Raw genomic sequence first — 58,290 nt, forward strand, 5'->3', positions numbered from 1 at the left:
GGAGGGTGTCTAACAACCTCACCCAATATTTCGATTAACAATCTGTATGGACTAACTCCAATATACTTTCAAGAGAATCAACTAGACATTCAGACTCAATTTTAATAAAAGTATATCAAGGAGTTACTTCTCAAATTTCTCGATTCAATACTTATTCAAGAAAATAGCAATCTGCGAGTTTAATTGAATACAAGATAATAATCTTAATCGACTAGAGAAACAATATATTGTGGAATCACAAACGATGAGACGAAGATGTTTGTGACTACTCTTCTATCTTGCCTATCGGAGAAATTATTCTCAATCCAATCTTACGATTGCACTCAATCACGATAAAAACAACAAGATCAGATCACGCAACTACAGAGAAAATAGTTGGGTTTGGCTTCACAATCCCAATGAAGTCTTCAAGTCGTTAACCTATAGGGTCTCAGTAGAAACCTAAGGTTAAAGGAGAATCAACTCTAACTTATACAACTAGTATCACACAGGAGGTGTGGGGATTAGGTTTCCCAGTTGCAAGAGTTCTGTTTTATATAGTCTTCAAATCAGGGTTTGCAATCAATGCTACCTCGGTAACAAAGCATTCAATATTCACTGTTAGATGAAAACCTGATTAGATTCAAGCTAATATCTTTCAACCGTTAGATCGAACTTAGCTTGTTATACACAAATGAAATGCACGTTCATTTAGGTTTGTGTAACCGTACCTAAACGTGTACACCTAGTTGGTTCAACAGTAGTTAACCAATCATTAGCCATATGGGTACTTTCATATCAACCTTATTCATCTTCACCATAACTAGTTCAAATGACTCAAAAGAACTAGTTAGAGATTTTTTCAATTGCTTAGATCTCATAGAAGTATATAAGACACAATCTAAACAAAAACGATTTTGATTCACTCGAATCGATTCATGAACATTATAGCCACAGTTTGCAAATATGCATTCCTTAGTTTATATATGTCTTAGTTCACGAATAAAACGTTTTTAGAAAATAACCCACTCAAGTATGCATACCGGTACGCATACCTAAGTACCCAGATTGAGTTTGTTTTCAATTCACAAACTCCAGCAGAAATTCACGGGATGTGAACTTCCGACAGTACGCGTACGGGTACGCGGGCTTAGCTTCCGGACATCCTTAACCAGTAAAGTACGCATACTTTAGTTCAAGGATTTTGGACTTACACAAGTTTGAGTTAGCATACAATATTTATATCCATTCAAGGTTATATATTCTAAACTCTCATTTCAATCATTGAAACAATTTTAGAGGATGTTACATAGAGGTTATTCACACACTATTTTTCATCAAAGCGATTTTCAAGATATTGAAATAATCAACATGACTTTAGTCACTTGTAAAGATGAACTTGGCCAAAGTGAAAGCTTACCAACACATATTTCGAGAAATAGATAAGCGAGATAAACTCGTCTCGAAATAGCAAATGTGTATAATCGAAGTCTATATAGCAATACGACTTTTGTTTCAAGATAGGAGATAGAGTAGATAGACTTTTGAGTGATAGATAAGTTCATGTCTCCACATACCTTTTAGTCGATGAAATTCCACCAGTTCCTTGAGTAGTTCTTCATCTTTGCATGATGAACGCCGTGGAGTCTAGAGCTCAACTACACTTTCTATCATAGTCCGAGACTTAGCTAGCTATAAGTAGACTAGAAATCAAGACTTATAGTTTTGGCAACTAAACTTGACAAACAAGCTTGAGATAGCTTGTGAGTTAGACCGAGCAGTGATCTAACAAAAGGAGAGGGCTTTGGTAGTTGTGTCATTTGTTGTGCACCCATTACTTGTATTGTTCCCGCTTCTCTATTTTGGGGTTCATGTGCTATTTGATGTCTGTCCGCGCCTTGGGCCAGTGCTTCCTCTTCGCTGTCTTCATTTTCTTCCTTTATTATTACCTAGTCGAGATCAGTGGGATGAATCGCCGGTAGATTTCTTAGCTTGCCTGTGCTAGTGCTTCCTGGGTGCGTCATGGCGAGCTAGGCACGAGCCTCCGAGTGTGGTCGCCAAATGTTGAGGGGTGAATATGAATTTGGTTCTATCCGTCTTAGCTACACCAAATGACTACACTTTCTAGGAATGGTAAGACAGAGAACTTGTTTTCCATTGTACTATGTACCTCCTTTTATAGACTTTCCCAAAAGCCCTTCTTTTTATGACATCATGCCACATGTCCTAAACTTCCTTAATTACCACTAATGCCACTCATTTTCTAATACAACCTCCTTCTTTTTCCTTAATTCCCTCCTTATCCTTTTCTCCTCATGGATACTTCTTAGTGAACTTAGGCCTTAGTCCCCAAGTCCCCTTTGTTCATATTGGATTTGGCACCCCTTTAAGGAATCCCTAGCCCTATTAAGGGGTAATTATTTTCATGTATCAACAGAGGTGAAAACCAAAATTCACTACCGTGGAAGATGAATGTATTTGCAGGAATTATATTTCTTTCACTGAGACTTTATTTGGAGATGCAGTACATCCCGAAATATTTTGGCAAAGGATTTTTGGGGAAATTTCATGAACAAACAATGACCCTAAACAATCGTGATGTTTCAGAGTTTAGTCAGCGCTTCACTACAATCAATCAGGAAGCTACTAGTTATGTTTCTTTACTTCAACAAGAAGGTCCAAATTTGAGGGATGGTGAAACCATAATGGAATTTCTACAAAGGTGTCGTGTGGAATATCGTCGCATCTACGAAAAAAACTTCCAATTTGGAAGTTGTTTCGAGATTTTAAGATATTTTCCCAAATATTGTCCAATATTTATGTTTTTATTTTTCAATTGTCCACTTAAGTTCTTATGTTTTAATTTCTTAATTGTCTAAGTATTAAGTTTTAATATTTATTTAAACTATTAATTGTATCTCTAATAAAAATGTAAGATTGGATTAAGAATAGAATTAAGATTAATTTTCAACAATACTCGTCAAATTTTCAAATTCATTAAACTTCGATATAATCATTAAATATTCATTTTACAAGACATAAAGCTAGACAGTAATAATTCGAAAGACTTTAAAAATAAAAATTTGGGACAATGTTCTTCATCTTGTTAATCTTCTTTATTTCACAAAATTTCCAATCAATGCGCTCATGAACGGAGTTTTCTTTGTGTATCTTCTTCTTTGACTTCAACTTTGTTTTGCCTTGATTTTCCTTGCCTTGAACTTTTCTTTGCTTTTTTTTAGTTGCGGTGTTGACTTGGTTAATATCCAAAACTTGAAGACTTCTTTATTTCTAACCTATTTCTTTATAACTTTCACATATCTTCTTAACGGCACCTTCAAGCACTACTCCAGAAAAATCAAGTTGTGTTGCCTAATCAAGTTGGGTTTGAAATTGTGCCATTTTGGAGAATTCAAATAAATAAATTAGATTGAGAAAGAGAGAAATAGAGAAATTGAGATTAAAAAAGAGAGAATTAGAGAAATTTTTTGTGTAAAAAGGTTTGGGGTAAGTTCTGAGTTTGAAACTTACCAATTTATAGCGATAAAGAACTAGTTGTTGGCGCTAGAGACAATATCGAGCGATATTCTTGGCAGCGCTGGCGATATAGACTTTATTGTTGGCGTTATTGTCGAGAGCGTTCGCTAGGAACTTTGTGGCTCAGTGGTTTTCCCATAGTGGGGCAACTCGTTTGGCACGCCGCCTGATATGCCAAACAACATTTTTTGGGCATGTGCATATAGGAATAGTCCTTAGGCTTCACTGGCCTAATTTTTTCTAAAAAAAAAGGAGTTGGCAGACAAGTTTGTGTTGACAGACAAAGATACAAACCTTATTAGTTGCAATAGGATGAAGCATGCTCAGGACTTTCTTTTGGCTGTGCCAATCAGTGGTTTGAATCAACAGGTCGGACCTAGAAAGCTCAGCACCGTGTTGTGTTACAGGCTTGACATCCCTTTATTCGATGTCGATAGTCTTTGCCCTAGTTGCAACCGAGCTATGGACATTTATGGGGACCACGCTTTACACTGTGCCAAAGATATTGGGCTTAAGTTTTGTCATGATCTTGTTAGAGATGTTTTGGCAGACATGTGTTATAAGGTTGGTGTTGCTGCAAGAAAAGAAGCACCTTTAGGCTTTTTATCTGACAATGGTGGTGCTCTTCTTCCTGCTGATATTTTGGTCTATAATTGGGAGAATGGACAGAATACTTGTTTTGATGTTATCGGTGTATCTCCATTTACTACAGGTTGCTCCCAAATTATCACTCCAGATCAGGCCATTTCAAATGCTTCTCTTCGGAAACGTAACAAATATCTCGACATTTGCACTTCTCATGGCTATGGTTTGGTGTCTTGGCCATCACTACCCTACGAGAACTTAGTGAAGAATTGGTTACTTTCTTGAAGAGGTTGAAGAACTGTCTTGCTAGTCATGATGTTACTGCTAGGATTAATAATTTTATTTTTCATAGGTTTGGTGTAACGATTCAAAGATGTGTTGGCGCCCAGCTTGTCGCTAGGTTACCAACCATCCTCTTGTGTGACGATCGATTAATTTTCTAATAAAGTTGCCCCTGTAGCGTTTCTTAAAAATAGAAAAAAAAAGGTAAGGTAAGGTAGGCTTTTCACCGTATTTAGGATGGGAATCACCTTTTAACCCACCCAAGCCCAGAAATCTCTCACTCCCTCCCTCGAATCAGTCTCTCTTTTCCCTCAGTCTTCATCACACACACAGAGAGACACCAGACCACCCCCATTCACTAGAATCACTATTCATTACCACCACCAGCTCCACCCGAATCACCAGATCGCAACTTTGGTTATCTTTTATTTGTTAGACTTGTTGATGAAGGCTATTATTGGGGCGTCACACTCCAATAGAGGGGCTTCACTTGGATTCTTAATGTCCAAAAAAGTGGTTATGGGATATCCTAACACATATACAAAATGTCTAGATTACCCTTTAACTAGAAATGATTTTACGTCCAGGTTTGGATTAATTCCAACCGTAGAATTTTATTTGCATGTAATTTTACGCCCAAGTTTGGATTAGTTCCAACCGTAAAAGCTCATTTTACGTCCAAGTTTCTTTTAATTACAACCGTAGAATCCGATTTTACGTCCAGTTTTCTTTTAATTCCAACGGTAGAAGTGATTTTACGTCCAGGTTTGGATTAATTCCAACTGTAGAATCTTATTTGCATTTAGTTTTACGTCCAGGTTTGCATTATTTCCAACCGTAGAAGATCATTTTACGTCCAGGTTCCTTTTAATTCCAATCGTAGAATATAATTTTATGTCCAATTTTCTTTTAATTCCAACCGTAGAAGTGATTTTACGTCCAGGTTTGGATTATTTCCAACCGTAGAAGTGATTTTACGTTCATGATTGGATTATTTCCAACCGTGGAAGTTTATTTTACAACCAGTTTTTCTTCCCACAAAAACTTTGTCCCAGAATTGACCAAGTATACAACAAAATTCATTAATTTAATTTTTATCTGATTAAATTAAATTAAAAATTAACTAAATATGGGTTGTTTAGTCATTAAAAAATTATTTGAGATAAGAGATTTTGATATTACTTATGGGTGATCCGTTTTCGTCCTATTAGGTGACGTCCCTCTAATGGAATGTGACGCCCCAATAATAGCCGTCATTAAAAAAACCCTAGATCGATCAAATAGTCCTTACTAAACTTTGACTGTTAACGGTGGCGAGGTCCGGCATGCAAAGGACCGTAGAAAGCTAGCAACGAGAAGTTTTTGGAGGTAATTGAATTTTTTTCACAGAATTCAAATGTTAATTATGATATGCCAGGAGATTTGAATTTGGATTTTGTAATTAGTTTTGGAGTTTAAGCTAGTAGTTCTTGTTGGATTTTTTGCTGCTGCTGTTTGTGAGGGGGTTGGGGTTGGTTTGATGTTTGAAAACGAAGAACAAGATAGAGAATCTCAGTTTGTTGCGTGATTTAATGGTTTTTGTGTTTATTTTTTAGGGTTTTGGAATACGAATTGAGGAAGTTGGTCTCAACAACAACAACTAACAGGTAATGATTTCTTGTTACTTATGTAATTGTCTTTGTTGGAATCATTACTGCATTATGCCTGGACAACAAATAAAATCAAACACGAAACAATTAACGTTATGGCTGAGTCGCGGACTAGGTCGCTTTCTTTAAGACGTTTCGCGGCTCTGCCCAAAATTGTGCAAGCAGTTCTTCAATGGCGCGTCGTCACCAGGATAAAACAGCCGAGATCAGTATCTCTTTCACAATCACTCTTGCACGATGAGAGGATGTGAAACTTCTACACTTCATTCTTGCTCAGAACTCTTTAGAAAAACTAAGGATGATCACACGCTTGTTTTTCTTTCTCACAAGACATTCATTTTGATTTTAAACTCATGAAACAAATTAGAAAACTCACTCCTTAGAAAAGTCTTCTAAAATTCTCCTAATCCTTTTCATAAAAAAATTCTGATTTTTTTGCTTAAAAGCCAAGGAGATAAATGTGAGTAAATGAAAGACATTATTAGGATGTTAATTAGCTTAATTAACTCACTCAATAAAAAACTGTTTTTGGTATTGAAACAAAATAAATTCACTCTTTAAGGGAAAGAATAATGGTCACATTAAAAGTCATTTAATTGAGAGCATAAAAATTTGGAAATTAATTAATGTTTTTAAAAACATATATCACGACAATCCCCCACTTGTATTTTTTCAAACGGAAAATGGGTCATTTGTCCAAATATTTTTAAATCACGGTTCAAATGGACGAGTAAAAAATAGTTTGGGTGAAATGGCCAAAAAAAAATAGTAAGGATGAAACTGGTTTCATCCTAGCTTAAATTTAAAAAATAGCAAGGATGAAACTGGATACATCCTGTGTAAATTAAAAATAAGAAAAAATACTTGAAAATGGGCACGATGAAACTGATTACATCCTGCCTATTTTTACATTTTTGTCCATTTAAACAATATCAAAATCTAACTGTCCATTTCACCCAGAAATTGTTGATTTTGGTCTTTTTAACCAATTTTGTGTTTTTCAAAACATTGAGCAAGAACATACAGAGTTGTGCATAAGCAAAGGTGTCTCGCAACTTGAACCTTTACGTAGTGTTAATCGGCTTTCTTATAATCCGACCATAGAGTGAACATAAGTCTTGAAATCTAGGAGATAAAAGATTACTTAACACACGACTATACTAGTGTAAAGTCTAAAGCCAGCACATTATGGCCCTGTGCTTGTATCCCAGTTTAATGAATGATCTAGAGAACTTCCCATATTCTCATAGAAAGCGGCCACACTTTCACATTCACATAGGTGAGTTTATCAAGAATACTCCTGAAAGTACTCCACTCTAAATAGAGATATAAACATCGTTAAGAGCTTAAAATTTTAAAATTAAAATTAAATTCAACCTTTTACTCGCTTCAGGATATCATGCTGTGGGATGAATTCTTCAAAAGCATGATTCTCACATATCCATATCATTTATAACTTCGTCTAGTCCATTTGAACCTATTTCTAGGTTGGGTATCCATCATAAATGACTCAATCTCAATGGACATCAACCTCATCCCTAAGATGTATTCACATCTTCTTATCAATCCTTTCGTCAAAGGACTAATGAAAGCTCTTTCCAGACACTATATAATCCATTCTCATAACATCAATTCTTGTAGTTGTCATTACGTTCTCAATTCTTGCAATAGCCGCGGTACTATCACATTAGATTAATATGTCCGTTCCTCTATCTACTATAAAGGATCGAATCACTCCATCCCTTAGAGGATTCAACTAAAAGGATGTTCAATCAGCTTCGCAGTATCCTTAAAGGATTGCGGTAACCATTTAGATAATGTATTTCTAGGCTAAGATGTGTTTGAAACACCTCATAACCTTCTCAATATTTTACCAATTTTCCATACTAGCATTGGTAAATCTGAATATAAAACCCCCACTATGGAAGCAATATATTACACCCCCACTAAAAAATACTTATATATATATAGTCAATCACATAGAAAAGAAGCATACTGAGCTACCATACTCATGTCTAGTGCAATCGCACACAATCTCAAAAGCATTAACACTAAACCAAATGAGTGAAAACTTGTTTACAGTCAAACTATATATATTTCTGTCTCTTTTAAAAAATTTATTTTCATTGAAATGAAAATTGATCCAAAAAAAGAAAAAAAAATCATTTCAAAAATATACACCATCTTCGTTCAGGTCTTTCATGCCAAATAGTAAATTAAGCATGTTCTCAATTTCATTTTCATCTCATAAGTTAGAATAAAAATTCAACAAATCACCTATGCATACAAAACAAAGAGTATTGTGCATTTCACTTTCATTAATTCTGAAATCATTCGAATGAATCAAGAAAATAATTTTTATTTTATAAATTGTTTTAAAGTTGTTTTTTAGAATCTAAATGATAACTTATCTAACTTATATGATTTCTTTTATTGTAGAGACTACACAGTTTTCCATGCTTGGTTTACATAGACTCCCATCCTTAACTTACTCAAAAGTATATATTTCTACTTATGACTATAACAAATCATACATTGTAGAAACAACATCAACAAAACAAGCATGTAAGTTATTTGGTCACATCAATGCAAGAGTCAACAATTTTCTGTTTGCTTGTCTAAAAACAATAGGCTCATAAAAACTTTTTTCCAAAGATTTAATAGTTTGAAGAACAAAGTTACTCTCTATAAGAAGTTATATATCTTTCAAATTATAAGCAACAAAATATTCATGACTAAATTTAGTCTCACTATATATGCTTTTCTAGGTTCATTCTTAGTGAATTACTTGTCACCTTCATTTTTCTAGTTCCTCTAATTTAAATCAAATGTGTTAAAGTATAGGATTTGGAACCCCCACTATTTTTGACTCAAACAAGAATTTCAAAACAATATCCAAAGATCCCAAAAATTGTGAAAAACTAATAAACCAATGGTCTAAACCCAAAACGTTTTGCACAATATAGAGAAAAATTCAAACAGTTTTCTTGAAAGCAACATTGCTTAATATTCACTACTCAAAAATCATATTTGATATCAGGACAAGTTACTCGAAGCATCTTTATAAAATTCTCAAATATTTTATTTCATCCAATAAACATTGCAAGTTGCGTAAGATTTCAAAATGTACATGCTTTTATGAGTTAGGTAAGATTACATACATGTTACTCAAAAATTCACCAAGTTCATAAGAAAATATAACATGCTCATATTGATCACCAACTCATTGATTTCTTAAAAAGCATGACAAAATCTCAGTATTTCAAATATTCAAAATTCAATTTATGTTATGATAAAATTGTAATATTATATTCAAACATTTTATCCATAACTTATCATTTGTAGCAGCGCAATGATCAAATTCAACAAATTTCTTATCTCACTCTTGTTTATAACAAGATATGAACATCTTGGAAACTAGATATATCTTTAACAAGATTGTTCTACCCAAAGTAAACTTTTAGGCTATACCAATACCGAAAGTCCTAGTGATGTGAGTATATCTCAACACCACTTTCTTTCAAAACGATTAAGTTCAACTTTTGAACTATAACCTATCAAAACAAATATGGTGTAAAACACCAATATATATCAACCTCTCACCGTATCCATAGTTCACATTAACTAAGCTTGAAAAGCGTTGTTTATAACATTTGATATCCTTGCAATGCCATGCAAGAATAGCAAATAATCTCATAATCAATATTATCTTCATTTCTTGGTGAGAGTTGATATTCACATTTGTTTTGACTAGGTTTCTAATTATTTCGGTTTTGGGTTCGTATAAAATTCCATCTCATAGTTCAAAACTTATATGAGTCACATGTTTATTGTCATACACAATAATTCTCAATTTTTTGTTTCCCTAAAATTTATTCTAAGATTGAACAATCAACTTATTCAATTTAGAATGTCATTATTTGATCACTGCAATAACTACAAACAGTTCATCAAACATACCTCAATTGTTTTTAAAGCTCAATTGGTTATAAACCATTGTCCATTCCTTGCGCACCAACATAGAAATCAGCAAAAATGTTTCTCCACTCATTGATTAATCTCCCGCAATTTTATTTCATTGGAAAATAAAAAATTTCTCAAGTAAGTGAATTTCCACCTGTCACAATGTAACTGAAAATAAGTAAGGTATGCATTTACATAATAACTTGAAAGTCAAATAAAATATAATACTCCAAGTTTCTCTTGAGTGTCAAATAAAGATTCCAATCTATATAGTTATAACATCATATATTTATAACTCTCTATCAATCATTTTATCAAACATATGTGGTGCACTAGTTTGATTTCTAACAATAATCTTATTTTTCATTACCAAAACAAGAGTATGAAATACTAGATTCAAAACATGATTTGTAATGTAATTTCATACATCTCTAATCTCTAAACTCAAGTATCATATCTGATATTTTAGACATACATATAAAATGATTTTCAAACCACCACATCTCTTAAACCAGAAGTCCAAATGGATAATTTCAAAATGGGTTTTGAATACAAGTTATTCATCTAAAATATTCATGTCACACAAGTCCAAAATGGCTACAAAAACATTGGGACAAACGAATTCAATCAAGACTAAATTTCTGCTCGTCAGAAATTTTCAGCAACGTTATGAAGTTTGTAAAATACCTTAAAAATACTTTTCGGTGTCCAAAGATTATGAAATTAAACATGGACAATCTTCGGTATGTCTAACATCTCTAGTAAAAATTTCTACACCAAATTAAACTCCATGTAGGACATAAAAATAAAACTCTACGGCATGTTAAAAAAAATAATTTGTTTGTTATCAAAAGTATTTTTTCTATGCTAAATATTATAAAGTAAAATATTTAACCATGATATTCCTAGACCATCAAAAATACTTTAGGTACCAAATAACCTAATTCCAAGCATCATGCTAAATCACTAAAGAAAAATTATACCGTTCATATAATTCTATAAAACAAATTAAACAACGAAACTTATCGCGTTTGAGCAATTCTTTTCTTTTGATATCCATGGCAGAATATAACGTCTTAAAATTGTTGGAATCATTATTGAATTATGCCTGCACAACAAATAAAATCAAACACGAAACAATTAACGTTATGGCTGAGTCGCGAACTAGGTCGCTTTTTCGCGGTTCTGCCCAAGATTGTGCAGCAGTTCTTCAATGGCGCGTCCTCCTCAGGATAAAACAGTCGAGATCAGTATCTCTTTCACAATCACTCTTGCACGATTAGAGGATGTGAAACTTCTACACTTCATTCTTGCTCAGAACTCTTTAGAAAAACCAAGGATGATCACACGCTTGTTTTTCTTTCTCACAAGACATTCATTTTGATTTTAAACTCATGAAACAAATTAGAAAACTCACTCATTAGAAAAGTCTTCTAAAATTCTCCTAATCCTTTTCATAAAAAAATTTTGTTTTTTTTTTGCTTAAAAGCCAAGGAGATAAATGTGAGTAAATGAAAGACATTATTAGGATGTTAATTAGCTTAATTAACTCACTCAATAAAAAACTATTTTTGGTATTAAAACAAAATAAATTCACTCTTTAAGTGAAAGAATAATGGTCACATTTAAAGTCATTTAATCGAGAGAATAAAAATTTGGAAATTAATTAATGTTTTTAAAAACATATATCCCAACCGTCTTTGTTTAGAAGAAGTTTGAATCTGTTGATTGTAGTAGAAGAAGTTGAAATTGGAGTCTGAGTTGGCACGCTAATTATGTGGTGAATTGGAGTCTGAGATGGTTATGGAACTCAGTTATGTGGTCGATTTGATTCCGAGTTGGTTATGAAATGAATCAAATGATTGTATGTGCAAATTTCTGTTCTTGAACTCAGTCATGGCTCCTAACTAGTCTTCTTCAATGTTGTATATATCTAGTTTATGTATTCAGATTGGCTGAGATTGATTGTTGCACAAAACTTGTTACGGACAGGAATGATTTTTTTTTATCCTATAAAAGGGATGCTTAGAAGAAAAAAAATTGGCGTGCCGGTGGAGATTTTGTAATTCTGCTACTGTATTTTGAGTTCATGTACTTGTTGGGTGTCTGTTGCTTGTTCTAGAATTTCTGGTGCATTGGTTAGTGAAGTTCACAAAAAAAGAATTTTACTTCAGCTCGATTTCTAGTTGACTGAACCTTCTGTGACCTATTATTTTTTATGAAAACACCAGATCATCCAATGATTTGGTCTATTCATATGCTGCTTGTGTTAATCCTGGTTCTCTCTTACTATATTTCAGTTCCCCTGAAGTGACTACTTATTGTGGCAGACCAAACAAAAAGTAACATATCATGGCAGACTTCGAAAATTTGCTACTGGAGGCTGCAGGAAGAACTGGGTCGTCAGGGAGGAACCGTCACGCTCGTCCTCCATCCAGGAGGAAACGGGAAGGTTCATATTCTGATGATGGAAGGGATTCCAAGGATGATGATTCTGATGATGACAGAGGCTATATAAGCAGAAAGGCATCTGGCTCTCATGTTCCGCTCAAAAAGAGACTGGATGTCTCTGAGAAGGATGATGAGCGGAGAGATGATGATGACTATGAAGATCATCGAGGTGGCAGCAGTGAAGATTCTGATGTCGGGAGCGACCTTTACAAGGACGAAGATGATAGAGAAGAGCTTGCAAAAATGACCGAACTTCAAAGGGAGATGATCCTGTCGGATAGAGCAATAAAAAGAGATGATCAACAGCTTACAGAGAGGGTTAGAGCAAAGCAGAGTAGTGGGAAGAAGATGCGACGTGGAAGAGAGACCCCACAACCGCCATTATACCGTGTATGTTCTTCTGCTAGATCTGCCGAGAAGGGCGCTGCCAAAAATGATGCATTGAACGAGCTGCGGGCAAAGAGGATGAGGCATCAAGACCCGATGTTCTTCGGAAGATGGATGCATCCAGAGGTGGAACGTCTTTCGGCGGGGATGCTTCCCCAAGCAGAAGAATATCCCACATGGAAGCAAGTCCAGGTAGTTCGAGCCAAAGCGAGAGCCATAGTGGCAGCCATTGTAGAGGTGATGGGTCAGGTGGAGATGAGGGCATGGGAGGTAGTGACGAGGACAGACTAGATAAGCTAACCTTCGAAGATATCAAGGAAATTAGAATTGGGAGATCCAAACTATCGAAGTGGTTCATGGAACCCTTCTTTGAAGACCTAATTGTTGGTTGTATGGTTAGGGTCGGGATCGGTAAAAAAAACAACATGCCCATGTACAGGTTATTCATGGTGAAGAATGTGGATGCCTCGGACCCTGATAAACCGTACAAGATGGATAACAAATATACACACAAGTACTTGAACTGTGTCTGGGGCAGTGATAACTCAGCAGCTAGATGTGAGATGATCATGGTATCAGACTCCCCTCCACTTGAGAGTGAGTTTAACGAATGGGTGGAAGCGGTAAAGCATAAGGATGGAAGGATGCCAAGCCGCCACGAAGTGCTAGAAAAACAGGAAGCTATTCAAAAAGCTCTAACTTATGTGTACTCTGCCGCCACTGTGAAACAGATGCTGCAGGAGAAGAAATCAGCATCATCAAGGCCTTTGAACGTCGAAGCAGAGAAGGACCTCCTGAGGAGGGAAATGGATATTGCGGAGAGCCGTCGTGATACTGGGGAAGCTGAGAGGATCAGCGCAAGGTTACTCGAGCTAGAGTCTTCTCGGCAATCAAAGTTAAAAGATACCAAAGCTTTGAGGCTAGCAGAGATGAACAAGAAAAATAGGGATGAAAACTTCAAGAATGCATCAGAATTAAAGCCAGTGAACACAGGTCTTAAAGCTGGAGAGGCTGGATATGACCCATTTTCTAGAAGATGGACTAGGTCGAGAAACTATTACGTACCAAACGCTACGGAAGGAGACGAGACTGCTACATCAGCTGATGGTGATGCTGCTGCTGAGGTAGCAGCATTAACGTTTGGATCAGCCAGCAATGTTATTGGTGGTTTAGCAGCCACTGCTGCAGCTTTGAAAGCGGCAGCGAACGCAGGGAAGCTGGTGAATGCACCTGGGGATCTTGGAACAGAATCAAACTCTCTGCACAATTTTGATCTGCTAATCTCATTAACAGAGCTTCAAAAGTTTGGAGGAGTACAAGGAGCTCAGGCAGGATTCATGGCGAGGAAGCAGAGGATAGAGGCAACAGTTGGAAAATGTGTACCAGAAAATGATGGCTGGAGGCATTCTCTAACACTGACAGTGGGTGATTACAAGCGACGGAGAGGTCTTCTTTGAGACTTGAATGAACCCCTTTGCACAACAGGTATAATATAGTCCCCTTTACTTTTGGAGCTGGAACAAAACAATAGTGAAGTAACTAACTTATGTCAAAACTTGCCATTTAGAATGATCAAGGGGTTACTGTATTGTTTATTTATTTTATTTTATTTTTCGAAGCATGTCTTGTATTGTTACTGTGTTGTAGAACTATCGTGCAATTGTTATACTTGTGTTGCAACAAGGATTAGGGCCTATATTAGAGTATAGGAAAGTCGATCTATGTTGACTTGTTCTGTAGCCTGTTATGTCAGGTGTCTATAAGAAAAACCAACTTATAACCTCTTAATATTATACAACGAAATGAAATGTGAAATTTATTTCAGTGTGATACAAATATGAGAAGAAGAAGAAGGACAGCAAAGAAGAAGAAGAAGAGACGGCAAGAGAGCCACTATTAATCACAGAGGGCACTTTTAATTGCGGTGTTTAACAATTACATGGAAACTGTTGATGGAGGTCTTGCACAATCATTGGCGGAACTCAGGTGCTTGGGCCAAAACTTCGAGTGCGGGGAGCCTTAGCTGCATATAAATAAAAAATGATCGTTATGATAGCATAAAATGTGCGAGTGTGATGGAGGGTCCATTCGGAAATGTGAAAGAACATATGTATATGGGAATTGGAGTAAGTTGTGTATTACCTTCAACAGTGCTGGAAGTAGGATAGCTCCAACCAGAACCGTTTCGACAATCCTCGGCACAATCCGCCAAGTATTTCACCCAAGACCCACCATGTTCTTGTGCATGTTCTTTTGCACAATCGTCGATACAAAAGAGCCCTTCAGCTTTACCGGCATACAAAGCCATCACCACAACCAGCATCATTGCCCAGCCCATCATATTTGCTCTTGCCATCTCTTTCTCTTCTTCTTATGTCCTTCTTCTTCTGCTCTCTCGATCTCTCTGTAATACACAAGAGAAATGAAGAGGTTTATTTGTGTTTGTATGAGTTTGTGTTGGAATTGGGAGTTCTTTATATACGCAGTCAATTTGCCAAAATTCATGAAGAAAAACTAAACTAACTGAATAATTTATATCCATTTATTCAAAACAAAAGCAATCCTTAATTAGGTATATGCCGATCGAGCTAGTTTTTCCAAAATTCTGGAGATTTGCTGGGTTAACCGCAGAAATGTAAAGGGGCTTAATTTGCATGTAACAAACAATGAAGTTATTATTAAGCACAAATGTAAACGGGCTTAATTTAGTCCATTTCGTCCCAAAAATAGAACGATTTTTTAGGAACCATGGTTTTTTTGGGGGACCATGGTCCTATTAGGCCGCCTACCCTATAATTTTAAGGGATGTCCTGAAATTATGGGATTACTAATTTGTCCTTACCCTGATTAAAATTAACCCTAATCTAATAATTATCCCTGATTAAAATTAACCCTAACTTAATGTAAAACAAAAACAAAATACTCTAACCCTAAACCTAGCCGCTCAAAAAGAAAAACAGTTCTCCTCTTCTTCCCCATTTCAACATCATCTTCATCGATTAATCGTCGATTCATAAAATTTTCATCGTCGATTAATCAATCGAATATAAGAATTGTTCTTCGAAAGAAAACCAAAAGACGTGCAGGAACAGGTCCCCCATTAGGATATCTAGCAAATCAGCGAAGTGATTTTGAGATTCATAAAGAAGTGGACACAGCCAAGAGAAATGGAAGAGCCAAGTGAATCCATAATCCAGTATAATAGACGCAGTTCGAAGCCTGATTCTTCCGTGGGACCGATTCGTAGGTATTTCCCGAGAAACCCATTTCTTTAATTTGATTTTCATCGATTCAATTGATTATAATTCATCAAAGTAGGGTTCAAATTGAAGTTACAGTGTTTAGTTCGGTTAGAGCGTCTTTTATTGTTTCCCTAGTTTCTTAACCGAACTCCATGAATCGAAGAACACGAAGAACAGTTCGGTTCTATAGGATTGAAAACTAGGTTACCGAACTCGTGAGTTCGGTTGTTTCGCAAAAAAAATGTTGAACTGCCATGTAACCGAACTATAGCCATATTACCAAAAATAGGAAAAAAATTCCATGTAACCGAACTGTTTGATTTTTCCCAAAATTTCTAGTACCCACACTACCGGACTCTAGCACCTTTGTTCGGTTGTTTCACATAAATGTTTAAAACTGCCATGTAACCGAACTGTACCCTTATTACAAAAAAATAATAATTGGCCATGTAACCGAACTGTTCTTGTTTTCCCTATATGTTTAGTACCCATATAACCGAACTTGTTCCAATATGTTCGGTTTGTTCGCAAAAACCTTTGACAAACCGAACTCTTGGCTATTTACATATATATGTGGAGTTCGGTTTTCTCGAAAAAATAATTGAGTAACTGAACTCTACCCTAGAACACGATTTTTTTTTTCTTGAGTTGGTTTTTTTTCGTGAATTATTCCTTATTTCTTTTGTATTTTTGTTTAGTGGCAAAGGTAAGAAATCCAACCAACCATTACTGGAAGATTTGAGAACTCCCACGCCTAGAGGCCCAAAACACTTAGGTGCCGATAAGCATGGAACCAAAAATGCTTAGTATGGAGGTGTGTCATTACCGGGTGTTGTCATCCAAGATGGTGTCAATAGAGATAATGTTGACAATGTAATCCAACAAGTTAATGAAGAGATCGTGGAAGAGATGAGCAGTCAAGAACATAATCAAGATGGAGAAGATGAACTAGCTCAAGGAGGAGGAAATGAGGGTGGCGATGATGAGGGTGAAAAAGATGAGGAAGACGGAGACAAGGATGGAGATAAGGATGATGATGAATCATAGGAGGACTCGGATGAAGAGGAAGAAGAAGAGGAACAAGCAGACATAGTGGTAAAGAGACCTAGAAAGACGCCTAAAAAGCCTTGTGCTAGATATTCATACATTCCTCATAAGGATTTGTGTTTGCCGCCAAAGAATCCAACATATGGTACTCCAAGAGATGGCGGGGAGGTATTGATGGGCTACAAAAACTCATGGGCTTCCAAGATCTTTGCGACAAAGGTATGGTTCAATCTTAACCATCAAGATTTAGATTTCTCAGTCATTTTATTATATTTTGACATATATTGTTCTTTTCTATATATATTAGTATATAAGATATGATGTTGTTTTTTTAGGATCATAAAAATGTTGTTCGTGTTTTGAAATGTCAAAAGAACAAGGTATGGAATATATAAATGAGTGTGATGAGGTCCTCTTGGCGGTATTTGATTGTGTACTATGGAACAAGATACAACATGCGCACCAAAAATTTGATGTTGTCACTGTTACTGCATTTACCGAGAGGGCTTATCCAGAGACGGATACCTTTCATCTACCTTTTGGTGAGATGGCAATAACTCCGGATGATTGTTTTAGAATCGCAGCCCTACCAATTACAGGAACAAGTGTTCGAGATGGCTACGATCCCTCGATGAGTTATGAAGTTCTTGAAAAACTATTCGAAAGGTGTCTAGGATGGAGCGATAAAAAGGCACAATGTGAGTTTAGGCGAGCTAACAAAGAGCCTAAGGAAGGTGATGAGTATAATGAGTTTGAGGAAGACCGCACGTATAAGAAGAAGTTGAAAAAGATCAAGCTCAAAACCTTGTTTGATGAGTATTCAGGGACGAAAGATTTGGTTGCTCAAGGAAAGTTGGTGATAACAGAGGAGAAGACTAAGCACCATGTGACTGCTTATTTGTTATATCAACTTGGAACCATCTTCTTCCCTGACACTGCAGGCCACGTGGTAAATGCTCATTACCTCCAGCTATTGGACCCCTTGGATGAGGTGAACAACTACTCTTGGGGCATTGCGGTTCTTTCATTCGTTCAAGCGGAACTCAGAAAAGCTTCGGAGTATATATTTTGGAGGCTTATACACCCTTGTTCAGGTACCCCGTTAAATTATCGTTTATGTTTTTGAATATATAAGTGAATGAATGTGTATTGTTACTAATCATATTGCGAATGTATTTTTTTCCTCTTCTCATAGGTTTGGGTGTACGACCACTTCCCTAAACTGCAATCGTCTCATGCTCACACTCCTTGGCCTTATGGGAAGCCTACAACTGGTAAATATGAATTTTTGAACTCACAGGAAAAGAATAAGTAAAAAAAGGTGTTGGAGTTGAGGGAGACATTGGATAAGTTAACAGTGGAAGATGTGGTTTTCCATCCTTACAGCATTGGATCAGATGAAGACGAGGAGGATGTTGATGTTATTAATTTCTCACCTGTTACGGGTTATAATGGACCGTTGTTTCATCCTGAAGGTTGTACAATGTATAATCCTCGAAGAGTACTTAGACAACTTTCCTGTGTCCAAAGTGTCCCACAAGTGGAAAACTTCAACTTCAAGGTAAAGAAGGTCGGAACTAAGAACAGCGAGAAGAATTTCATCCCCAAATACGATCCTGCTCCATCAGTGGACCACTGGAAGAACTTTGGGAATTATCTTGTTCCATTCGAAGAGTTACAAGATTCGTTTGATGAGCCAAATGTCGCTGACGATGGATACACGGAATGGTATGAACATTTTTCTCATCCTCGTGTAATAAAAAGTGTCCAACAAGCCCGTGCTGATAAAGCAAAAGCGAGGCAATGAAGAAAGAGGCTCAGAAGATTATGAAGCCTACCCCTATGTGTGGTGATGAGGCCTTGATCTTGTGGAATTCGGCGGTAAGATATTTACTCTTATTTTTGTTTTTCAAAATGTTATAAAGTATTGAAAAATAATAGTGACTTATGTTTTTGATGAGAACAGGTGAAGGCAAGTGCTAAATTGTTGAAGAAATTGATGGCAAAAATCCGGAGTGGAGAGCCGATGGACACTCGAGAACAAACAGATCTCTACAACCAAATAACTAATGTTTTTAATCCCGACCTTGTCGATACAAGCCAGGTTGATCCAAGCCAGACCACGCCGTTGAAAAGGAGTCGCCAACAAGGGGAAGGTTCAACAACAAAGCAGTGGAGATGACACTCCTAGTGACGAAGGATGACCTAAAACTCCTAAACACAAGAATAAAAAAGTTTCTCGTAGTGGTCGTGGTAAATGAATTTCATAATTATCGACACATCCAAAGAGATTTTTCTTCAATCGGTGGTGATCCGATTCTACCAAACTTGTCGCTTGATTCCCAAAGTGTTTATAGTTGTTGGTAAAAGCATAAACGAAGCGCTCTTTGTGCGGTTCCAACCATTGCTCCACCACATACGTTATTATATCCTCCGGATATTCGGGGCTAGACCAATGTTCTCTAAATTAAGCAAGATTTAGATAATACTCTTCTTCGGTGAGACACCAAGTCAATGCCTCCCATTCCCCGGAGAAGGCAACCCATTTAGCGTGATTTATGGCGTATTATTTATCGAATTCCTCTTTTGCTTCCGCTTGTTCATCTTCTGGTAGCTTACTAATTTCTTCCAATCCTTTCCTCTTAGGTGGACAAGTTGAGGCTTGCACCTATTCATCACATTTCACCATATATGAAATGTACAAAGCATATTATGTGCTAATGGGAAGACTTTCTCTATTACGTTCATCAATGCTACGTCATTGTCCGTCACGATAACCCCGGGAATCTCATCATCTGGGTAGATCGCCTTCACTTGTTGTAACACCCAAGTGTAACTTGGTTCTTGCTCGTCCTTTAGATAACAAAAAACAATTAAACGGTGACTTCGTCGACGTACGACCAACAATGTTCAACAATGACATCTCATATTTGTTTGTCTTGTAAGTGCAATCCATTATAAGAACTTCATGGAAGGATTGAGCCAATTGAACACTCTTCGGATGGGCAATGAAGAGATGAGTTATTTCTTCTTCCGGACCTACCTTCTTTTGAACCGCGTAGCCTTTCTCGTGAGCCAAAAAAAATTAATTGTTGCATTACTTTTCTATCCTTCCATTCATTCCTTTTAATCGTCTCAATTGCATTGTAAATGGTGTACAAAGATGATACGTTACCCGGGTTATCTTGCTTTAATAAGCGAAGCATTGTGGAAGGTGGAATACACAATTTCCTATACTCGACTATTTTTTCCATTTCTCGAGGAGTGAGCCTTGCGGCCATTGCATGCCCTTCAAGATCATCCGGATGAGGGTGGTTATGACGACCTACCACCTTATCCATAGCTAGAAACCATTTCTTCGTTAATTTGCTCTTGCTAAATACTAGCTTGAACGGACATTTGATTTTCTTTGAGCACGTTGTGTTCTTCCTCGTCGTATTTCCTTTATACTCATAACCCTTCCTCTTGTGACTAACATCGAGATCTCCACTTCTCTCACAAACCATTTCAAAACGAGTGTTTCTTTCTTTTCCATTCAAAACCAAGACGCAATTGACTCTCTTGGCATGTTCTCTAGCCTAATTCTTCGCATCAATAGGTAAGTCAAATACCAACTCACTAGCATAGTGATGTGATGTATCTTCGAACAACATACCAATCGGAGAAGGTTGATCATGCATTGGTATAGGTTGGGATTCCATCTACAAGAAATGTAACAACATCAATGCAATCACAAATAAGTTCGGTCACATAATAATTTTATCGGGAAAACCGAACTCATTGTTCGGTTGGTTAAGCAAGTTGCAAAACAACCGAACAAATAAAAGGAACAGAGTTCGGTAACATGTGAATTTTATCGCAACAATCGAACTAATAAAAGGAACAGAGTTCGGTTACTTTGTATTTTATGTAGATAACCGAACTAGACACTGGAACTTCAGATTTTTTTTGTTTGTTAAGTTCGATTGGTTATGCTGTTAGGTTCAAGCTTGCGAAACAACCGAAATTATTAAACATAGTTCGGTTAGATAGTTGGTACATGCAGTTTGCGAACCAACCGAACTGTATACACTTAGTTAAACTTTATTTTTACGTAAAGTTCGGTTAGTTGCGAACCAACCGAAGATAACACTGCATCTCAGAAATTCCATTAATATGGAGTTCGGTAACCTGCGTGTTTGGATAAAGTAACCGAACTACATCTTCAAATGAGTTCGGTTACTTATTCATCTCACAAGGCAACCGAACTACACCTTCAGAACAGTTCGGTTACATGTTCTTCATATAATGTAACCGAACTGTGCAAAATCCAGTTCAAAAATTTACATTTTTGGGGAAGTTTTTACCAATTCAACATACATTATCTAAGTTTGGAGCATACCTGTTCACCCAAATACTCTTCCTCCGGTTGTGGTTGATAAAATCCATCATTTTCATCTTGAGTTTCATTTTGGGGAAGAATACAATCACCATCTAAGAAATAAGCCAAATCCGGATCATTTTGAAGATTAACAAATATTCTAGGAGAGGATAGAGATGAAGAATCAGATGAATTTTCATCACTTGCATACTCAAAGGGGGTGAATTGGATTTTTTTTTTTTTATTTTCCATGTTTTTCTCCTTCATCATCTTCTAACTCTACTCTCACAATAATTCTACTCAATTAATAATAAACACATCTTTTAATTTAATCTCACTAATTGTTTTTAATTAAATCATTTCACTAATCATAACCTAAAATTAATTAAGAGGGTAGATTAGGTATTAAAAAAATAACTAGATATGGGGTGACCTAGAATTACTTCTAATGTCTTTAACCAAAATAAAACCATGGTCAAAAAAAAAAACATGGTCCTAAAAAATCGTTCCAAATATACCCCTCTCATCATAACTTCCGGATAGGAATTACCAATAGGTACCATTATAGTGTTCTTAGTTAGTGGCAGGTCCACCCATTAAAGCCCACTAATCAGAGGTCCATAATTAAGAGAAAACATGAAAATGGACCAAATTTTTTAAGCCCAGGTCCTGTACACGTGCGGGAAAAATTGTACGAAATTTCTAAATACCTAAACTACCCTTCCAATCCTACATATATTAAAGCAGTCTATTTCAAAGTTTCTAAAAAAAATTTCAGCCGATTATTCTTGGGAAAATTCTGCTCTCTTTCTTCTTCTGGATTTGGGACTAGGGTTTCTGAAGATTTCTTCTGCGATTTTTAACAGGTATGTTGCTTAATCTTTTCGTTTTCTTCTTTCTGCTACAGTTTAATGGAGATAGGTTGTGTTCTGTTTTTTTTTATGATTCTTGTTCGTTTTTATTCAGTTATTTGGTTAGATTGTTAAGTTTTTAGTTTATTTTAGCTTTCGATTTGATTATCTTTCTGTTTTCTTTTCAAAATCAGTTTTGTTTTCACTTTCAGATCGTATTATCCAGCAGTACATATATGACATACTCATTGTTTCTGCTACAGTTTTTGAATCATTATAAGATTTGAATTTTGGATCATGGAGATCGGTTGTGTTCTGTTTGTTTTTTATGAATCTTGTTCGTATTTATTCAGTTATTTGGTTAGATTGTTAAGTTTTTAGCTTATTTTAGTTCGATTTGATTATATTTCTGTTTTCTTTTCAAAATCAGGTTTGTTTTCACTTTCAGATCGTATTATCCAGCAGTACATATATGACATACTCATTTTTTATGCTCTTGGATTCTGTTTCTTGCATAGATCTTTCACTTTTTTTAGTTTGACCCATCAGTACGTATGTGAAATACCGTATTACGTGCTTCGATTCTGCTGTTTCTCCTAGATTCTTAATTATTTTTTGCCATGCAGTTGATTTTGTATTTCATGAATCTGCAGTACATATATGGCATACTCATAGAAACTGCTCTTAGAATCTGTTTCTTGCATAGATCATGGAGATCGGTTGTGTTCTGTTTGTTTTTTATGAATCTTGTTCGTATTTATTCAGTTATTTGGTTAGACTGTTAAGTTTTTAGCTTATTTTAGTTCGATTTGATTATATTTCTGTTTTCTTTTCAAAATCAGGTTTGTTTTCACTTTCAGATCGTATTATCCAGCAGTACATATATGACATACTCATTGTTTATGCTCTTGGATTCTGTTTCTTGCATAGATCTTTCACTTTTTTTAGTTTGACCCATCAGTACGTATGTGAAATACCGTATTACGTGCTTCGATTCTGTTGTTTCTCCTAGATTCTTAATTATTCTTTGTCATGCAGTTGATTTTGTAGTTCATGAATCTGCAGTACATATATGGCATACTCATAGAAACTGCTCTTAGAATCTGTTTCTTGCATAGATCATGGAGATCGGTTGTGTTCTGTCTGTTTTTTATGAATCTTGTTCGTATTTATTCAGTTATTTGGTTAGACTGTTAAGTTTTTAGCTTATTTTAGTTCGATTTGATTATATTTCTGTTTTCTTTTCAAAATCAGGTTTGTTTTCACTTTCAGATCGTATTATCCAGCAGTACATATATGACATACTCATTGTTTATGCTCTTGGATTCTGTTTCTTGCATAGATCTTTCACTTTTTTTAGTTTGACCCATCAGTACGTATGTGAAATACCGTATTACGTGCTTCGATTCTGCTGTTTCTCCTACATTCTTAATTATTCTTTGTCATGCAGTTGATTTTGTAGTTCATGAATCTGCAGTACATATATGGCATACTCATAGAAACTTCTCTTAGAATCTGTTTCTTGCATAGATCATGAAGATCGGTTGTGTTCTGTTTGTTTTTTATGAATCTTGTTCGTATTTATTCAGTTATTTGGTTAGATTGTTAAGTTTTTAGCTTATTTTAGTTCGATTTGATTATATTTCTATTTTCTTTTCAAAATCAGGTTTGTTTTCACTTTCAGATCGTATTATCCAGCAGTACATATATGACATACTCATTGTTTATGCTCTTGGATTCTGTTTCTTGCATAGATCTTTCACTTTTTTTAGTTTGACCCATCAGTACGTATGTGAAATACCGTATTACGTGCTTCGATTCTGCTGTTTCTCCTAGATTCTTAATTATTTTTTGTCATGCAGTTGATTTTGTAGTTCATGAATCTGCAGTACATATATGGCATACTCATAGAAACTGCTCTTAGAATCTGTTTCTTGCATAGATCATGGAGATCGGTTGTGTTCTGTTTGTTTTTTATGAATCTTGTTCGTATTTATTCAGTTATTTGGTTAGATTGTTAAGTTTTTAGCTTATTTTAGTTCGATTTGATTATATTTCTGTTTTCTTTTCAAAATCAGGTTTGTTTTCACTTTCAGATCGTATTGTCCAGCAGTACATATATGACATACTCATTGTTTATGCTCTTGGATTCTGTTTCTTGCATAGATCTTTCACTTTTTTTAGTTTGACCCATCAGTACGTATGTGAAATACCGTATTACGTGCTTCGATTCTGCTGTTTCTCCTAGATTCTTAATTATTTTTTGTCATGCAGTTGATTTTGTAGTTCATGAATCTGCAGTACATATATGGCATACTCATAGAAACTGCTCTTAGAATCTGTTTCTTGCATAGATCATGGAGATCGGTTGTGTTCTGTTTGTTTTTTATGAATCTTGTTCGTATTTATTCAGTTATTTGGTTAGATTGTTAAGTTTTTAGCTTATTTTAGTTCGATTTGATTATATTTCTGTTTTCTTTTCAAAATCAGGTTTGTTTTCACTTTCAGATCGTATTATCCAGCAGTACATATATGACATACTCATTGCTTATGCTCTTGGATTCTGTTTCTTGCATAGATCTTTCATTTTTTTAGTTTGACCCATCAGTACGTATGTGAAATACCGTATTACGTGCTTCGATTCTGCTGTTTCTCCTAGATTCTTAATTATTCTTTGTCATGCAGTTGATTTTGTAGTTCATGAATCTGCAGTACATATATGGCATACTCATAGAAACTGCTCTTAGAATCTGTTTCTTGCATAGATCATGAAGATCGGTTGTGTTCTGTTTGTTTTTTATGAATCTTGTTCGTATTTATTCAGTTATTTGGTTAGATTGTTAAGTTTTTAGCTTATTTTAGTTCGATTTGATTCTATTTCTGTTTTCTTTTCAAAATCAGGTTTGTTTTCACTTTCAGATCGTATTATCCAGCAGTACATATATGACATACTCATTGTTTATGCTCTTGGATTCTGTTTCTTGCATAGATCTTTCACTTTTTTTAGTTTGACCCATCAGTACGTATGTGAAATACCTTATTACGTGCTTCGATTCTGCTGTTTCTCCTAGATTCTTAATTATTCTTTGTCATGCAGTTGATTTTGTAGTTCATGAATCTGCAGTACATATATGGCATACTCATAGAAACTGCTCTTAGAATCTGTTTCTTGCATAGATCTCTCACTTTTTTTAGTTTGACCCATCAGTACGTATGTGAAATACTGTATTTTAATACTGTTACATCTTTGTGACATTTGTAGGTTCAAAACATGTCTGATGCAGAGTGTTCCAATCCAAATACCTACTGCTATGCATACATTTATTATAATCATCATCATTTTTCTGTCAAAGTGCCTGTGATTGCTGAATTTGCTGTGTTTTTGCTCCTTTTTTAGTCTTACCCTTCAGTACTTTATGTGAAATACTGTAATATGTCTTTCGATTCTCTTATTTTTCATAGATCTGTCACCTGTTGTTGTCATACTGTTGATTTGTAGTTCATGAATCTTCAGTACATATATCGCATACTGATAGGAAGTGCTCCTTGTTATTTTTAAGGAGAAGTGAAGTAGATGCAGGCATACAGTGGAGCTGCAATAATGGGTGCTGCTGTACAACAACCCAATCTTTTTACTAAAGGTTCTTCAACTTTTTTTCCCAAGTTGGGTACTACTACTGCGGATAGATTACCTTCTCAAGTTAGGCAGACCCTGAAGTACGTTCAATAATTGATAGTGAGAAGAATCGTCAGTTTAACAGCTTGGAGCTCATTGCTTCAGAGAATTTTACATCTCGCGCAGTGATGGAAGCTGTGGGTTCTTGTCTCACAAACAAGTATTCAGAAGGGATTTCTGGTAAAAGGTAAAGATGGTGCTTAATGTTGTATTTTTTCCCTGTATTTGTATTGAAATGCATTTGATCATTTCATTCTTCAATGTAGGTATTATGGTGGCAATGAGTACATTGATGAGCTAGAGTCACTTTGTCAACAAAGGGCTTTGTTCATGTAACTGGCACAGGGTCTGGATCTTCCTCATGGAGGTCACTTGTCACATGGATTTATGACTCCTAAAAGACGGGTATCTGGGACTTCGATTTATTTTGAATCGATGCCCTACCGTCTTGATGAATCAACAGGTGCTGCTCTGCATTCTTATATTGTGTAATGACTATGTGGTCTATTGTTGTTCATTTATAATTCGTTGATAATTTGCATTCGTTACCAAATTCACTTGCAGGCCTTATTGATTATGATATGCTTGAGAAAACTGCCACCCTCTTTCGACCAAAACTCATCATTGTTGGTGCTAGTGCTTATCCTCGTGATTTCGATTATCCTCGAATGAGAAAGGTATACACATATATTTTGATTGTCAACAGTTGTTATTCTTAGTGATCAAAGAATCAGACTAGTCAACCCATTACGCACACCTAATTCCCTTTCCCGCTATGTTTCTTGAATATTGCAGATTCTGTTGGGGCTTTTCTCATGATGGATATGGCTCACATAAGTGGTCTCGTTACTGCATCTGTACCTGGAAGCAGTGCATCAAATATGTACTCGAATTTGTAAGCATTCAGATATATAATCGGATTTGTAAGCAGTACGACAGATATGTACTCAGACAGATATGTACTCAAATTTGTAAGCAGTGTAGCAAATATGTACTCGAATTTTTAAGCAGTGTACCAGATATGTACTCAAATTTGTAAGCACTGTAGACACACACGTTTGGTAGTAATGGGCATTATGCACATTTCCATGTTTTAATTAATTTTGGACCTCCGGATAAAAAAAATTCCGGTTGGACCCTACTATAAATAACTATATGGGCCTAGGACCAAACAAGAAATTTTCCTTTCATAAACCCTGAGAATTCAATTTCAAATTTCTTAGAATGGTTCACCTCCAAATTTCAAATTTCAATCCACTGGCTTTCTTTGTTTGTGAGAAAGAAGAATAACTCCCTTTCGTCTGTTCAAACTCTCCTGGAGAAGAAATCCAGGAGAGTTTCTGCAAGGGAATGGCTAGCTGATTTTGTCAAGGTAATAAAAACTCTACTAATTCTTATTATCGGAATGGTTTTTATGAGTTGATTAATTTCACCCTAATTTTGTCAAGGTAATAAAAACTCTACTAATTCTTATTAATTTCACCCTAATTAGTATTTTACAAGTAAATTAACAGATTCACTTAATGAAATCATTCCAATTTTTTTTTTTTTTTTTTTAAATTTAATCGTGCAATCTAAAATTTCTATCTAACAATTGGTTGTGGCTACTAGCTCAGATTCAGGAGCTTTTGCAGATTCGGTGAATTCTTCTTCTTCAGTTGCTCTTGGTGATGGCGGATCTTCTGGAGAGCTGGTGGCAATCATCAATCTACACCATCAACGGCTGTGACAGGAGGAGGAGGACACAACAGTGGTGGTGATAATAGTGGAAATGGGTGGAGGCCTATTAATTACAGTCTACTAGCAGTTCAAAATGAAATGGGTATGGTAGGTTTAAGGAGTTGTGATGTTTCTTTTGTTGCTCCTGCATCATTGTTTTTTCAAACAACATCAAAACCCATCAACAACTCAGAAAACAACACAATTGTGTTACACCCCTTCTTACTACAACGGGTCTACTCAAAATCAACAAACCCATCATAATGTGATTTACCCTGTTAATACAATGCCTGATCAATTAATATAAACTCTCTAAATCAATCCAATATTATGTATTTAACAATAATAGCCATGGAGCTGGAAATGTTACGATTGCTGGTTTTGCTGGTGGTGGTTATGGTGGAACAGTGCTAATTTATAAATTTCATCAATACAAACTTGTCATGATTGTGGAAATCAAGCCAAGAAAGATTGTAGTTGTAGAGCTTCTTGCGAGGGCCTTGGGTATAATTGTTCTACTCATATCAAGAGTATTTGGGTCTCAGCGTCGTGATCCTCAGTTGATTTCTCTGTTAGGAAATGATGATCAAGAACAAGGTGATGTTGGTGGTGGACTGCATCTCATACTTCTATTTATAATACTACTCCACCTAGAAGTTTTGGTACCAGCTCTAGTCACCGTCACCAAGGTCTGTAACTCATTCTTCTTCTTCTTCTTATGTGAGTTTGCCTACTTTTTATTAACATTGTTGTATGTTATGTCCTTTTGTTCGAGTAGAAAAGTCATTCATATGAATTTGGAGTTGTTGGATATTGCTTGCACAAATGAATTTTCTACTGAATCATGATTGTATGTTAATAAAATCTGAATGAGTAGGGTCATTGATTGTATACGTAGATGCAAGTTTTCGAGAAGCATAACCTAAGCAAGTCCGAGCACCAGCAGCATTTAAGTGTGTACGTGTGACACCAACTGGGGTGGGATGGGGAAAACGAATAGGACACTATTGTAAAGATTGGTGGGCATGTCAGAAGGATTTCTGTACAATAGATGAGTAGTGGTAGTGAAGGACTCCCAAACATATCCGGGTAGTGGAAGAAACCCACCTTCTTCATCACCAATTATCGATCATTCTGATGTACACGGTGGAGGTGTGAGCAGATTGCTTGGATCTGGAGGTATGAGTTTCCAAATACCTGCCATAAATTATTAAATTTTCTATTTGAGTCTGTATTCAAGGTTTTTAATATTTAGATTATGTTGTCTGAAATTGATAATGCGTAGAATTCGAGTTGTAACTGAATTGTTCTTGTACAACATGCATCTCTTTGATTTGGAAAGCGCTCTTGTTCTCATCCTTGTGAAGCTTCATTTCCCAGTACATACTCCATATTGTTGTTTCACACCAGCAATCCATGTATTATACTATAAGCAAGATGTTATAGTTGTAAGGTTAACAGTAACACAGGTTGTTCTATTTTTTTAGTGTAGTCGCATTTATGTGAATCTGTCTCCATGCTAGGAAACGTCACTTTACTGTCTATGTTAATTTTGATACAGATAAATTGTAATTTTTTTCTTAATAACTATGTTCTCATACAAATTATCCTAGTTTGATCCTAAGTCCGTCTTGGTTCCCCAAAAATTAGTTGTAATAATAATGCTAGAAATAAGAGAATAACCCTTCTTAAGGAAAATCTTAGAAATCCAACATGTAGTGTAACATTTCATTAATAGCAGATGGTAGTTGGTATAAGGTGAGAAATGAAAGAAAAGTATCATATGGATGCATTTTTTCCTGCCTACCTTTCCTCTTTACACTTTTTTTCCCCAATATAGAGGTGGTTCCATTTAAAAGTTATCAGTATTCAAATTATTGACTTTTTTTTATATTTGATTAATTCCTCAGCAGCAAAATCCAGCTTTAATCTTTATCTTAATCGATTTTGGTTGTCGTAAAAGCTCATACCGAATTATATTCCCGCATTATTCCGAATGGTGTATGATGACATTGATTTGCGCCCATTTGCCCTGATTTAGAATGATATCCGTTGTGCTAAACCATGTTTCACCTGATTGTTTTTAGCACCTGTTTGTGATTGGGGCATACCTGGGGTACAACCAGCTTAAAACCCTAATGAGTACCCCTTCTTTTCTTTTTATATTGCCAGTTTGACTTATGCTGTTTATCATATATTTGTGCTGTTTGGTGTAGTTAACCTTCCGAAGGACTCCAAGGAGGCACTGAACCTCCAGCATGCTGAACATGAGATAAGGGCAGAAGCTACTACAGAGGGCAATGCTTTGGTTAGTACAACTTTTCTCTTGTCCACATATCGGAATCGTCTAAGTTTCCATATTTTTATCTTTATTTTGAGTATTATACTTTGCTAGTAGAAGAAATGCTCAGAGCATTCCTTTAAAGAGAACCAATGTAGCATTGAAAGAGGGAAACGGGTCCTCCACCCATCACAACATATTGGTTAGTTGCCCCACTTAGAATGCTGGAGTAAATATTTACAGTAGTCATAGTACTAAATTTCAACCAAGAGGACTCGTTAATTTTGAAAAGTTGTCACAATTTAAATTAAAGATAAGATTTTTCATAAGAATATTCAATATTGTTAACTTGAGAAAATCCTCATGATCGTAATTCAGTACCTTGACTGACTTTTCACTAAATTTGGGGAAAGTAAAAAATTAAAGAAACATTTAAAAAATATATGGATAAGGGGTTTTGAAATTTACTTTAAAATGACCCTGTTTTTTATTCACAAGTCTCCTTTTAATAAACCCACATTTGGGAACACGGAAAATTAAGTGGGGATATTGAGTAAAACAAAATAGAGACATTTTGACGTAGTTTTCATCACCCCTTACCCCATATATTTTTTAATGGCTAAACTACCCTTATACTTTTAAATTATTACTTTAATTTTTTAATCTAAAAAGGAAAAACTTCTTTAATTTCATGGAAGCAGATTAAGTCCATGTCGAATGTTGTAAAAAAGAACTAAGAAAAATCACGGTTGACTATACCCGACCATGTCCAAAATTTTTACATTGCAGTGACTATGGTCATATTTTTTTTCAATGCCGATCTTCTCCTTCAATCTATTTCTGTTCCAAAATTGACAAGAGTCGTCATGCTTGAAATTTAAGATCATGATGACACATGAATAACCCCCAAATTTTCAAGTAGAGTTCGTCATGGTTAACAAATTTATACAATGACGACTTAAAAGAGTTGTTATTGTCTATAAATTTAAACCATGACAACTTTTCATGATCAATATCTATTTTAAAATTTAAAAGTCAATATGCTTAAAATTTGGATCTACGGAGACTGTAATGGAATTTGTGGAAGTCTATTTCTGTTTTAAAATAGACAATAGTCGTCATGGATTCTATTTTTTAAATCCAGAATTTGTGGAAGTCTATTTCTGTTTCAAAATAGACAATAGTCGTCATGGATTCTATTTTTTAAATCCAGAATTTGAAGGAGGCGTCATGATTTATCGATTTTAATGACTGTAATTTAACTTTTTTGTGAAGATATATATGAAAAATAAAAAAATAATGGAAAAAATTAACAATTATTAGAAAAAGTAAAAATAGAAATAGTAATGAAATGACACACCTCATAATCCTAGAGGTTAGGGTAATCTAGTCTTTTCATTGTATCTAGACACCTCTTATCCATTTCCCATTGATGGGAATTGAAATTCACAGCCATCTTTTAATCCACCCAGCCCCAATTTAATCAGGCAAAAATTCTCTAACTCCCTCCCTCACTCTCTCTTTTCCCTCCTCCTCCTTCAGTCCTCATCTCACACACACAGAGACCACCTACATTCACTAGAATCACTACCGCCACAATCACCAGATATACAACTTTGGTTATCTGATTTCGTTTATGTGATCTATTTTTTAGACATGTGTGGTTTGAGTTGTAATTAGGTCTTTATCTTTGAAGTGGATATTTTCTTATCATTTGTATTGTCTACGATTGTACAGTTTCTGATTTTGTGGGTAGTCTTTTTTGATATTGAAATTTGTTGCTAGAATTTGGTTCCAGAAAATGTGTCAAATCTGTGAGCAAACAAATTGGCAATGAGTAGAGTAGGCCATGGTCATGAGAGATTCTTGTAGTTTGATTCTTATTGCCTTTTGAAATTGGTAGTCGTAAATCATGAATCGCATTCAGTGGGTTTTGAGAAGAATTCTAAATTTTTTTAGTGAAAGACTTCGGCTTTTGAAATCTGGTTTTCTGAATGTTCTTATGTACGCTGCATACTTAAGCTGACTTTCATTTGCTCCTTGTGTAGTTTTCCATTTCAAAATGGAGTACGGCGATGGTTACCAACAATCTCAGAGTACTAAAGATGAGACTGCCTTCTCTTTGGTGAGATTTTTAACTTATAAGCTCTTGTAGGTTTAAAGGATGGATTATCTATGATGAGGTAATAATGGTCAATGTTCTTTAACTTTTCAGATGTAGATGATACTCTTTATCTTTTTAGTTCTGGTTTGTCAGCCAGTTGCACCAAAAAATAAATAAATAGGAGGTATGGATTCGTTATAATTGTTGATCCAGGTTGTTTTTTGTTTTGGTTATGATGAATTTCTAATGGTTCCCATCCTTGGATACTTTGGTTGATTTTAGATTATATGCATGAAAAGCTTGGCATAGAGAGAAAAATCCCTGAAATGTGCAATTTTCTCTACCAGACATGGTACAAAAATGGCCGGGCTTAGAGTATGATTTCAATTCGTATGTTTGTCGTAATTGTAAATGTTTAGCAGCAATGCGAGCGTGGTTATCTGTCTTGTTTTTAATATGGTTTCCAAATTGTTCTCAGGCTATTTGTTATTATTTCGACTGTGATGAATACCACATCTTTGTTTACCCTAGATTAACATACGGGGATCTCAATTCAGACCCAGTTCTAAGAAGCCTTCTATTAAGCTTACCTTATCGTAAAGTTGTAAGTTTCCTGAAACTGAATAGGTAAACTAGTAATTGTGTATTCTTCCGGCCCTATAGCTGTCTTTCTTATCAATTTTTCATCTTTGTCAATAGATTTTCACAAACACAGATAAGATCCATGCAGCTAAGTGTCTGAACAGACTTGGTTTCGAAGGTTGTTTTGAAGGGATCCTATGTTTTGAGACACTGAATTCTACTCACAGCAGCACTAATTCCGACAGCGAAGATGAACAAAACAAGTTTTTGATATAGTTGAACTTGCTTCTCGACTTGGGTAGCACTCAATCATAACTTCGTCAATTGTCTGCAAACCCTCTGAAGCTTCTATGAACATGTCAGTATAGCTGGCATTAACCCAGAGAAAACAGTAAGATACTCCGAACACTTTTACCTTTATAATTCTGTTGGACTAGCAAGAGTATAAGACATTGAATTTCGATATACTGAGCTGCCAAACGTTTCCGTCACCTTTTAGGTGCAAGGTGTAGTGATCTAATTTAGGTGCAAAGTGTAGTGAACTAATCCTAGTAGAAATAATCTTAACCAATAATTACACATATGCAAAGAATAAGATTTATAATTTATGGGTTGGAGATGTTCATTTTTTACTCCTTGTATTTAGGAAATTATAGCCCTATATGTAAATTTTACTTCAAGAGGATGTCTTAGCTATGGTGTCACGTATGAAGCACACACATTTACCATTGGACAAGCTCTTGGCACATCATATCTTCTAGTGAATTTGGATCTTCAGACAAGCAAACGTATGAAATAATCAATAAACAGACCTGGTTTTGGGTGCTTTCTGCTAGCCGATGCATAATATATGAATTCTCAAATTTGTTAGTTTAGGACGAGATTTTGTTATTGTTTGCATCGGAACTTTGTAGTATTTAGTTACGCATAATTGAACTTTAGAATACAGAAATAGTTTTGGGAATGCTATGCTATGTTAGGGTAGTCAAATGTAAGTTTTTACTGCTTGCTCATGTGTATCTAGGAATGCAATTTGTAGTTTGTTATTTTTTTCTACTTAGAAATTCAAGGAGGAGGCTGTAAACTACTTTGTTCGTGTTTAGTTCTATTTTATTCAGAACTCCTTTTGTTTTCCATTTTCAAATAGCAGTCTCGCTGTTAATTAAAGGTTTCGGTGATCAGGTCCAAGAAGACGACGATTCTGAAGAGGAGAATGATGGACCTGAAACCAAAATTGCTGGGACAATGCAGATGTTTGCGGAATCAGTTAGGTAATCTGTGATGTAGTCACCTTTTAAGGGCAATATATCACGAAGATATGATGAAACTCCAGGAAGAAATCATGGGATTGGGTCCTGACTTGGCTTCCATTCTTGAGCAGTTGTATGTGCAAGAGCAACTGCTAAAGAAAGGCAGCAGAACAAGGATAAAAGTAATAGAGAAGAAGCTAGGGGCTGAAAGAAGAGAGTACCAGTAGATTCAAGGATAGAGACAGGTTGAGGAGAGGTCCAGTGATTGATTGCGATTCGGTGAGTGCATGGTTGGTTGGAAGAGCAACATCAATTCCTAGACCTTGAAACCATATCTTTCCATCAAGTGGGGTTTACCGATGAAGTGTCAGCTTGTTGCCAGGCCCTTCTAGAATCGCTGCAAAGGATCCAGGAAGTTCATGTGCCTGTGCCTAAGCCTACAACACTGGCCCAAAATTAAGATTTCAGTCATGCCCCAGCTGGGCACAGCCAGCCTTTGATAGGATGATTTAGCTGAATAGGGTACAGATTGAAGTATACGAGAACAGAACGTTATCTTGTCGAGGAACTTATTGAGGAAGGTACGTACCAGTGTTGGTTTCTACTGCAACCCTTGCGAAGGGGTGTTAGTTTACCAGCTCATGCTGTGATCATCAAGGGTACTCAGATTTACAATCCCGAGGAAGGGACATGGACTGAATTAAGTCCTTTGGATGTAACTCGGATGCTTGGTCTTGCAGGAAGGCCTCAGTATGACACCTGATAACAGGACATAATGAACTGCAGTATGCCGAGATAACTTTGGAAAAAAGAGGGCTGATTTGGTAAGAATTGAACTTTTATTTACTACTACAGTTGTTTTATTTTCTTGGTGATCTAAATTGCATATATTGGTCTTTGCCTTTGGTTACTCTGGTGTTTTTGTGTTAAATTATCTCTCATGATGAACGATTCCTGTCACTGTCCATTTATTTATGTCATCTATCACCACAAAGGTAAATCCATAAGAACACCTGTAGCCTGTAGGTTTCCTCTAGATCTTTGTTCAATTGGCGTGTCTAAATTGACCCTGGATACCATTTGTCGTCCACAGTTATATCACCTACTGCCCAAATTATAATGAATCAGCACTGACAAGATAAACTGGGTAGGCACCAATACACCCAATCCTGACCCCGAACTGCAATTGCATCTTTCTTTTTTAACCATATAGCTGGATGAGTATCCCCCCTGAAATGGCTCAAGTGAGTTAGATGTAGCAACTGGATATCTGTCCCTTGCAATGTTCCTCTATCAGAATATCACTTGTCTTGGATTAACATCTGATGCAGTGAAATAACTACTAGATAGGTTCATGGCTAAATTTCCATCACACCCTACATTATCTAGCGTTGCTATTTTCAGAATGAGGATATACTGCTTGGCATTAAAGTCTTGAAAGGTCTGCCAAGGAGGATAGAAGAGTAGCTACAAAAATAAGTCGCAAAACCTGTAGCACAAATTCTCCTTGGTCCAAATCACGAGCAACAAGAACCCCTATTGCTTCTTGTGTTTGAAAACTTCCCACGCAATATTTTGTGTTGCTGCTTGAAATCAGGTTAGAAAAATAATAAAAAACAAAAAAAAAGGTTGCAAAACAGGAATATCCTTGGAATTTCCATTAAAAAAATGTACTTGGTGTGTCATCATCTTTCCTGTGCGGGTGTTTTGCCTTGTAAGACAATGACTGGATTCCCAATATATTCACAAATTCAAATTGAGATTAGTTAAGTCCAGGTTCTTGTCTTATGTAGGAAGTCCTTAGTCTTCTTAATTTATATATATTAACTGAAAGCCAACAACTTTTTGATCAAAACTAAATCACTGCTACTCCGTATCCAGAAAGGCGCAGACAGAGGAACATCTCTAATTGATTCTCTCCGGTAATTACTGTTGAAATTAATGTTTAGTATCGCAATTTCTGTTATGTATTTCATACAAATTTGCTATGAGCTTTTAGAGATTTCTTAGTTTTTCTGTGCTATTTATTTGTCTTTGTTGCATCTCTAGTAAAAGTTGTTAGTTTGTTGATGTTGGCAATAAATATGTAGATAAATTCCGTTAATTCAATCAAAGCTATGTTGATCAGCATGAAAATAAAATTACAAGTCATTCAATCCAAAAAATAAATCATTTTTCAATTTTTGAAATTCCATCAAAAATGGTGAATGGAAGCAATTTAAATTTCAATTTTGTTCAAAAGAGTCTTGATCTTAGATTGGAAAGTTTGACAATACATAATGTATTCGCGATAAATATGTGTTTGTCAAGCATGTTAATTGACTGTGACTTTCTATTTTATATAGCGACGAAGTGTTCATGGATAGACTTGATGGTCCTGCCAATCTTATGGTAGTGTCAGATCTTGACATGACAATGGTACGAGGCTCTTACTTGATGGTTTTCATGAGTTTTCATTTATTTCCTTCTAATTCATGGCATTGTGTTCTTTTACTGGCCAGGTTGACCATCATGTTCATGATGATCACACTTCACAGCTAAGGTTCAATGCTTTGTGGGAATCCAGTTACCGTCACGATTCTTTGTTAGTTTTCTCGACGGGGCGTACAGTTGAAACTTACAAGTGGTTGAAGAAACGCGCACCAATGTTGACTCCAGATATAATTATAACATCTGTAGGAACTGAGATAGCATATGGTGAATCAATGGTACCTGACAGTGGCTTTGAGCAATTTATTAATCAAAACTGGGACCGAGACATTGTCATGGAGGAAACAGATAAATTTCCTCAACTGAAATATCAGGTATTGCCGGTTGAAACTTGAATGAAACTAACATGATAGCAGCTTTAAAATTGTGGTCTCGCATAGTTGTGTTTGGATTCTGAATAGTTGTGAGCTTGTATTGTGCAGTCAGAGACACAGCAAAGACAATATAAGGTTAGTTTTGACGTAGAGAAGGAGAAAGCCGAGGGGGTGATGAAGGCTCTCTCAGAGTGTCTTGAAAAATGTGGGGTAAGATTCTTGGGATGACTTGTTACAAAATTCTATTTTTTGATTGATGTATGTCTTAACTTGTTGTCTCTATTCATCTTTTCAGTTCTTGTGTAGCTTCTTATTTGCCTTTTTTAATGAGCAGTTAGACGTAAAGATAATTTTTAGTGGAGGCCATGCTTTAGATGTTGTACCAAAACGTGGAGGTAAAGGGCAGGCTCTTGTCTATTTACTGAACAAATTTGGTGATGGTAAACAACCCCGTAATACTCTTGTTTGTGGTGACTCTGGAAATGATGCCGAGCTCTTCACCGTACCAGATGTGTATGGTGTCATGGTTTGTATCCTAAACATAGTTCCTTTGTTAATGCAATCATTGCGTCAAAACAGTTTAAACCTGCAGGTTCTCTCAATCTTGTATCACTTGACTCTGCTATGCAGGTAAGCAATGCAATGGATGAGCTTCTGCAGTGGCACACAGAAAATGTGAAAAACAGCCCTAAGATAATTCATGCAACTGAGAGGTGTGCATCTGGAATCATACAGGCCATTGGTCATTTCAAGTTAGGACCAAACCTTTCACCGAGAGATGTTATGGACTTCCCAGAAGGCAGCCTATCTAACACAAATCCTGGTCATGAAATAGTAAAGTTCTACTTGTTCTATGAGCGATGGCGACGTGCAGACATCGCCAACTCCGGACAACATATTCCAAACTTGAAAGCAATCTGTGTAAGTCCAGTATAAGTTCCATAGCTAACTTATTTTTCTTTTTGTACGGTTTTCATTTTTTGACTGATGGCATTTGATAAAAGTCTGAAACATATTCGTTGTTTGGTCCCTTTGGGTTAACAATCCTAGTCTAATTGGGGGCTGTCAGTTTTAGTCCCGTCCATGGAAGATGGATAGGGGATGTCTAAACACATTAAAAAGACTAAATTACCCAAACTCCTAAGGTTGTGACACGTGTCATCCTATTACTTTTTCAGAAAAAGTAATGATACTATTTTTTATTTTGGATAAATTTCTTTTTTTTATATTTTTTTTTTTCATAATCTTTTTCCTAGTCGTCATGGTCAATCCATCACGATGACCTTGACAATCCGTTTAAACTTTTGCTTTTAAGAAATAGAGTTGTCATGATACTCGTGTCAATTTTACAACAGAAATGGGATTACAATATCCATTACGGTCGTCATTATTCTCCAAATTTTAACCACGACGTTATGAGATTATTTTAAATTTTAAGACTGAAATTAACCATGAAAAATCGTCACTGTTTAAATTTATAGACGCTAACAATTTTTGCTTAGTCGTTCTGGTATAAATTTATCGATCATGATGATTTTACTTGAGAATTTGGGAGGTTAATTTCAATCATAACGATTCTTCCCAATTTTTCTTCCCAATTTTTAAACAAACATGAATTTTTACAATTTCTCATTATAGGTATCAACACTCTAAATTTTAACCATGACAACTCTTTTGAATTTTATATTAAAAATTACTTGTAAAAAGTCGTTATTAAATAAGAGTTGTCATGGTCTATAAACATGTAATTTGGAGATTTAAAAGAGTCATCACGATCTATAAACATGACGACCTTTCGTACAAATTTGGGCAAACAAATTTTCAAAAAATAAACTAAAAAACCATAATAGAAAAAGGAATCCAACATTTCAAAAACAAAAAGAAATCAAAAAATAAACTAAAAAACCATAATAGAAAAAAGAATCCAACATTTCAAAAACAAAAAGAAAAGGAAAGAAGACTTAAATAGATTAGTCTAACCTTGATTAAATAGGAGCAAAATAATCATTATTAAAAATATATGGATAAGAGGTTCTTAAAATTAAAATGACTTTATTTTGTCTCATTAAACTGCTCCATTTTAAACATCCTTAATCTCTCATTTTATTCCCATGAGAGCAGTGTATATGAATGTATGGCTTAGTGATTTTCGTTTTGAGTTCTACCCATTTAACTATCAATTTCTCTATGTACATGGACAGTACCCATCTGGAGTTTCTATCAATCCGTCTGGACAAGAGCAGCTGCTTCGTGACTGTATAGATGAACTACCAAAGTTTTATGGAGACAAAAAAGGAAAAAAGTTCCGAATATGGGTGGATCGAGTCACCTGTGCACAAATTGAATTAGGCTCATGGTTGGTTAAGTTCGACAAGTGGGAGTTATCTGGTAAAATTTATAGCCCTTTTCTGCTTTTCACAGTAGCAATTTTGTTCTTATGACTATGTTAATGACATTGTAAGACTCTCACCACATTTTATTTCTCCATGTCTTCATAGATGAAGGGCCAAAAGGTTGTACTGTTACTGTTGTATTATGCACCACGGTAAGACATTTTCTTTTCTTTCTATTGCTATACTACGTCGTTGGAAGTCTACTAGTTGGGGTTGATTGTGATCTTCTTTCTTAGGAATCTGCACCAGATAGGTTTGTTTGGATGCATATGCACCAGACATGGCTGACTGGATTTGGAGCTACCGATCAAACTTACAGCTGGTTGTTCTAAATAAAGGCCTAGATTGATTTTCTTCCATTTTAAGATTCATCTTTAAAGTGATCTAGCTCTGCACAACTCTGTTGTCCTTGTGGCACCGTGATTTGTTCTTAACTTTTATAAATAACTTTATATACGCAGAACAATATATGGTTCCCGCTTTTTATTCGCTTTAATATACCAAGCCTCGACGACCCAAGTGGGTAGTTTTCGTTCAAGAGCGGTTCTGTTTTCCATTAAGCTTCTTATAAGAACGAGAAGGTCTATAAATAAGCAAATCATACAGAAACCTCCCTTGAGGTGTAAGCATTGCTGCACAAATTGGTGTTTCTGATACCGTTGATACATTTGGTGTAGTTAAAGTTGATGTTTTCTCTTGCTTCACCAAACTTTCTTACATCATTTGTTACTAAACTTTGAAGAAATTTAATTGTATCAGGACCTCTAAAACGAAATATAGATCGTGTTTTTAGATGTGATGTCATAGAAGAACCTACATCTCCAAAATGAGATTTTTGTTGTTGATTATTACTGAAGAATCTTGAGTGGAAGCTTCTGTTTCTGCAGATTTTGTAAATTCGGGATGCTGAATTCTTGAAAATATGCAAAATTAGGGTTTCTGAGTGTAGTTGCTGATAATCCCACAACTACACCCATACTTCCAATTCCTAAATCTAACATATTTCATCTTCAAATCTCAAATAAAGAGCTAAAATAAAGTGCAAGAAATGTAAATAGATGCATGGTTTTTTACGTGGTTCGATCTATGAAATGATTTACATCCACGGGTGTTTACTATGAATATGAAATTACATTGATGTTACATGAGAATCCATTAAAAGGTTTTGTTGAGCTCTAGATTTAAGTGGTGGTGGAGGATGAAAGAGAGGAAATAGAAGATAGTGTCCAGACAACCAAGACTCACATGCTGGACCACTATCGACTGTCTCTATCTGTCGTGCTGTCATTTGGCTCTTCGCGTTTCGCCTCCTTGGTTGAGTTTCGTATTATATTCGTCGCATAACTGACATTTGCATCCTTTTTTATCATCGCATGACTGCTCTTTGTCTTCTTTTTTAATGATTATTGTATCTTCGTGCTTGAGATTGTTTTGTCTAGGGCGATGTTGTATGTTTTTCCTTGTGCAATATTTTGCCCCTACGCTGAGAGATTCTCTATAGCTGTGATTTTTGATTGAAGCAATCAGAAAGAAAGAGCAAGTAATTTATGGCATCTGTCTGAAATTTTGAAGAGAACCGTGATGTATAATTGAATTCCAAGAGTTTCTGGGTTTTTGACACGTACAATATGAAAAAGCGGGGGTCTACCAACCACACCCAATATTTCGCTTAACAAAAAGTATATCAAGGAGTTATATCTCAATTTCTCGATTCAATACTTCCTCAAGCAAATAGAAATCTGCGAGTCTAATTGAATACAAGAGAAATTAACTTGAACGGTACCAAAGACCAATGTTCAAGTATCAATCAACTTCAATCAACAACCAAAGGTTGGATTTACCAATTGATCAACTCAACGCACAACCTGTGATATTTCAATTATATAACAAAATATAATGCGGAAAAGAAATAACACAGACACCAGAAGTTTTGTTAATGTTAGAGCATAGCTCGGTCGACTTCGCATGCGTTGCTATATCAAGCATGTTTTTCAATGTTAGTGATCAAAACTATGAGTCTTGATTTCTAGCCTACATAGCTAAGTTTCGGACTAGGATAGAAAAGTGTAGTTGAGCTCAAGGACTTCATGGATATTCATCATACAACGACGAAGATCTATACAAGGAACCGTGGAACTTCATCAACAAAAAGGTATGTGGAGACTTGAACTTATCTATCACTCAAAAATCTATCTATTCTATCTCCTACCTCTTATGAGACAAAAGTCGTATGCTATATAGACAAGATCATACACATTTGACATTTCGAGCTGAGAATTCATTGCTTATCTTTTATCTCGAAATCGTGTGTTGGTAAAGTGTTTCGCTTTGATCAAGTTTATCTTCACCTAGTGACGAAAGTCATGAAAAGTTTCAATCATTTTGAGAATTGCTCTGACGTGAATCGGTCTGTGATAACGGCTACATAGCGTCCTCTGAGAATGTCTCAATGATTGAAATGAGAGTTTAGATTACATAACTATGTATTCCTTGAACCGAAGTTTTCGAACTTTGTTGATCAAGAAAAATCGGGAGGATTGTGGAATTGGCTTGCCAAGTCCGCGAACTGTCAGAAGTTCTCGACCGCGAACTCAGTCCGCGAACCTAGTCCGCGAACTGGCGGAAGTTCTCTTTCCGAGAATTTCTGTTGAGTTTGGAAAACTCAACCGATTAACTTAAGTCCGCGAACTTGTTTGTGAACTTAAGAGGTTATGATCTAAAGATGTGCTCTGAACATGAAATAATAAATTACTAAGGAATGCTTTATGCAAACCATGGCTATAATGTTCATGAGTCGATTCAATCGAATCGAATCATCTTTGTTTCAATTGTGTCTTGTGTAGTTACATAAAATCTCATAGAAATTGAACAACTCGTTAACTAGTTCATTTGAGTCAATTGAACTAGTTATGGTGAAGAAGAACAAGGCTAATATGAAATGCTCATATGGTTAACCTTTTGGGTTACTATGTTGAACCAACATACACGTACACGTTTTGGCATGGTTTTCACAAACCCAGTAAACGTTACCCAAGTGTGCACGATAAGATAAGTTTTCGATCTAACGGTTGAGAAGTATTAGCTTGAATCTAAATCAGGTTTTCATCTAACGGTGAATAAGGATTGCCTTGTCACTAAGGCAAAACCTTGATTTGAAGGATATATAAAGGAGACATCTAGCTTTGAGAAAAACTAATCCCCACACGTCTGTGTGATACTAGTGCGCTCGCTAGAGTCGATTCTCCTTTAACCTTTGGTTTTCTTCTCTAAAACCAGGTTAACGACTTAAAGACTTCATTGGGATTGTGAAGCCAGACCGATACTACTTTTATCGTAGTTGTGTGATCTGATCTTGCATCTTCTATCGTACGAGTACAATCGATTGATTGGCTTGAGATCGTGAGAGTTCTCCGATAGGAAAGATAAAGAAGTCACAAACATCTTCGTCTCACTATTTGTGATTCCTCGAAAAACCGCCCGTGTAGTCAGGAAGGATTGTAGAGAGGTGATTGATTAATCTAGGCAGTTCTTAAGGAATATAAGACCGAATTATCAATTTGTTCATGTTCACCTTGATTTTATATCTTAAGACGGAACAAAACCAAGGGTTTATCTTTGGGAGACAGATTTATCCTTTGATAGACTTTTCTGTGTGAGACAGATCTGTTTATTATCAATTATGTGATTTTGGATTGCAACAACTCTTGGTTGTGGGCGAGATCAGCTAAGGGAATCAAGTGTGTAGTATCCTGCTAGGATCAGAGGCGTAGGAGTACAACTGTACCTTGGATCAGTGGGAGACTGATTGGGGTTCAACTATAGTCCAGTCCGAAGTTAGCTTGGAGTAGGTTAGTGTCTGTAGCGGCTTAATACATTGTGTATTAAATCTGGACTAGGTGCCGGGGTTTTTCTGCATTTGCGGTTTCCTCGTTAACAAAATTTCTGGTGTCTGTGTTATTTCTTTTCCACATTATATTTTATATAATTGAAATAATACAGGTTGTGCGTTCGTGATCATCAATTGGAATCCAACCTTTGGTTGTTGATTGATATTGATTGATCATTGGACATTGGTCTTTGGTACCGTCAAAGTATTCCTTGTGTTTTGATTAGGACTCACTGATTTCTATTAGCTTGAGTAATATCAAAAACAAGAGTGAGATATTAACTCCTTGAGATACTTTTATCTAGAATGAATCTGATTGTCTAGTTGATTCTCTAGCAAAGTATTTCGGAGTTAGTCCATACAGATTTCTAAGAGAAATATTGGGTGGTGTTGTTAGACCCCCGCTTTTTCAATTGGTATCAGAGCAGGAAAACACGTTAAAGACCTCAAAAGTCTGTGTTTGTGACGATATGACTATATGGATAGTAAAGTCTCAATTGACGCTTCACCAGGTGTAAAAAACAACCGCAAGAAAAGGTCTGACAAACTGATGTCTCTTCAAAAAGGGTTGGATGAAAAAATCCGGATCACCCATGGTCTTGTTGCAGTTCTTAAGGATTTGATATCTAGAAATACTCCCTTTGAGAATTTGAAAAAACTCAGTTGTTCCTCTCTCAAGAAATGTCACAAGTCAGATAGTAATCAACGACAGGATGTTGAGAAAACTGATATAACAAGTAACCAGTCAGAGTATCTTTAAAGCATAGGCTCATGTTGTGATCCATCCAATCATATACAGCAAGCGTGTATGTCTTTTCAAAAGAGTCTTAACGTTGCAAGTAATCTTTGTAAGAAAGCTAAACAACTGTATGATTCTCTAAAAGCTCATACAACACTACCAGGAAACTCTAAATCGAGAAGTACTAGTAGTATGGGTGCCTTTGCTTTAAGATCTACATATCCTTTTTAATGGTTTCTTGATAGTGGATGCAGTCGACACATGACAGGAGACCTTACATGTAGGCCTGTCAATGGAAATCCGTTAACCGTTAGCCGAATCCGATTACCCGGTTGCCGTTACGTTTAGTTCCATTATATCCGTTATCCGTTACCGATAATGTAGCGGTTAATTTTATCCGACGGTGACGGCAACGAAAGACCTATTTCCGTTAGCCTTAGTTCCGTTAACCGCTAACGTGTGCCTAGCACGTGTAACATTCATCTATACCTATGTTACTATACTCGAATGAACATCATTTTCATCTTCTTCTGTTCTTCAACTCACAAACGAGAGAAGAAAAACTCACCCCTCAGTCGATTAGAAAACTAGGGTCATCTCCTTCCTTTCAATTCGAGCAAAATCATCATCTCCATTCGATTAGAAAACTAGGGTTATGTTGTACTTTTTATTTCGAGTTTAATTTCAATCCTAAAAACTAAATTTTCAATTTAGGGTTTCTGAAAATTGAAATTAGGGTTTTCAATTCGTGAAATTAATCGTGACCCAAAGCGAAAGAGGAGCATCCAATTGCGTTGGTTCATCAAAAAGAAGTCATCCCTCTTAATCACTTTCAGTTGCATCTGAATTACCTTCTGCATCACAAGTTCAAAAATCAGGAATTCAATCAACACCTGCTGCTGTTGCAACAAAAGAAGCAGTAGAAGAAATAGAAGTAGATGAAGATCCAATTATAGATGAAGCAAAGAAGAAACTGCGTGCAGTAAGGTCTGATGTATGGGATGATTTTGAAAGGTTAACTGAAAAGAAGATGGTAAAAGGTAAGGAGATTGGGATACTTGTAGCTAAATGCAAACATTGTAATAAGAGAATGACTTCACCCAGTAGCCAAGGAACCAGCAAATTGCATTACCATGCCAAAACTTGCCAAAAAAAGCCTGCAAACAAGAAAGGACAAACAAAGATTACTACAGTCAGAACAGGTAATGCACAAACTAAGCTTTCTAATTGGAAGTATGATGCTGATGCTACTAGGATACTAGTTGCCAAAATTATTGCTAAACATGGTTATCCAATCACTATAGTTGAGCATCTATATTTTGTTGAGTTTGTGAAGTCTTTAAATCCTGCTGCTAAACTTTACACTAGGAATACAGTTAGGGAAGATATCATGAAACTAAGAACTGAGTTAAAAAAAGAATTACAAGACCAATTTGAGACAATTACATCTAAGTGTAGTTTAACAACAGATATGTGGTCATGTAAGCATACAAAGGATGATTATTGCTGTGTGACAATGCATTACATAGATGATGATTGGAAACTGATTAAGAAAACACTTGCATATACTTTAGTGCCATCACCACATTCTGGAGAAGTTCTAGCATCTGTAGTGAAATCAGTATGTCTAGATTGGAACATAGATACTAAGCTTTTTGCTGTTGCTGCTGACAATGCTAGCTCCAACAATGTTATGATGGACTATCTGAAGAAATGGCTTGATAGCAAAGACTGTTTAGTTCTTAATGGGGATATGTTCCAAATGAGGTGTAGTAATCATGTATTACACTTGATTGTAGGGTGTGGAATGAGAGTGGCTGCTCCATTTATAGATGCAGTTAGAGAGTGTGTAAAATATGTCAAAGCAAGTCAGGCTATAAAAGAGAGATTTGAATTTTCTATTGCTCAATTTAAGCTTCCTTCTTCAAGGTCTGTGGGTTTAGATGTGGATACCAGGTGGAACTCCACCTATAAGATGCTAAAGAATGCAATCTTTCTGAGACAAGCTTTTGTTAGGCTAGCTGATTTAGATAATGACTTCAAGATACTACCAACCTCTAAGGAGTGGGAACAAGGAGTACACATATGTGAATGTTTGGAATTGTTTGATGTCATTTCAACCAAATTTGTTGGGATTAAGTATCCCACAGCAAATTTATATTAGAATGGGGTGCAAGAAGTTAATAGATGCATTAAGATATGGGAATCAAGTCAGCATGAGTACATCAGAGACATTGCCAATAATATGAGGATGAAATTTGATAGCTACTGGAAAGAAAGTAACACTTTGATGGGCATTGGGGTTGTTTTAGATCCTAGGTACAAAGCTAAATGGGTGGAGTTTGTTATGAAGAGAGTATATGGTGTGGATCACTATAAAAGTCACTATAACAAATTTGATCTTGCACTCAATGCTCTTTTCTGTGCTTATGAAACAAACACTACAGCTCCAGATTATTTTGATACTGCAATGCATTCAACTGCATTTGAGAGCTGTGCAGGTACAAGTACAACAACATCATATGGATTTGGTTATGATGATTTCATTATGGAAAACAATATGTTTGAGGTTGAGAAGTCAGAATTGGAGACATACTTAGCAGAACCAGTTCTTCCTAAAGGCACAGCTGCTGAAAAAATGAGGTTTGATATCTTAAGTTGGTGGAAGAATCATTCTTCTAAGTACCCAATTCTCTCAAGGATTGCAAGAGATGTATTGGCTGTTCCAGTGACAAGTGTAGCATCAGAATCCATGTTTAGTATTGGTGGCAGAGTTCTCACATCTCACGGGAGTTCATTAGCTCCAGATCTTGTTGAAGCTTTGCTTTGTTTGGGTGATTGGATGCCAGATCTCACTCTCAGTGAGAGCAATAGTTGTGTTACTGGTAAGTTTCCTTATATCTTAATATTTTACTAGCTTTTACTGATAGTTGTGACTGCACTGACATTGCCACTTTTATTGGCTTATTGCACTGACATTGCCACTTTTATTGGCTTATTGCACTGACATTGCCACTTTGCCAACTTAAGTTGCTTCACTGAAATCACTGTCTAACACTTTTCATTTTCCTTTCAAAATGCAGAAGTTGAGGACTAAGGAGGAATGCAGTTGGCATTGGCAGTGTAGAATTTGGAGATGGAGGAATGCATTTGCAGTTGCAGATGCAGTTGGCATCCCTTTGTCTTTTCTTTTGCAAAAAATTGGTTTTTTTCTTTTGATAGAACATGTGATGATCTGAACATGTAATTTGGTTTAGAACATGAACATCTGTATGTTTTCTTTTCTGTGTGTCATGGATTTAGAACTTGTTTGCTTGGATTTAGAACTATTCTATATAATTGGTTTGTGTTTTAAACCTGCTTTTGTGTTGTCCTGTGACATACCGGTTAATACCGGAAAATTAACCGTTAGCCGATAAGTCCGACGTAACGGCAATGGTTTTGGATTTTACAATTCCGTCGGCATTTAACGGATAACGGTTAACCTCTAATTTAAACGGAAAAGGTAGCGGCAGAGCCATTATTTGTTACGTTAAGTGCCGTTGACAGGCCTACTTACATGGTTTATTTCATCTGTTGACTATGAAGGAGGACCTATAACGTTCGGAGATGGAAGTTGTTGCTACATCAGAAAAAAGGGAAAGATCAAGCTACCCGGTGTTTTAGAAATCCATGATGTGGTATACGTTAAAGGTATGACTGTTAATCTTCTTTCTATTAGTCAAATTTGCGGCAAGGGCCATCGATTTATCTTCAATGCGAATGGATGTGACATTGTTGAAAAATCTGGGAAAGTGATTTTCCAAGGAACTCGTGATAAAAACAACTGTTATCTTCTTGATACTCAGTTTAGCAACCGCTGCAATTTGACTATGGTGGAACCTACACATCTTTGGCATGAGCGTTTTGGTCACATCAATTATCGCCTTCTAACTAAGATCGTTAACAAAGAACTTGTTAGAGGCATTCCCAAAATCAATGCAAATATTGAAGGTGTATGTGGTGCCTGTCAAAAGGGTAAGCAAGCAAAAGTTCACCACAAATCATCTCGAGATGTTCTCACTAAATCTCCACTTAATTTAATTCATATGGATCGCTTCGGACCAATTCAACAACCCACGGTTGCCGGTAAGAAGTATGCTTTAGTTATGGTAGATGATTACACCAGATTTACTTGGTTTGCATTCCTATCCCATAAGAATGAAACCCTTGGTGAATTCAAGATTATTGTTAAAAGATTCCAAAACGAACAAGGTCGCAAACTAAAGAAAATTATAAGCGGTCGTGGCACAGAATTCAAAGACACCAAGGTATTTGAGTTCTGTGACGAACTGGGGATCATTCAACAATACTCACTACCAATTACTCCTCAGGCTAATGGAGTTGTTGAAAGAAAGATAGGAATATCCAGGAAATGGCCAAAGTAATGCTCCACAACAAAAACTTACCTTTAAGATTTTGGGGAGAAGCTGTCTTTACAGCATGCTACTTGATCAACCGTGTGTATTTGCGGTCTAAAACACTTAACACTCCTTATGAGCTATGGTATGGAAGGAAACCGAACCTACACTATCTCAGGGTGTTTGGAAGTAAGTGTTATATTCTTAAAGATCGAGAACAGAGAGGGAAATTCGACACCAAAAGTGACGAAGGTATCTTTCTTGGCTATGCGTCTGATAGTCGTGGTTTTCGAGTTTTTAATCTCAGAACGCAAGTCATGATGGTATCTGCTAATGTTGTCATCGACGACATTAGTAATTTTCGTCAAGATAGTTCTCCTGCTGAGTTTCCTCCAATAGAGACAATTGAGAAAATCAAATAAATTCCAGAATCAGCTGAAGTTATCCCAACTGTTACTGATCCTGACATCTCTAGTGATGAGGAGAAGAGCACTGATCAAGCCATTCCTGATGAACAAGAACGTGTCCCTCCACGAAATTTATGGGTTCAAAGGAATCATGACCCCAACAGTATTATTGGGGGAAGGGATTCTACATCCAAAACAAGGGGTCAACTTCAAAATATATGCAATTATGGTTGTTATCTTTCGCAGGTGGAACCAAGGAATATTGATAAAGCTCTGAAAGATCCTTTTTGGGTCAATGCGATACATGATGAGTTAAATCAATTTGAAAGACAATATGTATGGGAACGTGTACCTTATCCTCCAAATGTCAATATTTTCGGTACCAAATGGATATTTAATAACAAGTCTGATGAATTTGGCACAATTGTCAGAAATAAAGCTAGACTTGTCGCTCAAGGATATTCACAGATTGAAGGAATCGATTTTGACAAAACCTTTGCTCCTGTGGCACGTATTGAGTCCATTCGACTTTTATGGGCTCATGCCTGCTTTATCAAGGTTACATTATTTCAGATGGACATAAAATCAGCATTCCTGAATGGAGTTCTAAAAGAGGAAGTCTTTGTCGCTCAACCTAAGGGATTCGAAAATCCTGACTTCCCAGATCACGTACTGAAGCTCAAGAAGGCATTATATGGATTGAAACAAGAACCAAGAGCCTGGTTTGAGAAACTTACTACCTCTCTTATTAGAAAAGGATTTTCAAGAGGAGGAGCTGATAAAACATTGTTTACCAAATGGAGTGGGAAAGATGTTGTAATTGCTCAAATCTATGTAGATGATATCATCTATGGATCAACTTCTGAGAAATTCGCAAAAGACTTTCAAGTCTCTCTTTGTAAAGAATTTGAAATGAGCAATGTTGGTGAATTAAGATACTTCTTAGGATTACAGATTCAACAACATAAGGAGGGGATTTACTTGTCCCAGGAGAAGTACACACGTAATCTTGTGTCAAGATTTGGTCTGGATAAGTCGTCTCCTTAGCTGACTCCCATGCCTACTACTGGTAAATTACACAGGGATGAGAAAGGATCAAAAGTGGATCAAAAACTTTATCGATCCATTATAGGTAGCCTTTTGTATCTTATAACTACTATACCTGATATTTCTTTCAGTGTTGGTTGTTGTGCCAGGTTTCAGGCGGATCCAAGAGAATCTCATCGTGCAACTGCAAAAAGAATCATACGATACATAAATCACACTGTTGGGTATGGTCTCTCATATACTTTTGATACTAATAATGATCTTTCTGCTTATTCTGATGTTGATTGGGCAGGATGTATAAAAGACAGAAAAAGTACATCAGAGGGATTTACTATGTGGGTCTCAATCATGTAGCATGGCATAACAAGAAGCAAAACTCTCAATCCATGTCTACATGTGAAGCAGAGTACATTGCTGCCGGATCATGTTGTACTCAACTCTTATGGATGAAACAAATGCTTGCTGATTACGGAATTGATACTGGAATAATGAAGATCTTTTGTGATAACTCCAGTGCGATTCGAATTACTGAGAATCTTGTTGAGCACTCAAGGACAAAGCACATTGACATAAGATACCATTTTATTCGAGATCTTTATGAAAACGATATCATTGGTATGGAATTTGTGCTTTCCGAACAACAATTGGATGATATTCTCACCAAACCCCTAGACACTGCAACTTTCCAACACTTGCGGCAGTCTATTGGTGTTGTTTTGGTTCATTAAATCGTTTCGATGACTCTTTCCCCTATGCTTATTCTTATCTTTTGGGCGATTGAGTCTGAAACTCCAGTAGGTACGTTCCAAGTTCAGTTTCTGTAGGATTGTTGTTATCTTTTTAGTACCTCTTTTGTGTTTCAAAAGCCTTCTTTTCTTTCGAAATTAAGGTCGCTCTTGTTGTTCTTTCGGGATGATATCAAATGGGGGAGAGTTCTTTTGAACTTGTGCTTAATGGTAATATCTTGCGGGGTGTGCGGCTGTGGAATTTTATATGGGTTATCTTGCATCTTAAAACTCCTTGATGAATGCATTTAGCTTCGGCTTTATGATTGCATCTAAATTAAGTTGGTATGTATTTTTCTTTTAGTGTATGAAATGTCTCTTGTGGAAATTTTATTATGATCCCGTTCTTGTACCTTTGCCAATTTTATTGACAAAAAGGGGGAGAAATAATGTAGTTCACACTACAAATACATATGGTTATAGGATCATTGTGTAAGGGGGAGTGGTTTCCATGATCGATATGGAGTATTGACTAAGGGGGAGTGATACATATCACCGTAGTATTATTGTTAAAGTCGTGATACAACTGGATTTTGATATTACATAATAATACTATGACACTGTATAATAATGATCGAGAATCTCGATTTCTCTCATTGTTATAGCTACGGATCTTCAACAACGGTGATGCTAAACTTACAACCTTTAGGATCATTGGAGTACTTGGAAGGACGAAGATTTCATGGAACGTTGAAGATTAGACTATGGAATAGGAGCCACTAAAGTTTATCTTTTTTGTATTCCATATGTATTAATAGTTTTGTCACTAAAATTGACAAAGGGGGAGATTGTTAGAGCATAGATCGGCCGACCTCGCATGCGTTGCTATCTCAAGCATGTTTGTCAATGTTAGTGATCAAAACTATGAGTCTTAATTTCTAGCCTACATAGCTAAGTCTCAGATTAGGATAAAAAAGTGTAGTTGAGATCAAGGACTTCATGAAGATTCATCATACAACGACGAAGATCTATACAAGGAACCGTGGAACTTTATCAACAAAAAGGTATGTGGAGACTTGAACTTATCTATCACTCAAAAGTCTATCTATTCTATCTCCTACTTCTTATGAGACAAAAGTCGTATGCTACATAGACTAGATCATACGCATTTGACATTTCGAGCCGAGCATTCATTGCTTATCTTTTATCTCGAAATCGTGTGTTGGTAAAGCGTTTCGCTTTGATCAAGTTTATCTTCACCTAGTGACGAAAGTCATGAAAAGTTTCAATCACTTTGAGAATTGCTCTGACGTGAATCGATCTGTGAATAACGGCTAGATAGCATCCTCTGAAAATGTCTATGATTGTGGAATTGGCTTTCCAAGTCCGCGAACCCAGTCCGCGAACTGTCAGAAGTTCTCGACCGAGAATTTCTGCTGGATTTTCCAGAACTTGTTTGTGTGCTAAGTTTGCGAACTGGCGGAAGTTCTCTTTCCGAGAATTTCTGCTGAGTTTGGAAAACTCAACCGATTAACTTAAGTCCGCGAACTTGTTTGTGAACTTAAGAGGTTATGATCTAAAGATGTGCTATGAACATGAAATATTAAATTACTAAGGAATGATTTATGCAAACCGTGGCTATAATGTTCATGAGTCGATTCAACCGAATCGAATCATCTTTGTTTCAATTGTGTCTTGTGTAGTTACATAAGATCTCATAGGAATTGAACAACTTGTTAACTAGTTCATTTGAGTCAATTGAACTAGTTATTGTGAAGAAGAACAAGGTTAATATGAAATGATCATATGGTTAACCTTTTGGGTTACTATGTTGAACCAACATACACGTACACGTTTAGGCATGGTTTTCACAAACACAGTAAACTTTTACCCAAGTGTATGTGACAAGCTAAGTTTTCGGTCTAACGGTTGAGAAATATTAGCTTGAATCTAAATCAGGTTTTCATCTAACGGTGAATAAGAATTGCTTTGTAACTAAGGAAAAACCCTGATTTGAAGGCTATATAAAGGAGACATATAGCTTTGAGAAAAACTAATTCCCACACGCCTGTGTGATACTAGTGCGCTCGCTAGAGTCGATTCTCCTTTAACCTTTGGTTTTCTTCTCTAAAACCAGGTTAACGACTTAAAGACTTCATTGGGATTGTGAAGCCAGACCGATACTACTTTTATCGTAGTTGTGTGATCTGATCTTGCATCTTCTATCGTACGAGTACAATCGATTGATTGGCTTGAGATCGTGAGAGTTCTTCGATAGGTGGTGGGCCCGGAGATGTGTATAAAATTGAGCGTAATGAAACGCGGGCCTACAGTAATACCGCAAGTGCACGGTCGTCAGTTGTAGCTCGTGCAAGTACGGGTCGATCCACAGAGATTGGGTGTGTTTCGGAAGTGTTTTAGCTAATTGGGTTCCTAGATTTGCTTTGGGTTTAGAAGCCTTTTGGCTTAAATGGGGTTTTGAGTGCTAATGGGTTTGAATGCCCTTTGAATGAATTGGGCTTAGTGGGTTTGTTAAAGATAAAATGAACTGAGCTTGGGCTCAGTTATCTTTAAAGTGCAAATGGGCTTTGGTTCTAGAAACTGGTCTGAGCTTTGGGCTCAACAGTTCAACTATGACTTGGGCTTAACAGTTCACTAGGCTCTGGCCTTACAGTGAACTGAGTCTTGTGCTCAGTTGTTCACTTATGAATTGGGCTGGGCCTTAACAATGAATTTGACTTGGGCCTTAATGAACTGGGCTTTGGTTTTGGTCTTACAGTTGGGCTCAAATTGTGCTCTGGGCTTTTGGAAGTGAGCTTTGGGCTTGAGTGCACAGCAGAGCAGATGCAAGCAGTAGCAGCTGGGCTAACAACAGTGCTGCAACAAGGGAAAACAACAGCTGCAACAAAGAATGGCAGCAGGAGAGGAAGCAGCAGTGCACAGGGCCAAGAAAAGAAGGCAGTACTGCAACAGCAGCACAAGGCAAGGAGTGGCAGCAGCAGTGCAAGAAAGGCAGCAGCAGCAGAGGAAGCTACAGCAGCAACAGAAGAAGTGGCAGCAGCAAGGGAAAGCACAGCAGCACAAGTGCTGCAGCAGCAATTGCAACAGTAGAAGAAATGCAACAGAAGTGGCAGGAGGGGAAGCAAGTAGTAAAGAAAATGCAAAACAGAAAATGCAGATGAAACAAACAAGTGAAAGAAAACAAGACTAACAGTTGAAGATGGATTTATGGATGACAGGGAAGGTTGATTATGGATGGGAACTAGGGGTTGAATTCACTCTAACTTTTACTATGTATTCTCCTATAGAAAGTTAAACACAACTATGGTATTATTTCCAAAGCACTAATTGTCTTTCTACAGCACAACTAGTCAAGGGATTATGAATTTAGCTTGAGTTGCAGCTTATCAGCAGCTCATGAACCTAACTACAAAGTATACTTGGCATACATTGTGAAAGTGAGGTGATGATGAGCTAAGTTCAAGTTTTTCCTAAACCTGCTTAGCCTTCTAAAGCAATGTGATCAATGTACTATACAATAAGACATTAGAGATTCATCAAGTCCCTAGCATGATAGTTTAGAACATGACAAACAGCATAACAGTGAGTAACAGTGAGTAACTAGGCAAACTAACATTGAGCATAACAGTGATTAACAGTGAGTAAACTAACATAACATTGCAAACTAACATAACAACAAATGCAATTAAGAGTGAAAATGCAACTAACAGGGGCAATGAAAGTTAACAGGAGCATCAAAAACTAACAGTGCAATTTAACATTGGAATTAACCTAACCCAAATTGGGTGGAAACTTGGCTAGTCCAAGAACAAGTTTTAACATCCTACATCACTTCCCTTTTATACCCAAATTATCAAATTAGGGTTTACACCCATTTTCCCCAAAAATCTTCACTCAACAGTACAATTAGGGTTTCGAGAAATAATGAAATTAACTCACCCTCTGATGCAATTAGACTCGACCCATGCTTTGGGTATGTCCCCTCTGCTCTTCTGAAGCTTTTCCAGCCCTCAATTGTGTCTTCTCCTCGCTGTTGGTGAAACCCTAGCTTCTCACTGTTCTAGCTTGTAGCACCTAGTTAGATGCTAGAAACGAGACAAGGGAGAGACTTGGGATGGAGTGGTGATGTACGGTGTGGTGTGGTGGTGGTGTAAGCGACAGCGGCAGAGAGGGGAGGGGGTGGAGTTGCAGGCTCTGCAACTGTCGGGTGTTTGTGGTGAACTGGTTTTGGGAAGATGAGAAGGAAGAGCTCGATGGGATTAGGATTAGGGGTTGTTTGGTTGGGAATAGGGTATGTGTTGCTATGGTGTGAGGCGGAGACCTCAAGTTCGATATTTGCGAAGCTTAGATGTTGGATCATTGGATCTGAGTGGAATCGAACGGATAGATGGAAGGATGTGTGAAGCGACCGTCGGATTCTGAGGTGCAACGAAGTTAACGGCACCAGATGGAGTTAGGTGCTGTAGTGTAAGGCGGAGATATCAAACTTTGATGAACAGCAAGGGAGCGACCGTTGGATTCAACTACCATCTAATCTGAAGGCTTGGAATTTCAGCGCTGTGGTGCTTGGCAGAGACTTCCGATTTTGATGCTCTATGAAGAAGCGACCGTCGGATGCTCCCGAGAACTGATCTGATGGCTGAGAACGGAGGCGCTTTTGTGTGTAGAAAATGAGGTTGTGCGCACCATTCTTCGCGGCTTCCTTGCGTAATTTCTCCCGGCTTTTCACTACTTTTCTGCTCTTTTCGCTCCGCGACTCATCCGAACTTTATTTATTACCTAAAAATGCAAAATTAATTAAGAAAAATATTTATTCTTGAAAACAATGAAAATACAGAATATGGGATAAAATGTAGAATTAATGCACAAAAGATGAGTTAAATGCCAAGAAAAATATATAGAAATATGCACTTTTTAGCACTCATCAAATACCCCCAAACCTGAATTTTACTTGTCCTCAAGTAAAACAAAACTAAGGAAATCCTACCTATACCACTGTCGCTGGTTTCTCGAATGCATTTAGCATATGCACTAAGCCTTTTAAACCACTAAGTGTCCCTAGTGGACGAGTGAAGTCTCGTGAAGGTTTGCTTAGAACGTACCTACAAAGTTCTAGGTCAAAATATAAGCTCAGATTCCATCAAATGTGACATGTGCAAGACAGTTTAAGCTCACAGCAAAATGGAGATGTCAATCTAGCTATCAAAGGCACAATCCTAGCACTGATAACAAAAAAAGACATGTGATAAGAGTGTAAAGTGTATCTACACATGTTTCTAGAATGACCTGAAGTTATGACTACTAATCACCAAGAGATAGTTTCTCAGGCTAAGAACCAAGGTCGAAATCTAGCTAGCTGTCCGGACTTTACGAGAATTGTGAATGAGTTGGAGGTATTTCACAATTACTCGCGTTGTACATCAATGGCATACACCCTTCCTTGCTTATTACAATGAAACAACAAATTGACTATTTACATGACTCTTATTTACATTGACTACTCTCTTTTATTTTTGGAACAAGAGAGAATGGAAATGATAAATACTTGATTTTTTTTTTTTTTTTTTTTTTATTTTTTTGAAAAGGAAACACTTTTGATACATATACAAAAGGAAACAAAAGATTACATGACACTTTGCAAGAGGTAGCCCTTTTTGATGCACCCAGTTAAATTCGATGGTTGTCTTTCTTAATGTAACCTCCACCTTCTATCCCAACCAACCAAAGAACAAGCTAGTCAAGTTTCGTTCAGTATTCTAAAGTGATTGGCAATCGTGACTTCCTATCAAACACCTTGAAGATCGAGGCTATACATGTATTGGTAGATCGTGCGCGTGCAAAGTTCTTATCACTATGTGAATTGTGCTAGAATCAGGGTGCCTAAATATCTAGACTAAGACTCCTAATAATTACATATTTGCACAAGAGTCAACATTTCAAGGTAAATGAGCTCCATTTTTATGTTTTTTTCAATTTTTTAATTTTTTATAATTTTTTCGATTTTTTCAAAAGAAGAAGGAGTTCGTTTTCAATTATAGCATATTATCATGGTATCCACTCTATACCCCCAAACCTAAACTAAACATTGTCCTCAATGTTTCAAAATATGGAAAGAATTAAAATGCAACATATGGAAAGGGACATGCTGAGTAGAGTAAAAGGAGAGAGAATACCCGATTTCGGCGAAAGCAGAATTAAAACTCCGTTATTCAAGGCAAAAATCCAACATATTTTAGCCGAGATCAAATTGGATTAGCAAAATATATACAAAAGGAACAAAAGGTTTTTTTTTTTTTTTTTTTTTTTTAAATAAAATAAAATTTGGTTTTTGTATGGGAGCAAGCCCACTGTGCAAGCCTCTAATGAAATGGATGGAAGGCTGCGGCCCACGAAACACTAAGTTTTAATTTTGAAAGTTTAATTTGGCCCAGTTGGTTAAGGCCCGACGTTTGTTTTAAAACTTTGGTTTCGAGGTCCACTTTCGAGTGGAATACAAGTCCAATTGATGCTTACAAGCTCAGCTGGGTTTAAACCCAGAGTTCAAAATACAAGTCCAATGAAAGAATTTAAACAAGCCCACAAAAAATAAATACAAGCCCACAAATAAATTATTACAAACCCAAAATAGAAAAATAAAAAGCCCAAAAAAATTGGGTTAATTATTACAAGCCCACAATTAAAAAAATTGGAAGCCCACAGGTTGGGTTCTCTCAATGAAATGGGTTTAGGCTTACCTTTTTAGCACAGCCCAGCTGCTCTGATATTGTTGCAAAAACCCAGTTGGGTTTTGGTTCTTTTCCTTGGTGGCGTCCCAGCAGAGGAAAAACAGGTTCAGAACAGCAGGTCCAATAGCAAATGAAATGAAGCAGATGCAGATGCAAATGCTATGAAATGAAATGCAAAATAGCTAAGAAAAACACAGATAAAACACAGCACCAATCCCCGGCAGCGGCGCCAAAAACTTGGTGGGCCCGGAGATGTGTATAAAATTGAGCGTAATGAAACGCGGGCCTACAGTAATACCGCAAGTGCACGGTCGTCAGTTGTAGCTCGTGCAAGTACGGGTCGATCCACAGAGATTGGGTGTGTTTCGGAAGTGTTTTAGCTAATTGGGTTCCTAGATTTGCTTTGGGTTTAGAAGCCTTTTGGCTTAAATGGGGTTTTGAGTGCTAATGGGTTTGAATGCCCTTTGAATGAATTGGGCTTAGTGGGTTTGTTAAAGATAAAATGAACTGAGCTTGGGCTCAGTTATCTTTGAAGTGCAAATGGGCTTTGGTTCTAGAAACTGGTCTGAGCTTTGGGCTCAACAGTTCAACTATGACTTGGGCTTAACAGTTCACTAGGCTCTGGCCTTACAGTGAACTGAGTCTTGTGCTCAGTTGTTCACTTATGAATTGGGCTGGGCCTTAACAATGAATTTGACTTGGGCCTTAATGAACTGGGCTTTGGTTTTGGTCTTACAGTTGGGCTCAAATTGTGCTCTGGGCTTTTGGAAGTGAGCTTTGGGCTTGAGTGCACAACAGAGCAGATGCAAGCAGTAGCAGCTGGGCTAACAACAGTGCTGCAACAAGGGAAAACAACAGCTGCAACAAAGAATGGCAGCAGGAGAGGAAGCAGCAGTGCAGCACAAGCAGTGCACAGGGCCAAGAAAAGAAGGCAGTACTGCAACAGCAGCACAAGGCAAGGAGTGGCAGCAGCAGTGCAAGAAAGGCAGCAGCAGCAGAGGAAGCTACAGCAGCAACAGAAGAAGTGGCAGCAGCAAGGGAAAGCACAGCAGCACAAGTGCTGCAGCAGCAATTGCAACAGTAGAAGAAATGCAACAGAAGTGGCAGGAGGGGAAGCAAGTAGTAAAGAAAATGCAAAACAGAAAATGCAGATGAAACAAACAAGTGAAAGAAAACAAGACTAACAGTTGAAGATGGA

General features: G+C 36.6%; 1 protein-coding gene and 1 pseudogene across 10 annotated transcripts; both read left to right on the top strand.

Moving 5' to 3' along the window:
- Positions 1 to 11,776: 11,776 nt before the first annotated feature.
- Positions 11,777 to 14,290, top strand: LOC113300332 (annotated as a pseudogene).
- Positions 14,291 to 28,058: 13,768 nt separating this feature from the next.
- Positions 28,059 to 39,608, top strand: LOC113300334 (probable sucrose-phosphatase 1). Of its 10 annotated transcripts, XM_026549553.1 has the most exons (18): positions 28,059 to 28,417; positions 28,627 to 28,907; positions 29,945 to 30,036; positions 32,058 to 32,134; positions 32,225 to 32,297; positions 32,396 to 32,488; positions 32,592 to 32,717; positions 32,813 to 33,086; positions 33,878 to 34,526; positions 34,686 to 34,769; positions 36,291 to 36,363; positions 36,447 to 36,749; positions 36,858 to 36,959; positions 37,084 to 37,275; positions 37,380 to 37,670; positions 38,951 to 39,137; positions 39,248 to 39,294; positions 39,379 to 39,608. In XM_026549553.1, the coding sequence occupies exons 11-18, from the start codon at positions 36,304 to 36,306 to the stop codon at positions 39,472 to 39,474; spliced, it is 1,278 nt and encodes a 425-aa protein (XP_026405338.1). In that variant the 5' UTR covers positions 28,059 to 28,417; positions 28,627 to 28,907; positions 29,945 to 30,036; positions 32,058 to 32,134; positions 32,225 to 32,297; positions 32,396 to 32,488; positions 32,592 to 32,717; positions 32,813 to 33,086; positions 33,878 to 34,526; positions 34,686 to 34,769; positions 36,291 to 36,303; the 3' UTR covers positions 39,475 to 39,608. The 10 variants fall into 10 exon arrangements, with proteins under 10 accessions (XP_026405338.1, XP_026405337.1, XP_026405345.1 ...); XM_026549552.1 differs by lacking the exons at positions 28,059 to 28,417; positions 28,627 to 28,907; positions 29,945 to 30,036 and adding an exon at positions 35,827 to 35,867 and having other exon boundaries at positions 31,498 to 32,134; XM_026549560.1 differs by lacking the exons at positions 28,059 to 28,417; positions 28,627 to 28,907; positions 29,945 to 30,036 and having other exon boundaries at positions 31,498 to 32,134; positions 33,878 to 34,224; positions 34,328 to 34,526.
- Positions 39,609 to 58,290: the final 18,682 nt, after the last annotated feature.

The sequence above is a fragment of the Papaver somniferum genome, chromosome 7 (assembly GCF_003573695.1).
Source record: "Papaver somniferum cultivar HN1 chromosome 7, ASM357369v1, whole genome shotgun sequence".
Lineage (NCBI taxonomy): Eukaryota > Viridiplantae > Streptophyta > Magnoliopsida > Ranunculales > Papaveraceae > Papaver > Papaver somniferum.

Bases quoted from the DNA above. Each gene is read 5' to 3' on its own strand.
- LOC113300334 (XM_026549553.1), top strand. From the start codon at position 36,304: ATGGATAGACTTGATGGTCCTGCCAATCTTATGGTAGTGTCAGATCTT. The intron at 36,750-36,857 runs GTATTGCCGGTT...TGTATTGTGCAG, and splicing joins TTCCTCAACTGAAATATCAG to TCAGAGACACAGCAAAGACA. The intron at 37,671-38,950 runs GTAAGTCCAGTA...GTACATGGACAG, and splicing joins CAAACTTGAAAGCAATCTGT to TACCCATCTGGAGTTTCTAT.